Source organism: Canis lupus, chromosome 7 (assembly GCF_048164855.1).
Source record: "Canis lupus baileyi chromosome 7, mCanLup2.hap1, whole genome shotgun sequence".
NCBI lineage: Eukaryota > Metazoa > Chordata > Mammalia > Carnivora > Canidae > Canis > Canis lupus.
In genome coordinates, this window is record NC_132844.1 from 53,984,582 (window position 1) to 54,056,519 (window position 71,938).

Here is a 71,938-nt window from a genome sequence, read left to right on the forward strand (position 1 = left end):
GTGTCTGTGCCCACAGCCAAGATAAAAAATGCAAAGTCTGGGCCACCTTGCCTTTAATTTTCTAACTGCTGTTTTGTAAGGCTGTGTCATGCTTCTCAGTTCAAACACGCTTTGGCTCTTTATTATTCATGGACCTTTTTCTCAGTCAGTGGTGTTGAATAATAAAACAGCCCAGGATCAAATGGGCCAATTCTCCACGCCTGACACCAACTGCTACTGTTCGCTGGGCTCTGCCAAGCGTTGCCTCTGATAATGAGTGGGATTTGGTTAAACAGTAAATTAATGAATAATGAAATATCCAGGTTGATCAGTTAGAGAGCACGCTTGCTTTGCCCTGGGCTAAATGCTTGGGGCAGAAATTACTCTCAACCGGCACTTGCCTGGCTGCTGGTCTGGATAACTATTTTACAGCCTACTGCTTGACAGAATGCTGGGGAGGGGTGAAACCAGTGGGGGAGAGAAAAGGAAGAAGGACAGAGTTATTAACAGGAAAAAAAAGAGAGAGAGAGAGAGAGGAAGAATAACCTAGTTATCACCTTGTAGGTTTCTAAACTGCATGTGTAAGAACAAAGTCACAAATATGATCTGGAGAAGTCAGAGTTCCACAATTCCCAACACGTGTTTAACATCAAGGGGAAATGGTGAATGAAAACAGTCTTGTGTGTGTGCCTATGCACATATGTGATTAAATGTAGAACAATTCGACTACAAACTCACGTTTCTGTGTACGCATTAGAGTGTTGACGTGCACAGAAGCCATCCAGTGTCTAGTGGACAGGAGAACTCTACCCTCATCTTAAAGTTTCATGCTCTGTTTCTTAAATACACACCCTTCTACAAATTTTAGAACATTAAAAATATTTCCAAATGACCTCCATTTTTAAAAAGTTTCACTGCAACTGAGATTCCAGGAGATATATATATATATATATATATATATATATATATATATATATATTATATACAACATATACTATTCATATATAATATAGTCTATAATATGGTCACTCTTCAACTTTAACTTCACCCAATATTTTTAAATTATTATGTAGTGGATGGGGTGACTGAGTGACAGACACAGAGGGGGGCACTTGACAGGATGAGCACTGGGTGATATGCTATATGTTGGCAAATTGAACTCCAATTTAAAAAAAATTATTATGTAGTGGAGATCCCTGGGTGGCTCGGTGGTTTAGCGCTTGCCTTTGGCCCAGGGCATGATCCTGGAGTCCCAGGATCGAGTCCTATATCGGGCTCCCTCCGGGGAGCCTGCTTCTCCCTCTGCCTGTGTCTCTGCCTCTCTCTCTCTGTTTGTCTCTCATGAATAAATAAATAAAATCCTTTAAAAAATAAACTATGTAGTGGGGCAACCGGGTGGCTCAGTCAGTTGAGTGACTCTTGGTTTCATCCCAGGTCATGGTCTCAAAGGTTGTGGGATCCCAGCCCCATATTGGGCTCCTCGCTCAGTGGGGGAGTCTGTTGAAAGATTCTCTCCCTATGGCCCCTCATCCACACACATGCGCTCTCTCTCTCTCTCTCTCTCTCAAATAAATAAATCTTTAAAAAAAAGTTATGTAGCTTCCTGCATGGGTATATAACAGGCCTCCTCATTCATACAAGGACATCTATATGTCCTTTACAAGAAACCACCTTTGCATCATCAAAAACCAACAGTAGAGTGCCAAGAGGACAACACATACTAGAAAAACACATACTAAGAAAAACCTTGACATCATTTAGGAGATAAATTTCTCTAACTGATTATCTCTAGACTATCTTATTCTTTCAGAACTTTGACCCTTTCAAATAATCTCAAGATCAGTGGACTTCACAGTTTTACATGCCAAAAGTTAAAATACTTTTCAATCAATTAACATGTCAAGTTGTTTGGCTCTGGCTTGATGATAGTTCTTAGGTGGAAGGGAGAGAAGAGCAACTTTCATAAAAGTGGTGGAAGAGGGAGCCTGTATTCAGGAACCTAATTTAACAGTCTTCACAACTGGAAGAAACTTCAGAACAAGGTGGACATTTTTTTCTTTTTTGTGGTAGAGTTGATAAATGATAGGTTATTTTTAAAAATTGTCCACAGACTCATAAACAATGGAGCAATATGAATTACCAATAACTTCAGTCTACATAATTATTATGCTCAATTTCTCAAGGCCTACCAAGCAGCAAGGCCTAGTCATTGATATTCTCTTAGTTTAATCCTGCAAACAGTGTCTTAGACAAAGTTTTTACCTCCATACACTGTCAACCAAAACCAAACCCCTCTCTCCCAAGAAAAAATAAAATGCTCTAATTGTCTTTATTACTTTCAGACATTGGCCACCAAACACAGATGTTCACTATTGAGAATTAAAGGAAGGGTAAAAGGTCGCAGGGACCCAGATCAGCTAGATCCTTCTTTGGATTATTTGGCCCCATTGTCTTGACTGGCTCTTATTTTTTAAAAAAGAAAAGAATATTTAGTTTGAGCGTAAAAGTGAATGAATCACTCAGTGCGCCCGTTTAGTTGGTAGGGCTCACACCTGTGCCCTCTGCTTCCTAAAGACAATAAAAGGGAAAATGTGTGAAACAACGTATTAAAAAGAGTCAAGTGTGCTTCTGCCTCAACTCTTGAAAAGTTTCATATTTCTAGGAATCTCTGGCCAAAAGAATTTGATCTTGGTTTGTTCTTTTTTTTTTTTTTTTTTAAGAATTTGATCTTGAAAATAAGAGCCCTGAAACCTAAGACCTGAAAACAAAAATCTTTCCAACACATGGATCTCTCATGGCAAAGAAAATTCACACTGGTAAATGTTGCTTCACTGTGGCTGTTTTTTGTTTAGTCCGGGTCTTGGAGGACTTTCCATATTGTGAAGTGTGTGTGTGTGTGTGTGTGTTTGTGTGTGTGTAAATAGCCCTAATTACAATATGTGCCTCCTCCCCCCAGAAGTCTCTCACCTAGTTTCCTGGTAGAATTTGTATAAAGGAGGATAACATTTACACAAAATTCATCCTGGTCCACTGTTAATACCTTGATGTCAAAGTTAGTGCTGGCGCCTTCTCCTTTGTGTGGATGTGTGTGTGTGTGTGTGTGTGTGTGTGTGTGTGTGTGAGGATTGATGGAACACTGAGGTTTGCTTTAGTTTTATATTGTTTTCTTTGCCTGACTGTGATTTTCCTAGTCATTTTGTACAACCCTTCCCGGCCCCTTTCCAAAACCTAGAATGGTCCACATTTCAACAGTAAAAACTACTGTGTAGAAACTGTCTAAAATCCTATTTCCTTAGAAACTCAGATTATGGTCACCCTCACTTTTCCCACTTAGCCACTGGCTGGACCCTTCTGTGATTCTGTGATCAGGTGTTCCCAAGCTGCCTAGCTTCGATCCCGGGTCTCCAGGATCACACCCTGGGCCGAAGGCAGGCGGCAGGCGCTGAGCGGCTGAGCCACCCAGGGATCCCCCAAGCTGCCTAGCTTCTAACTGCGTATTCGAACGCCAGGTTCTAGCGGCCCGGGACCCAGTGATTTGCACGGCGAGCGCTACAACTCTTTGGGTGGTTGGCTCTGTCCTCCTGAGCCTCCTTCACGTCAGTCTCCGTGGTATACCATACCGGCCTGACCTGGGTCAAGTTTCCACCTCAGAAAAGCCTCGCAAGCCCAGTCCCCTTCCCACGTCTCTATACCCCCACTAGTCTTGTGCCAGCTTCTTTTCGCCGGTCGTTTTGATAAATGTCCTTACAGGAAGGGACATTTGACTCTTACAGAGCGCAGACTGTGACGTCCCCAAAATACTCTACGCATATAGGCCCTGCCCTAAACCCCCTTTCCAGCTAAATGTGTTGGCTAATGACATTCAACAGCTACACCCTAGAAACGTTGGCTAAGATCTCCACTAACGGGCACGTCCAGGACGTGGGTTAACTGGTGGGCGAGTTACAGATGACTGCCAGAGTTGCCTTCCTTGCGGTCTGGGCAAGTCACGCTTTGCTAAGTCCATTGGCTATTGTACTGCTTTTTAAAGATTTTAAAAAGCATTTTTATGCAGAGGCCTCTCCCGGCAGCAGGTGTGACCCCTACTTGGGTCTGGACGCCTCTCGAGTCAGTTCCAGAAGGCTGCAGCCCTTTGGAGAGAAGAGAGAAAGCTAAAAGAAGCAGGGTGGACAGACCCCATAGGTTTTGAACAAGTGGGGGGGGGGGGCGAGGGAAGGAAAAGAAAAAGAAAAAAATCACCGCCTGACCTTGCTCGGTTGTGACCTGCGTGGAACGTATTGAACTTGTGTGACAAAACTGCTCCCTCAATCTGAACACACACACACACCGGCCCACACTACAGCTCTTTTGCAAACGCCGCCTCAGTCCTGAGGGCGCACGCACAGTAGAAACCCCTGCCAGCGGGTGCCGCGCCCTGGGCAGGAGCGCGGGAGCTGGAGTTGCGCCCCGGGGCGGCGCGGCGCGAGTGTCTGCGCGTGCGCGATTCTTGACACCCGGCCCTGCAAGCGGAGAGCGTGCCTAGGCTCGGGCAGCCGCGCGGTGTGCACCGGCTCGGCGGAGGCCGGCGGAGGCAGGGGTGGCGCACGCGTGGTACGCGCATTCGCCCGACACCTTGCCCGGGTGTGAGGGTCACCGTCACCCCTCTGGTGCCCAGGCTCGACCTTGCTGTCCGGGGCTGCGTTCTGGAAACGTGCGGGAGAGGCGCTGGGAGTGTGCCAGCCTGTGACCTGGGGGGAGGGCAAGGAGGGATCCAAGCAAGAAAGGGGACCCGACGAGACGTTTGACTGACCTCATCCTAAAGAAGCGACGGGGTTATTTATGAGTCCTGATTTAAAAGTAGTGGCTGCTAGGGAAGTGAAAAAGGAGCTCACCCCAAGCTATGAAAGAAGCTATAGTCTCAAGACTGCTGTTTATGACGATATAAATCAACGTGGAGCTTGTGATGGGAAATATGGAGAGCGTGAGTTTGGGATAGAAACAAGGAAACAAAGTCAAGAAGGAAAAATGAGTTTTCGCCCTCTTTCCCCCCCACCCCCTCTGCCTCCGTGCGTTTCCCTCCTTCCCCAGGAGCCCACCATTGCGATTGCAACCGGGAAGCTAGGGGAGGGGTGAGCACACCCCATCCCGGGTCAAGTCGGCCCCGAATCTTCCCCAGGTTTAAACGAGGCTCGTTAGAGGGCGAGGGAATACATGTAAATAAACAACTTGGAAGATTTATGGGAAGGAGTTCAATTTTATAGGACTGTATTTATAGAGCCAGCGCCGGCTCACTTATAAATAGATTAATGGGAAGCTAAAATTAATGGACTTGCGAGCTGCGCGTTTAATTTCCGAGGCTCCTACATGACAGACAACCGCCCTCGAAGTCCAAGCGTGGAAGGCGGCTTGCGTCAGGGAACCGTGATCGCCCCCAGGAAGGGACACATCCCTTCGGGCCAGCGTCTCTCTAGTGGCTCTAAGCTCTGACTGCCCGGGGTTCCCAGGGGAAGGACCCCACGGGGCTGTTATTTGCAAACGAAGGAAAAGAATGTGGCCTCATAAAAAAATAATCGAGTCTTCCTCCTAGCATTATTTTTAATCAGGGTCCTTAAGCCGCTAATACCGGTGGGCCCGCGGCTTCTGGGGGCACTGTAAGCCGCTCAACCCGGCTGGCTGCCTCCTGGCAGCAGGGGAGGCAGCGACACTTCCTCCAGGGTTACCCGGGGCCCCTGTGCAGGGCCTGTGGTCAGGGTCCGCGGCCTAGCGGCCTAGCGGGTCCAGCTGTGGCTTTCCTTACTCCCCCCGCAGCCTGGTGAAACAGTAACAAAGGGACTGGGGAGCTACGACGAGGCCAATTTGTTAGGCATGGCCCTCTCAGGCTTCCTACCCCTTTCCTTCCCTTTCTAGTTTTTCCTTCTATGTCTTCCCTTAGTTCTTTTCTCACATGTGGGACCCTCAGGATCCTGGGTTTTACCTAGTAAAGGTGATTGTCTCAGATACTCTCCTTGTCAAATGGTGGTGGGAAGGGGAGGTGGTCTGGAATTTACCTATGGGATAATATAGATGGCAGGTCTGTGGCTCCAGAGTTGGAGCTGACACTTCTCTTCTGTAGGAAGATTTGCCATAGGATAGGGAAATTACTCACCATCCCCTTTGTATAATCCCAGTGGTCACCAAGCCCTCACTCTCCGAAAAGCAAATGAAAAGGAAACTCAAAGTAATACAGTTGAGCCACAAATACATATACCTATTTTCGTTATAGATAAATGGATTGCATGACCTCTTAATCACATTTCCCTTGCAAGTCTTTCCTTCCTTCTACTTCTCTTTCTTTTTTTGGGGTGGGGTGGGGTGGTGGTTCTGTGATTTAGCCATTTATAGTTCTAACCATGATACCCTCCCCCACCTTTCTTTAGTTAATAAGGAAGCCAAGAAGTGGAAAATCTCACATAAAGCAGATTCCATTGTCCTTTCTGTCTTTCCCTATAGGGAAGTCCAGAACTGGGAATGATTCACCTGAAAAACAGAAAATTGATATAGGAGGCATATTATTAATTAACTGAGCACCAACTACATGCTAAGTACTCTCAAAATCTGGAGTTACCAAGACTCTACTTTGCTGATTATCCTTAAATGTATGAACACGTTACTGTTTCTGCTTTTTATAATTAAACTAGGCAATATTTGGATGTTGGAAAGGACCCTAGGAGGCCCACATTTTACAGATAAAGACCTGAGGCCCAAAGAGAAACAGTGACTTGTCCAAACTGGGTAACATATTGGATGACTTTACTTTCCTCGCCTCAGGGAAGACGCCCAAGCCTTGGGATGAAATACAGATTGAGAAGATGTTTGATCACTGCAGCCCATTAGGGCTGGGCTGCAGCCCATTAACCCAAATGAGAAAAGCTCTGGCTTCTCTGGGCAGCCTCTGAGCCTAAGGTAAGAACCAACGTCCTAAGACAACTATGTCTTTTTCCTCCTCTGGGTCAAAGGAACTGTTCCTCATTTGTTTATGGAGGGCCTTGCACAGCTGGTGAGGTCAGGGTTGGGTTCAATCCTGAAATAAGCCATTTAACTCCTCCAGATCCCAAGGCTAGGGTGCAGGAACCATACCTGGCCCTGTGGGCATCTCCTGCACCATTTCCTCCGAGGAACAACATGCCAGAACACTATCCCGTTAGCAGTAAGAGGGGAGCATCATCTCTGACTTGGACCCAAAGCTCTTTAATTACTGGGACACAGAGTCTTTTTTAGTTACCTGGGAAGTAAATTTGACGCCTCATTTTTTAAAGGGCAAAATCAACGAAGAGATGCAGTTAACATGAGCTTTTATTGCAAATCTCGTTAGAAATAGGAGAGACGAGTGTCAACTTGGAATTGAGAAAATAAAAAAACACCTCCTAGTGAAAACAAAAGGGTCTGTTTTTCTAGAAGCAAAATTTATTGTATTTATGTTGTAACGAAAACATTGCCTGTGTTTCAGTGAGAGGGGACAAAAAGAAAAAAAATTCTTGGCTATCCTTTTTTTCTGTCTGTAGAATTAAACAATGTCCATATTCAAGAAACTGAAGATGAAAACACAACAAAAACACAACAGTCTTTTTATTTGTGTAAATCAGATCAACACTGGACAATAAACCAATTTCTACCCATTACCATAACAGCTTGTCTATAAAGAACAAAGAAAAATTCAGATAGGATTCTACCTAGGGTCAAGCTTTTTTTTTTTTTTTCTTGTTTTTTTTTTTTAACCACCCATTCACAGAGGTATAGATTCACAGATAAATAATCCCAAACTACTTGCCATATTTACACATTCCCATTAAATTAAGCATAAATAAATATATACAAACTTAACATGGATACCCTCCAGAACTCTTCTTCTGAAGAGTCAATAGATTGATATTTCTCGATTGTGTGGCAAAAACAATGTTAGTGAATTAGAGACCAACTCAACAGTGGAGTCAATTTTGGCATTTAAAGAATAGTGTTCATTACACTTTTTGAAAGAAAACAAAAATGAATTTTGTATTTTGATATTTCTTCTTACTCTTCTTTCTTTCTTTCTTCCTCTCTTTCCTTCTTTTCTTTCTCTTTTTAACCCAGATAATTTAACATATATTGGCACAGGAGGGGAAACACTGTTTGGGCTCTTGAGGCAACATCAGATGGCTTAAGGTTATTATTTCCTTTCCACATAATGTATTACGCATACAGGATATCAGATGTGATGACAAATTCTCTATAAACACTCTAAGTAGGAAGGAGTTGCCCTTTTAAGTAAGGCTTTGTACCAGAGGAACAGTGTGTAGATAAGTCCGGGGCTTCAGGTTTTCCATTCAACCAAAGTTTTCATAGGATATGAAATAATTGCTTGAGAGAAAGTGGTTTCCTTGGCCAAAGAAAATAAAACAGCTAGGTCTTTGAAAGCCTCTCTGGTTCTTTAGGGGGGGGGGGGGAGTGGAGAAAACTAAGGATGTGGAGCCAGAGAGAAGGAAGGAAAATGCAAGATAATTTTGGGGGTGGAGGTGGTGAGAGAAAGTTACTTTCCCAGCTGGGGGAGAAAATAAAGATGATTTTGATGGTGGAAGACTCTCTCAGGGAGTTCTCCCTCCTTTTTTTTTTTTTTTTTCTTCTCCCTTGAGACCCGTTAATACCTGTAGGAGGAGGCGGGGTTAGACAGAGAATGGACAGGAGACCTTTGGAACCTCCAAAGGAACTTGCAAAGTGGAAAGTGTGAAGGCAGCGCGGCCACATCCTGACTCCCTTTTTTTTTTTTTTTTTTTTTTCTTTTTCTATCTTTAGCTATTTGGGTTTCGGACTGAGCATTCGGGAGGGGGCAGGCGGCATGGATAAAATGCCTAAAGAGTGCAGGGGTGGAGGAAGAGCTGCGACTCACCTGTTTGGTTTGAAAACAAAGCTCAAAAGGCCTTGTTTTAAATGTTTCCCTTGACTTAAAAGGCAAACTCTTGCGTTAATCCTACTGTTTATTGATTTATGGGCCCAAGGAAACCAAATCTTTTAATAACTCAATTATCAGATAAACGTAGCGGGCCTGGCTTACGAAAGCAAAGGGGTGGGGGTCGTACATAAAAGGAGAAGTGGGGGAGGAGGAGGCGGCGGCGGCGGCGGCAGTGGGCTCTCCTCGCCAGGGTGGGGCGGGGAAGCGCGCAGAGGGCTCTACTCGGCGGGGCGCGGGAGCAGCCCTCAAATGAGGGCGAAGGGAGACGAGGAGAGACTGCGTAGCCACATAGGACAATTCCTATCCCATCACCCGCCTTTAGGAGCGTGAGGAGAGAGAGTTTTCGTCCTGCCAAAGGCTGGGGAAGCTCTCGATTCCCCGGACGTGTCTAGGCCACTCGCTCTGCTGGAGCAGGCGCCCGGAGCGGCCGCTGGTAGCAAAGGGCAAGGGCAGCGCTGAGACCCTCCCCGCCTGCAGCCCGCGTGGCGCCGCCCCATTACCTACTGGAGAATGGGGCTTTCTCGGTCGCCTTAGCCCTTAGGGTGAGACCGAGAGCGAAAAGGGCCCGCGCGGCCCGAGGCCTCTCCAGCGGCTGATTCTATGTCCTCAACACGACTGGGCGCGAGTGGCCCACACGCTCTCAGGACCTGCACAGTAAGAGCAAGGCGCGTCCATCGCGTCTCTCGCACGTCACACGCGTGGGGCGCGTTGCCCTGCAAGGAAAGGAGACGATGGTTTTCAGTGTGGTTTCTCCTGGCCTTTTGCAATCAGAATACATATAATGCAAGCGGCCAGGCCCTCCGACAAAGGCGCAGGCTTCTCAGCTGGGGAGAGATGGAGTGTCTACACTCTCCGTAAGGTTTAGTTCCCAGCCTTTGTATGTCACCTCGTCTAGGGCTGAGCCCTGCACACCCAGAAGCCCCCAAAGGAGCTAGCGGTAGATGGACTGGGGTGTGACATTAACCGTTGCTTGGACCTTCCTGGTGACCTGAAACCAGCTCCCTAACTCCCTCCCCCCATAAAAGTGTCCGCACAAAGCTCTCAGCAGGTGCCTAAATCCCAGTAGTCCAACCTCCCCTCAAGGCCAAAGCCCATGCATGGGGGCGGCAGAACTGAGAGTCCCAGTAGATCCTAAGTGTAAATCCTGCAGAACTGACATCTGGATCTTTATCTTTCAGGGATGTTGCAAAGGTCCTAAGGTCTAGTTTGTATAAAGAGGTGCATGTATCAACACTAAATTTAGAGACCACTGGGGGGTGGATTTCCCCACTGCTTTGGGGAGGATGAGGACAACGGGTTCCAGATCTTGTTTCATGATAATGCTCAGATGACCCCAGGAAAGGAGCAGGGCTGCCAGAATGAGAGACATTAAACGCAGGAAACTTTATCTACTGGGAATAGTCCCAGTGTATACAGACGGTAAAATTCAAAGCTGAAATACATCTCCTTTCACTTTGCATTCATTATTTTGCCATTATATGCCAAAACAAGTGTGCGTCTGGAGGGGGGAGTGTCTTATTCATAAAGCATCTTGTAAGAAAGCAATTGTTGCTGAAACACGGGAGCTCTCACCACCCTCCTCCCCACGACCACTTGAAAAGCTGCTTCCTTGCCCGCTAAAACAGCAATCACCAAAGAGCCCAGAGAAATGGAATCTATATCAAAGGCAGGGCAATATTGCTAAAACATTGGGCTCCAAGAACACTTATTCTTCTCCCCTAAAATTCATTTTTCAGCTCCCCCTCCCCTAGAATTCCGTGTTGAGGTATCTGTTAACAACTAGACTCAAAGCTGCTTCAATCTCTTATTGGCCACTTTCTAAATTATTCCCTTTGAGCTTCTTTAAAGAAGTGCACCTGCAGAATTCTGACACACAGGCTTTGATTAAAAAGGGATCGGATTTTTTTTTTTTTCTCTGTACCTTATAGATTGTGTAGGAAGCCCAAGTCCTCTTTGAAGAAGCTCATAAACCATGCGGGCAAAGCTTTGGAAAACAGAAGAGAATGAAATGGTACATACCCCTCCGAAGGAATTACATACTAATCAACGTATTCATATTGTGCTTTTTTGTTTTTTTTTTACTATTGTTCTTAAAATTGGTAGATGACACAAATATAACAAATGCAAGATTCTCTGTATGCAGGTGCTGGCAAGGCTGGGAATTAGTAACATTTCTGAAAGGAACTGATGATGAGTCGGAATCAACTTATTGATCCGGATTTTCCTCAGCCGCAGGAGCCTCTGCTCGGCAGGCCGGCTCGAGCCGCAGCCCCCCACCCTCCCCGCCCCCCGCCGGCACCTCCGTGGGCCTCCCTCCCCGCCCGCCCTCGCCCTCCCCCTCCCAAGGGTGCCAACGGGGGCGGAGGGGTGCTGGGTGCCGGATTGTTAAGATCCAGGGGCGGGGGCGGGGCGGGGGAGGGCGGGGGCACCGCGGGGACCGCAACACAACGCAAAGGGGCTAACCACACTCCTTTTCGTCCCGGAAAATCCCCGCGACAGCTTGAGGGAGGGCGGGCAATGAAGAAAAGGGTGGCTGGGAGAGGGGTGAGGTGAGGTGGAAGGGCGGGGACTGCGAGAGAGTTTCCTAAAAAAATATTAAAAATTAAAAAGTTCGTGCATCTCAGTCAACCAACTCTCAAAAGCACTGACACCAACAATGTTTCTCCGATTTTCTTCCAATAAGTTAGCGTTTTCTCCTGTTTAGTCTTATGTTTATTTTCCAAAGGGGGAAAATCATGGTTTTCTTTTATTTATCAGTATTACTAAGCTCGAAAGAACCGAAGTGGAAAATCCGGACGTTTGTCTCCAAATGTATCTTGAAATAGACACTGGGAACCGATATTGTTGCTCCGTTGTGCGCCTCAGTTTTTTTTTTTTTAAAGTTATTTAGCTCTTTTTTTTAAAATTTGATTGTATGTGTATTCTACCTAATATAATTCTTCCAAAGCCAATCCAACATTTTAAAGCTAAAATTAAATTTTTTTTTGTTTTCCTTTTGTATTTAAAACATTTTTCTTTTTTTTTTAAATTTTTCATTTCCTGTGTTTCTCCTCCTTGTCGCCAGTTTTACTACCTGGGCCTTCCCCAGACGTGTGCCTGTTAGTGGTGGTGTTGTTCAAGAACATCTTGTCCATGCCTTTGAGCGCCTCGGTGAGATAGTTCTGCAGGGCAGTGAGCGCGGCGCAAATGGCTGGGGCGCCGAAGCCGTGCGTGATGAGGCTGAAGTGCGTGAGGCAGCTCTGGATCCCCGGCTCCAGGATGGGGCTGGGCCTGCTGTTCCCGATGGGCGTCCGGTCCTGCGCCAGCAGATCCGTAAATTCTTTACAGAGTTGCCTGCGAAGACGTGGGAAAGGAAAAGAAAAAAAAAAAAAAAAAAGAAAAAAAAAAAAGAAAAAAAGAAATCACTCTCAGTGTCGTTGTCATTGGCATTAGAAAGGAGACGCTCACTCGAGCCCAGAGGCGTCTGCCCGGTCACCATAGAGCCGGAGACCAGACCGAGGCTAATGTGGACGATTCCGCTCTGTTTCCCTTCCTAGCGCTCTCCCTTCTGGAGCAGCTGGGACTAGAAGGAAAGCGGGGGAGGGGGGGTAGTTATGCACCCCTTCTATCCCAAAGGTTTGCCTCGCCTCCCCCCCAAATCCAGTCTTTCCTCCATCATTCCAGGACCACTTAAACTCTGCTTGGGAAATCTGCTAGGCTTTAGCGTTTGATTTTGAATAGTCAGTCATTTTTGGCTCTGACCTGGCAGTTCTAAAAAAAAAAAAAAAAAAAAAAACAACAACAACAACAACAACAAAAAAAACCCTTTCTCCCTTTTCTCTTCTGCTTCTCTAACCTCTTGATGATCAGGCTCAAAAAGCCCTGAAAGATTTAGGCCCCTGAGCCACAAGCCTGTCCCTGGCACACTAGCAGATTGCGGAGACTTGCATGGCCTAGGGCAAGCAACTGTTTATTCCAGGAGAGAATGCTGATTCCAAAGCAAAAATCTGTTTACCTGTAGTATTTGGGAAGGAAGGTATATTTTCCCCCTTTTCCTCTTTCTTTTAAGTAAAGGCTACTGAAAAATCTTTGTACAACAGGATTGTTGTCAATATAAAAGGATTCCTACATTGTTTAAATAAAACCTACAGGTAGATGGTTAAGACACTGGGGAGGGTAGATTTTTATTTGTTGAAGGTTTTTATTTCCTCAAGGCAACTACAATTTAGAGGAACCTCTCAGCCTTAGAAATCCTGTGTGCCTAACTATGAATTGAGCTTATTTAAGAAATTTTTAATATAGGAGGTGGACAAGAAGGTAAATATAGGAGGGTTTTAGCCCGGAAGGTCCAATGGCTTGGCTCTGCTACCAGTCAGAGGAATGGCATCCCAAAGGCCACAGCCTCTCACAGACTGGCAGACTGCTCCTGTCAGCCTGCTTCCACTGGTGGGAGGGGTGGGGCGGGTGGTGATGAGAAAGAAAAACCACAGAGCTCCAGTCCCAGCCCCTGCCCCCCTACCCCCACCCTGGGATGGCCTGACTCATGGGGCCTGGCCAACAGATAAACAAGGCAGGTACCTAGAGGCCCATATAAGTGACCCTGGGGCATCCTTTGCCAGGGGGATTACTCCCAGGAAGAGTAATGGCTGAACAAGACAGATAATACCTCCCCCACCCCCACCTGCAGCAGGTGAAACGGTTTTGGCTTTAAGGCTGGTGGGTAGAGAATCCTAACAGGTATCCTCTCTCTCTACCCTCTCCTCTACGGGTTTCTCCACTTGAAATGCACACATACATCTTACAACCAGGAGGAAATGGGTAATGGTTCTACCTAAATGGGGCAGTTCTTAGGCCGGGGGTTCCTCAGAAACACCGTCGGGGCTCAAATGCACATGTCCATGCCTTTTCCCCCACGATTCCAATTCAGGGAGCCTGGGGCTAGGTCCACAAATAAAAATCTTGGAAAAGCTCCCCAGATGATTCTGATACCCCTGGTTAAGAAGTGGTGTTGTAAGTGAAGCCACAGGGCTTCAAGAGGTGATGGGGTGGAGGAAGTTACAAGCATTCCTTAGGGAAATGATAGAATTTGTGGAATCCTATTACCTGATTTATACACTTTAGTTTTATTTTTTCCCCAAAGTGCATTCATTCTTTTATAAAGCACCAACGGGTCCCCCAATACCAGGTAGCAAGGCAAGGTATGGCACAGGAGGGCAGTAGATCTGTGATATTGCTAGTTGGTGCATCAGAAGGAAACCTTCCAAAAAGAGGATGGGTGCCAAGGTTTTGATCGTTGGAAGAGATGGTTAAAGTCTTTCCTTAAGTTTGCACTCATTACCAAAGTGCCAAAAAGGAAATTCTGAACTGGGGAGAACAAATGCTTAGAGTCAAACATTCTAAATCTTCAAAGCCCAAAGCAGGGTCTGTAAGCAATTAAAGTTCTGCGACATTAATATTTTTTGACCCTGCGGAAAGGGGCAATCAAATTCCAATCACGTCTCAAAAACATCTGGACAAATTTGAGCAAATGATTTTTCAGCCTTCCATATATTTCTTTAAATTACGCTGTCAACGGAACAAACCGCGTCCTCCAGCACTAAATAAATGAGCGCCGCTGTTTGGACCGAGCCTGCGAGAGAAACGTGCGGGTGCACGCAGCGCCGCCCACTGCAGGCCTGAGCCGGCCATAAAACACCAACAATATGACACCGAAGCCAAAGACAGGAGTAAATCAAATAAATAGAAAACCCACTGTAAAAGTTCAAATGAGCTCTAGACCTAAATTTAGCCAGAGATTTACTATTTTCCCCTCTGGAGTTGTAGTAAATTTTACGTCTGTGGAAGATGCCAAACAGCAACGTTGGAAAGAGAATAATTAGAGCTGCGGGTAGAGACGGGTACAAGTGGGTGACATATAGACACTCTGAGCGGGCATATGACAAGGAGATGTGAAACCAGGCAGAAATGTGCACCTAGGGATTTAGGGAAGAACTGGAACCACGACCAACCCAAGAAAGGTCTGCCTGGCATCCCCAGGGTTGGGGATAAGAACTGTAAAAAGCCTGGATTCATATTAATAAGGCCATTCTCCACACCACCTCCCTCAGAAACTTGGAAATAGAGGGAGACCAGGGCAAACCCACAGCCCATAATCAATTTGGGTGGGGCGGGGGGAAGGAGAGGAAGAAGGGCAGCAAGGTGGAGCCGGGAGGGCTTCTTAGCCAGCAATCCACAGGCTGCAAAAGCTAAAACTACTTCTACCACTGAGCTGCATCCCTGCTCCACAAATGAGATCTGCATTGCCGCTCCCCAACACCTCCTTCCCAAGGGAGGTGATGCGGCAGGGTGGGAGTCAGGGAGGAGGGCTGAGGGTCTGGGACACTCACTTGGTAGCCAGCAGCATATTCTTTCGGGAGTGCAGGTCACTGGGGTCCGTGTGCTGCCGGTTCAAATACTCAGAAACAGCTTTAGCAGGAAACTCCGTTTCACAAATATACCCAAAATCCCGAGCTAAGTGAACAGCTTCTCCTGAAAAGACAGCACCAGAGGTAATAATCAGCACCTAGTTCTTAGTCATCCCAGGACAAGAGATACTTCCTGGTTAACTGTTGTTATTTACAAAAGAGGCCAGCTGTTGGGGGCAAAAGCAAAGGTGAGGCTGGTGCCCAAATAAAAATGATTCTCAAGCCATCAAAGTTGATGGAACAAATTCCTCATGCTGCTCTTCTCAGCCTCTCCCTGATGATCCTTTTAGCCAAGTCCTCACTAGACATCCCCTGAATAGCTTTCAGGGATTTTTCTTAAAGGAAAGGTGGGCAGGCATGTTCAAGGGCCACCTTACAATTGCACCTAGACACTTGGCTGGATATTTGAGCCAGATTCCACCCCCCCCTTAAAAGCACCTGTTACACCTGCTCTAAATAAAACTTAAAATTTAAAAGTATTTCTATCTTGTATATTATCTTTTGTATCTTCCTATAACTGTACTAGGAAAAAACCTCTTATTAATAACTAATATATGCAAACATCATTTCATGTGTGTACATGTTCACATATATTAAAGAACATATGCAAAACATACATGGAATGAGTGTTTCTGTCCAGCAACGGAATATTTATTCTTTGTCAGTTCCCTGATAGGTTTCAGGTTTCTCCTCAGAGGTTCTTGTCATCATCTACCTACTTAAGGATTTTCTACTGCACAAGGTGACATAGCAGCTATAGAAAACCTAGACAGCTGAGAGGTTCTTCAGCTCATGTGGAAGCCCCTTTCAAATAAAGCATTATTACCCTTTAATGCATGGCCTTAGGTGTCCAAGGGAAGATACCAAACGTGAAAAAGAAATATTGAATTATCCAACAGCTACATTATTCTAAGGATCATGACTTACTTTTAATCATCATTATTATAGTAACAACAAAAGACTTCAGGCTTGGTGCTTACAACAATCCAGATCCAGAAAGCTGAAAACTGCCAAACGAATATTGGGATTTCAGTGGTTTTCCAGTTTTGTCCCTTCTCCACCCAAATTCACAATTGGTCAGATGACCTTAACTGCTTTTTACAAAATGAAGTCTGTGATATTAGCAATCCCCTGGAGGGCAGAGTCAACTGCTAATGAGTGTGATGAGGAAATTTAGTGACTGCTGTCCCTGAAAGGTGAGTTTGGGCCAGGCAACTTTGCCTTAAAGATGGCAAAGTGCAATGCCTATAAATGTGATGACTTTATGGTTTATTCTAAGCTCTCCTCCAAAAACCAATTCCCCACAAGGGTGTCATAATATCACATTCATAAAAATAGAAGAAAAAAAAAAAACCAAGACCAACACGTTAGACTCTAGAGAAAATTCTACAACTTCCTTCATTAGGACCATCTGGCTGTATTTCCTATCCCTTCCCCACCCCACAAATTAACTGCAGATCCTCTTGTTCTCGATTGTGTAGAAGATCCTGTTTATTACATACCATAAATATCACCCCCAACCCCAAAATGATGAGCAAATTAGAACATGCTTGTTATAATTATGGGTCTTTAATTCACAATTGATGAATCTACACTGAAGTCATATGTGACTCCCCTCCTTGTTTCCTCACCACCATCCTCAACCCTGTTTTCTCCTAGGCCTCACTGACTTCATTAAGCCATATTTCAATAATAGTAAGTCCCAGGTAATCAGGAGGAGATAGGGCCCCGGGAGTGGCAAGAGTTTTAAAATAACTGTAGGGGTCGGGAATGCAATAATCGTTTCATAAAATGACAATGTGTTTCCTACTACTGACCGTAGAAGCTGGGAAGGAGAGGGATAGAGAATGGATTGCTGCTTATAGGGTTACTCTCACAAGAGTTCATACGGAGGGTGTTTCACATACTGAGTCCTGCACCTGGTGGCAGAAGTGGGTGTTTCACAAACTGAGTCCTGCACCTGGTGGCAGAAGTGACCCCTGTTCTGCCTTAGAGTCTGGAACCGAGCACTCTTCAGAGCTTAGGGACCCTCTCACATGTCCCTTGGCCTCTCTACAATTGCCATCTCCCTCTAAGTAAAAAGACCTTTGAACTTCTCTCAGGCAGCCGCTTGACATCCACCTCATAAGGGCACAACAATTGCAGTGATTTCCAGTTAATCATGAAACGTGTAAAATGTCAGCCCTCAGCCAACAGTTAAACTCAGCCACTTCTTGAAATGGCCACACGTCTTGCTTACCTTCCACCAGGGAGGTGAGTAACGTGACATTTGCTGCTTTGCGCCTGCCCGCGGGTAAATTCAAACCGATTTTTTCTAGCCTTTCTCGCAAAGATCTCCCCCCATTTTTCGATTTGGCTCTGAAATTGCAAGAATTAACATTCTGATTAACCTCAGAGTGTTCCTGAAACAAAGTTTAGACTTAGCAATCTAAAGCCCAGTGGAGCTTGAAGAGGTTTTAACTTGAGGTTAACACATTTTCCCCCTTTCCTTTTGGTTATTTGCTGATAGTATGCTGAGGTTTGCTTAATTTCTGCAATACAGAGCATAAAAAAATTGAGTCGTTTTTCTTTTTTTTTTTTATCTCGTGAGGAAAAAAAAAATGATACCAGATGGGAATAATTAGGGTGTAGGTTGTGCGTCCAGAAAAGGTATAAATTGCACATGCAAACACACAAGCTCTTTTCCTTGTAAGGGAGCCAGTTAGGTGAACAGAAACTGGGCAAGCTACAATCTTGCTGAAAAGAGGAAAAGAACTAAGTGGTTCAGAGAGAAGGCACTAACTAGCTGAAACAGGTGGGCTTCTTGAGGAAGGAAGGGGTCAAGGGCTATAAAATGAAGTCGGGTTAAGAGGGGAAGGAAGATTGAAACATGAAACCAATATGATGATGGTAATCACAATAACAGTTAAACTAACACGTTAGGGAGTTTAGTTATGCGATAAGCACTGTATATTGATTATCTCACTTAATCTCACAGCAAGTTTTACACACACACACACACACACACACACACACACGCTCAATGCCCAGGGGTGATTGAAAGAAACTTCCGCACTGCGGGGCTCCAAGGACTCACTCCTGGAGAGCAGACCAAGAGGATTCAGAGAGAAACCCACGAATCATACCCTTACTTCCTCCCCAAACTCTCCCTGTACGTGCTAAATTGTGAGCAAAAATACAAAAAAAAAAAAAAAAAAAAAACACGAAACAAAACAAAAAACAAGCAAAAACCCAGTTACCCTGACCTCTCTTGTAGTACTGTTCGCACTGCCACTGTTAGGAAAGAAAGGGACTTTCAGCTTCCCAAAGAGGCTAACTTGAGAAGTTCATCTCCAACCGGGTCACCTTCCTATTGGAGACACGTCCGAAGTGTCGTTTGTCCAGGCATTGGCAGAGATTCTGCGGGGAAGGCTATTAAATCTTAAGATAAAAGCCATGTGTTCCCCCGTTTTCCACAAGGAGCCTCTGGAAGGTCTTCTTTCAATATTGGGGGGTTGTTTGAACGCCCCCGAGATGTCGCTCACTATAGCACTGTTCTTACTGGTGGTGTTCTCACCGAGGGCAGGAGGTCGCAAGTCTAGCACGGAATTGGGACGCCTGGGTGGCTCAGTGGTTGAGCGTCTGTCTGCCTTTGGCCCAGGGTGTGATCCTGGAGTCCTGGGATCGAGTCCCGCATCGGGCTCCGTGCAGGGAGCCTGCTTCTCCTCTCTCTACCTGTGTCTCTGCCTCTCTCTCTCTCTCTCTGTGTCTCATGAATAAATACAATCTTTAAAAATAATTTTTTTGCAAACCGTAGGGAACAATGCTTTGGTGCGTACTGAGCACTTTAGTTGCTCGCTAACCATACTCTGAACCGAAACAGAAATATCACGGCACATTAGGGGGACACAGTAGGTTAGTCCGCGAGACGTCTGTTTTAGAGAAGTGTGTGCAAGTTCTGAGCTTCACGCCGGCTACCGAATGCCCTCCACGCGTCCCCGGGGTTCGGTTAGGAGGGAGCCAGGTGCCAGGCCCAGGGCCGGGAGCGTGGGAGGTTCCCAGCGCCGACAGCTGCGCGAGAGCGAGGCGGCGCGTGCTGGCGGCGCGCGGGTCCCAGGGAGGCGGAGGCGGCGGCGGCGGCGGCGGCGTCTGCGCGCGCGCACGCGCGGCCCCCAGCACGCGGCGGCCGCGGCTCCCCGCACGCGCAGCGCGGAGGCCCGCGCGCTCCGGACGCCCGGTTGCTAGGCAACTGCGCCCCCGCTCTCTGCCGGTCTCCGGGAGGGAGCCCTCTTCCTTCACCCCCGTGAGGACTGGTTGGGGGGTGGGGTTTACCTTCTGAGGACGCCGCCGAGGAGAGACGCGTTGAGGCATTCGGGGGGCGAGAGCCGTCTCTGAACTTCCCCCACAGTTACTTTGTACTTTGAAGTTGAACTGAGCAGAGACAGACGGCCCGGGACGGAGCAAAACACCTCGCCGGTGTTGACGGACATGCCTCCCAGGAAGCCATCTTTATTCATCATCAGAGAAGTCACAGATTTGGGAGGAACCGGAACTAGAGAGAGAGAGAGAGAGAGAGAAACATATGCCATAAAGGTGACCGGGTTTCGATCCTGGTGACCGGCTGATAGAACGTGCCGGTGCGCGCGCAGGGGCGAGGCCACAGGACGGGCGCCAAGTGGAAAGCTGGAGGAGGAAGTGTTTGCTCCAGTGGGGCTGCCGTGCGTTCAGAGCACCGTGTGCGCACACATGGAAAAGTCACCACTCCTCTGGAAACTTACCCCGTGTCGCTCGCCACAGCCCCGCTCACTCTACAAATCAAGAAAACACGCGGCCCAGAGCCTGGATGGTGCTGTGAAACCCGGCCACTCCTAGTCCATCAGTGTGCTAGCTTGTGACCTGAGACATCTCCGTGAGCCTCTCGGAATCTTTTAAGATTCCTCGTCCGTCTCCCGAGGATAATCACGTTTGGTGCTGAATCCTGAAAGCGTTTACACTATCAATGATATAAAAGGGTAGTATCAGTGTTCTTTATGGGAACCCCTCCCTCCTTTCCTATTGGATCGAAATCTGTGGTCATCACTGGAGAGCCCTGGAGAGCCCTGGACAGTGGGCGCTATCGGACACCGGGCTCAAGAACAGCCAAGTGATACCAGGAACCTTGGGCTCAGACGAGCTGCTCATTTCTCAAGAGTGGATCTCATTCTTTCCTACATCATAACACATTCTTTTAGAAATGAACCCAAATGCTCCTCTCCAGTGAAAGCAATTCCACAGAGACATGAATTTTGTTTACAAATTAACTAAAGCACCGGCTGGTGATTATTTGGAGCAGTTATGATTTACAACAGGTGCCCTGATCAATCAACCAATCACTCTAATTCATGTGAGCGGAGGTCTTGCCTTGCCCCAGTTGTTTCATTTCGGCAAGTAATTGATAACAAACCGCACTCAAGGTATGTTTTATGCAGAAGTTAATAAGAGCTGACAGCTGGTTGCCACTGCTACCCAGGCGCATTCAGCCTCTCCAGCCTGTATTTCTGTTTAATTGTATTTCAGTATCATCTGCACCTCAGGAGGAGGCGGGGCTCAGTAGAACCAGAAGGCTGGGAAGGAAGAACAATGAATGGTCAACCTCCCAATTCGCTGGCAGGCTTACTCCCTTGGAGTTCTACATTGTTGAAGCCCATTTTCTTCAGGTTCTAGAAGCCACAGGGCAGGTGACTTCCTGACTTGCCTTACCCCTTAGCTTCTTGCAATGATATGTAAAGTCCTCGAGTCTGCGCACTGAGGGGGGCATTCGACGGAATGAGCACTGGGCGTTATATGTCGGCAAATCAGACTCCAATAAAAAAATATACCCCCCCCTCCAAAAAAAAGGATCTGCAGATATATTTAGTTGATCACCATTACTGGGGATTTATTGAAATGTGCATCTGGCGTGAAAAAGGAAGTTTCCATTTCTCTTTAATAAACACAATGTCTCATCCTATAATTCTGGTAGGGGACAGATAAGCTCTTTCCACCATTTAGAGCCTAAGACACTGCATATCAAACAAGTTGCACAACCTCTCTTGTACAGAACAGACTAACCAACACTGAGTATTTTTTGTAACAGCTTATTCTCTCTCCTACAGATTCTGGCATTCAGACATCCATGATTGCTTAGAGACTGCCGAAAGCCGAAGTAGGTCCCAAATTTCTTATTTATTAGGTATTGCATGTGGCCCTTTACAAACACCTTGTAGAAAAGGATTTTCCTAGGAGAATGGATGGGTGTCCTCGAGAATTCCCTTTTGCTACTCCTTAGTAGGCATTTTAGTATTTCTGGATCTGTCTACAGAGTCAAAGGCCTTGTCTCACGGCAGGTAAAAGATGTTAGGTAACAGTGGATCTTCTGCACTGCTGTGGTGGTGGTGGGGAGCTACAGAGGGTGCTTTCTTCTTTCTGATTCCCTTCATCATATTCTTATCAGTGAAGCTGCTTCCCATTTGAGAGTGAACCAATGAGAATTCAAAGTGTGAATATGAATTAAATTTGAGTAAAATATGGAATTAAAGTTATTTAAAAGACAGTGATTTGGGTGGGAGCACTCTATCATTTAATTCTCTTACACAACATCCACATCTATTTTGATCTTATTCTTCACAGCACTCTCGATTTCTGTTTCAGATTCATATTCAAGAACTATAAGCAAATAATTTATGATCGTGGGAATTAGCATCAGATAGTCTTGGAGAAACTTTTTCCCAAAATATACATGATGGCCTTTTGTAATTTTAACATGGTAAGAACTACAGAAATAAATTGCACAAAAATCTCATCTTTGACACACAGCAATGTTTTTATATTTAAATACTGTTTAGAAATAATATGTTAACAGTAAAAAAAACCTCACTAAGCTGAAAATAATAAGTTCAGTTCCTATTTCCCATACCGGACACCAAATATCTTCTTAGGACTAGAATTTATCTTCTTCTCAGAGTCCCAGCTGCCAAATCTCTTGAAAACCCAGGCCTTTAGAGACACTTTATAACCTGCCCTCCAATTTCACTATTGTTAATTGCCTGATTTACCTGACAAGAGCCATTTCCTATGGGGAATGTATATTGTTCCCTCTTGTGGGCTGTACCTTTCCACAAACGCATTATCACCTAAATATCACCAATCCAGTCAGCTTCTGTCAGCACACTGCTGTCTTCTTTTGTTGTTGTTGTCCACCACCCCCCAAAGATGCAAACTATTTGAGCAGACATGCTTCAGGTTTTATTTCCATTTTCTTAATTTAAGTATAAATCATATTCCTACCATCTACTCCCTCATCTTCAGGTTCTAACCCTCTTCTACTCTGGCCTTAATCCTGGTATCTTAGATTAGACCCTGCATATTTCTTGTCCTAACTTTCCTTTAAATCCCTGGCACTGTTATCTACCTTCCCCTCTCTCACACCTGCTTAGCTCAGCTGATTAACCCCATATTTTATTCTCTTTGTCTTTTCCCTTCTGCTTTTCTCCAGCTTATCAATAAACCCAGAGAGCAACAGGGCCCGGTTGATTTGTTAGTAATTATGAGCACACTGTTCCTGCTCATGGAACCCAGAGATGACTAAGATAGGTTTAAAGCGACAGCAGGAAATGGTAAGGAAATGGAGCATAGCAAAACTCAGCGTGAAGCTTTCAGTTCTTTACATGTTTACAATTTTCTGTGCATACATTAAAACCGTTTTTTTTTTTTTTTTTTCCTATTTGGTTCTCAGTTGCATATCATGACCAACTTCTGGATATAACATCCACAAAACTTACTCCTCTTCTTTTTTCCTTGCATCATATTGGGGAGTAGAAATGGGGTTTAAGACTGATCAATATTTCATTACAGTGACTGGAGTTTTACTTAAGAGTGAGGAAGGAGGACTGATTAGAGAAAATATTATTCATTAGTGGACTATAGACAGCCAAAGCGTTAATAGACTAGCACTTAATCTGTATTCTTTAAACTTAAGTGTTAAATCATAGCCTTGAGATCTTTGTGTTTGACTGCAAACAGACCCTTTGTGGCTCTGATCTGCTGGTGGGGAAGAAGGGAAGAAATGAACCCATCTAATAGATTGAAGGGTAAGTCCCCCTGAGTGACACTAGGAAGCCACCAAGGGGTTGAACACTGCTTGAAATAACTACCTCTCACCAGCATACCACCCTTTCTTTTATGCTTGCATTGTTTCTCATCTACCTGAGGGCTAAATATTATTTCACATGGATATATAGCACATCTATAAGTGTGAGAACTGAAATTCTGGAAAGAAAAACAAAAAGATTCTCACAAAGAAACCTGGAATATTAAGAACTACAAACTTTCATGGTTAGCGTCTTTCAGGGGCAAAGTCTAATAGTCTGGAAACTGAATTGGGTCCCATCACTTACTTGGTGTGTGGGACCTTGAGAAAGTAATTTATCTTCTGTCCAAGTTTTTTTTTTTTTTTTTCACTAGGAGTTGGGGTGGGAGTTGGAGAAGAGCGTCTAACCTTTCCAACTTTGAAATTCTGTGAACTCTGATTACTCCCTGGGTGGCTGGAATGTATCTCAGAGTCTCGAGTTGAATAAATACCTATTGGGATCCAAGTCAGCTCTGGAAATGTGAACCTCTTCCTTTGAGGGGAAACTCATATCCTTTCAGAGGCTCTGACATACTCTTAGTGCTTTTTACCTTCTAGGTCAGAAGGAAGAATCCCAACATTGTAACTGAAATTGGCAATTTCTTCATAACCCCCCCCCCCCAAAAAAGAAAATCCACACTAATCAAAGTGTTTATATGGGGAAGGGGCCAGAACTAACGGGCAAAAAAGTGGGAGAGAACTGAAGTTGAACTGAAACTAACCAAACAGGATATCCCTAAGCCCAATGAAAATGCCCCACAGTCACATTTGAACCTTGGACTCCAGCCACGCTAGCCTTTCCAAGAAATCCCAGCATATTTTCTGCTCTCTAAGGTGTCAACCCGATTGCATATTGGCCTTTGATTGCACCAAAAACTTTTTCTTAAAGCCTAGGTGAACCTTTTTTAGTTAGGCTATAGGATGATGGCTGTGATCATTTATATTAGTTGGGCACCAACCTGCCCCCTCCCCAGCCCAGATTCCTAATCTTAATGGAACTGATAGTTAAGAATGATTTTTTAATGTCTCGTTGGATTTTTAGACTGTTAATGTACCGAATCCTTCTCATTATTACTTTATTGATTGCTCATTGACCAGCCCCCTTCAAATCGTATTAACCACCCTCTGCCGGTTTAGATTAGGAGAGTTTAAAAAGCACCTTTCATTACTCCCTCCACTCCTGCCTTGGAGTTGAGACTCGGCAGCTTAATGGGAGCTCTAATGGGGCAGCTAAGAGGAGAGGGGCCACGGTCCCTGCCGATTGCATTAATAGCTCAAAGGGGGCCAATACAGAAAATTAGCCGTAAACGAGCTCTGGAGATCTTCAAATGAAAGAGCCATTTATCACGCTGGCTACCTTCACTCCACTCGTTTGCTCTCTCTACTGGGAACAACTCATTTCCTCTTAACTAAATTACTTCAGAAATGTCAGCTAAGCCCAGATAGCAAACATAACAAGAGAGCTAGCCTATAATCTATGGGGTGATATCAACACGGGTGAAAAATTGGACTGGGTAAGTTTTAGGGGGGAGTCCTTCCATAATTAGAGAGAGTGAGAGACATGGAGACATATCCTTAATGCCTAAGTCTTCTGGCTTCAGTATACGTAATGGCAGAGACATGGAACCTGGTCAGTGGCGGCACTTTTATTAAGGAGGTAGACTTTTTAAAAAAAAATCTTTCTACAAAAAAAAAATTTTAAATCTTTCCAAAAGCCCATTAGAAAATAAATTAAGCAACCAGGTCCCTTGCCAGTTGTTGAAATTTAGAAAATTTAGTTCAGAAACTTTCTCACCTCTCTTTTTATGAAATTAATCCCTGGGAGATATCCTTCATGAGAGGAGGGGAGGGGACAAAGAGGAGAGACCAGAGGGCCAGGAAGGAGCAAGTGAATCCATATCCTTAGTTTAAGTGGTTCATAGTTATCTAGAACAGTAAATCAATCACTTATTACTGTTTTGCCCATGACTCTCTAAAGATAAACATATATTAGGATCTGTTCTTCATGTAATAAAGCAAATACCTGAGATACTAAATAATGGAGTTAAACTAACAGTTCATATTCATACCATACCGCCTACATCAATAAAGTGACTGGGGTGCCACTTAGATGTTAAAAACTACACAATTTAAAAAAAGGCTTTCAGGGCCAGGAAAAGTACTTTGAAAAGTACTCTTCAAAACAGAACGAGCAACTGTAGTAAATATTCTCCTTTCCTTACTACCAGAGATACCCTTCTACACAGATAATCACATTTTGCTGACAAACATATACAAGCCCTAAAACCAAAGCATCCCACATCTAAGATATTTTCAGTTCCGTTTTGTTAAGCAAGCTAAGTTCCAAATATTTTTATTGGCCTGCCGATTAATAACATTTCTGATTGGTCATCTGTTGGGCATGCCCCACTGACAGCCCAAATGTTGTTTCTAGGATTCAGAGCCCTGAGATAAATTCTAGCCTTCCATGAAAAGGGAGGGGGAGCTGAAACAAAAAAGCCAATGGAGAAGCGCCTCCCCACCCTCCCCTACTCGCCCCCATCAACCAGCAATTAACCAAAAGAGAAGACCCAAGAGAAAATGGTGAAAGTGAGCTGTCAGCACAGTTGCAAATCTAAGCACCACGCCTGGGTGTCTGAGCAAACCCAAAACTTGGCATTAAAAACTGAAATGATACTGTCTAACGAAGAGAGAGAAGGATGTTTGGAGCAATACATAAAATAAATAGTTCTGCCCCAAATCTTACTATTCTTCTTCAGGATCTTACATTCCAAAACCAAATGGCATTATTCCAAGTACAGCTGCTCCCTCCTATCCTCCACCTCTCAAAGCCACGTTTTCTGTCTCTGTAAAAAAAGATAATTCAGAATACCTCACCCTGTTTGTAATTCTTACTTCATGACCCTCCTACTGTACAGGCTTGACTTTGGGTTACTTTCCAAAGCACTTTTTCTTTAATTGTTTTGATGAATGTCACGTGCCTCAAATTAATCACAAATGACTGAAGCTAGGGATTGTTGACATGAAATATAAGGACAGGCCTTCTCCAGAATCGATAAGAAAGGGTTACAGTAGTTAAAATTGTATCTCCAAATACCAGTTCTTGCGATAATTAAAGATTGCACTGTTTACACATTCAAGCTCCTAAATTGGTGGCATGTGAGTGACATTCGGGCCTTTCGGCAGCCACACTAATCGCCAGGCATTCTCTCAGTGACTGTCAGAAGAGAGGGGGAAAAATTAAGCAGCTGCAATACGCCCAAAATGAGTTATTGTAATTACATTTAATTAGTTTAATTAGTTAATTATTTTGCTTACAGCTGTACAAGAGACTGCAAACATTTGTTAATATCACATGCCCTTTAACAGTATGGGGTGATTCCACAGTCACACTAAATCATGAATGCATATGTAGAAAGATTTAGAAATGTGCATAGGCTGTCTCAACTTCTCAGGATGTGCATATTTGGCAACACATTTGGCACAATTTAAAAAAAATAAGAGACAACTCATAAAACACAGAGAGCTGGGAACAGAATCACCACACACACAAAACAATCAAATGCAAAAACAAGAACTGTCTCAACAACTTAGGGTTTAGCTCAGCAAACTCCACTTACCAATGAAATAATTATAGCACATTTTTTAAAGCAGTGTTTCCTAGCCAGTTCCATACATGATGTTAGTTCAGTTATTTAAGATGTATGTAGAATTGCCACCAAATGTACCATGAGAAAAATGGCAATAGTCTCTGTCCCTCTGTCTCTTATCTGGGTTTCTGCCTTTGGTTGCCGTTTCCCCCCTCCCCCAATTTCCTTCTTCCAGACAGGCCTTTTTTCACCTAGACATCCTCTGTCCTATGATTGTGAACAAACATTTCTGTCTTATAAAATAACTAATTCCCCCAAAGTGAAAACTCATGAAGACATGACTGCACAGGAAAAATTTGCTTACTTTTGGGAGGAATAATCCATACCTTTTTTTATGACAGACTGGTCCAATAGATTCATGCCGCTGTTATTGGCATCTTCAACTGACTGTGAATATAAAAACATCACTATTCAAATTGACTGGATATTAAAGAATTGCACACATAAATCATGTCATTCCAAACTGGAGTTTCTGTTATTTCCATTTATATTAATTCACAAAGGGAGGTTTTATTATTATCATTATTACCTCCAAATCAACATAGAAATGAAATTCACCCAAATTATAAATTCTTCCAATGGAAGCAGAGGAAAAAGGAAACTATGAGAGACATCTGGGATGCAGTATTGCTTTAGTTATTATATTAAACATAGATGTTACACAGACATATAAAGTTTTATATTATTTGCTCTTATGAATTGTGAAAATTTGGCAATAGCTGAAATATTTTCAACAATATTGGTAAGAATAATTTCTGTTTTCAATTCTATCCCCGCGCATCTTAACCCTAGAGTTATTTTACAAATACATAATAGTTTACATTATGGGATTTTAATTAAAGTCTGAGCAATTTGGAATGGAATGCAAACAGCAACACATAAGAACACGTTTGCAAGCTGGCAGGACCGCACACCCATGCAGTCCATACACGTCCTAGTGTGCTATGAATTTCTTGCTGCATGATAATCCCTCAGAGGAACCTGCACGATTTGCTCCCCCTCCCAATGCTGCTGCTGCTGCTGCTACTTCCCGGCAAGGAGCACACCTGTTAGGATGGCAAGTAACTACAGACACAGATACAGAGACTCTGGATCCTCCCAGTCAGCACCTAGGTAATGGCAAAGAGCATTCATCTTCTGTGCCACAGCCTTATCCTAAAGAAGGAAAGTTTCAACCCTGGGGGTTGGCAGGACTTCTGAGGGGAAATAGCTGTTGGAATGAGTTTCTTACTGTCAGGATGCACAAGAACAGAGTTCTGGTTGTACATCCCAGGGCATCCAAAAGCATTGTATTCCTTCCTCCACCCACGCACCCACCCCAGTGAAAAATAAATGCTAAGTCTTTCTGGAATGTACTGCTGTTTTCCCTGATTCTCAAACCTAAGTTTGGACCAATCTGTCACCCATTCTACAAAGAAGTAAAAAGCAAAGGGCTTGAGAGTGAGATTGTGTTTTCACAGCACCTTCCACCCACTCAGGCTGCATCCCCAGACAGGGTGTGTGTTCATCACAAGGAAGAGACTGTCTACCCCAAACAAGCAGTACATTAGAAATGAGATGATCTAATCACGAAGGGAGCATGTTAATTTGTTTCTTTTCGTTTTTAATAGTCACTCTTCAGTTGTCGGAAAGGTGAGGAAAATTGCTATTCTCCTTAAGAACGGTTTTCCATGTTGCAACATGTCATGTGCATATTAATAGTGAAAAGCGTCTTTAAAAAATACTTCACATAACTTGTTCGAAACTCCTCAGGAGCCCCCACGACGCACACGCGCGCGTGCACACACACGCTCAAGATTCACGCCTTGCCATGCTCACGTGTCTGCAGCGCGAGGTGTCCACCCAAGACAAAAATACTCCCCCGTGTCTGTGGGCGGGCAGGCCCGGGATCTCAGGGGCCAGGATCCCGGCGCCCCCACACCTCACCCTCACGTCCATACGTAAATATGTATATACGCCTCATCAGCGACGTGGGGTAGTTGTGGTAGTTAATGAGAAGGCTCTTGTCTGATTTTCTATCTAATTACGGCCGCCTGCTGGGTTTTTGTACAGGATATTCACGCAGCATGCTGGCGCTTAATCGTCACAGGGAGGATCGTAAAGATTTAATTAGGACTGCATGCGGAAGCGCAGAAAAACAACTCAGACTCGTAATTACTAGACTTCTTTAGTTAAAAGTGATACCAGGGGTTGCTTTAAGACACTAGGGCGTGTTTGAGTGTGTGTGTGTGTGTGTGTGTGTGTGGTGGGTTTGACAATATCCTTGTATGTTTATACTCAGGGGTGGTAGAGGTGATGAGAGGTTAGAGAGCAAAGATTGGAAGAAGAGAGGAGTTCACGACAACAAAACTCCAAACTAGGTGTCATCTCACTCCATCTTTCTTCCTGATGCTGTGTTCCTGAGTTTTTAACACTGCACCCCCCAACACACATACACACAATGGGTGAAATGTAGCATACCCAGAACCCAAACAGCGATTTGCTAGTTTAATAGCCCCTGTGAGTAAATTGAAATAGAAATTGACAGGGTTTTATAGTTTCATTTAAAAAATATTAGAAGCATTTGGTTAATTAGCTCCCCTCCTTCTCTTCTCTCAAGGTCGGGGCGGTGGCCCTCCGCGTGTATGTCTGGGTCACCCAACATACCCCCCATACCAACCACTCCGCCAGGTGAGTACCCCTCGCTTTGAGGCCCATCGGCCCAGCAGCGCCCTGGTCCGGGGCTGGGTGGAGGAAGGAGGGAGCCTGAACACACACTAGGTTCCTAAGATCGAACAACTGACTGAGGTCCAGGTGGAGACACGCTCTGGTCCCCTTTTAAAGACTGGTCGGGCGCAGCCAACCCAATCCGTAGCTGCAAAGGAACGGTGAGATCCCCTCTGGCTCGTGTCACTTCAGCTGCCCCCACCCCAACCCCTCGGCGCTCCAGATCCCTAATTCGGAAGTGGATCCTCCGGGATGCAGCAGATGAGGCACAGCCTCTGCATTCGTGGGTCTGGTCCTAGGTACACCTCTTCCCCTGCCTTTCTTTGTCACCTGCCCCTTGTCAAGCACACCCAGGCCTCGGGAGGCCTGTCAACGCCGCGGGGGCAGAGATCTTCCCCGCTGCCCGGGACTGGCGCAGGATAGCAGCCCCCCTCCTCGACCCCCTGCACTGAGGGTCGTCCAGAGAAAGCCCCGCGAGCAGCCCCACCTCGCCAGACGGGCTGCTGCGAAGCTGCTGGGGGAGGAACCAGGCAGAGGTGCGTGGGCGGGGAGCCTGCGTGGGCCGGGGCCTGCACCTTCTCTCCTCTGGGCTCTTTGCACCTCGCGGTCCGTGTTCCGACGCAAGAACTCAGCCTGTGGCACGACGCTTTGAAGAGGGTGTCCTCCCCAATACACACTGAACTGGTCCTGTTCTCTCCTCTACCTTTGGCTAAACGCCCAAAACCCCTTACAATTATACCTTAAAAACAACAACAACAACAAAAAAAAACAAAAACAAAACAAAAAAAAAAAACAAAACAAAACTAAAACTAAACTAAACTGAAACCAAAGAAATCTATTCCCTCTTTTGAGAGAACTCCTGGGTTCAGTTGACTGAGTCACCCGGCCTGCAGGGTGATGGTGATGCGGCCAGTGTGTTAGCATTGCCAACAGCAGTGGTGATGGGTTGATCCACTTTCATTATCTAGCACTTTGAGCCCTACTCAGAAAGGTTAATTTAAGAACTTAGCTCCCCCCCAACACACATATTACCCCAATACATTTTTTTGAAGCTATTAAATATTTCCTTCTTGTATGGTATTCCGAAACGAGCAATTTCTCCAGATAGAATACTCAAGCTTGATTAAATCAACAACACTACCATTCTTATTACTACGGGTAAATCCAGCCACAAATCAGGTGATTCCATCATTCTTGGAAATAATAAATAACAGAATCTCCTCTAAAGCAATAAACCATCATAGACTACACACAGGCAGCATTTGGTGCTGTCACCACATTTTAACCGTTCAAAATACATTTTTTTTTTCCAAGTAAGGTAAAGAAGGACTCAAGTACTCTTCTTTTCTTCCCCATTTCATTTTTCTTTGCTTTGGAGGTATGGCTGAAATGATGCGTAATATATACAACTATGCCAATGAGACAGAAGTGTCAAACACCTTTCAACCATATTTATCTTTTCTGCAGACTATTTAAATTAGGGAGCAAAAGGAAACCTGCTCAGAATCACCCAGACAGTTTTTAGAAATCATTTCTTTGATGTTTCTTTGTTTAGTTTAACCAAGTATTCTCAACCAAATCAGTCTCCATTGTGTAGGTTGCAGATGGGTTAGGGAGTGGGTGGGTGGGGGGAGTGTTTTGAGCCTTTTGTTTTAAGAAACAAACACGTGATGCCTCTTTAACTGGGATAGTGGCTTTGGGGAGAGGAGAGTATTAAAGGAGGGGGAGGATTGAAGAGGGATGTGGAGAATATTGCTCCCCAGTCATTTAATGGATCAAAAGGTGAAAACATTCTCCAAAATGGTCTGTCTCCTCTCGGACTCCCAAGCGGATTATGGCTTTCTGGGTCTCTCCCCACATTTATTCCATTTCTTGGGAAGATGACTCTGGAAATCACTTATCTTGAAAAAGGGCTCAGCAGCTTATGAGTCATTCAAAGTGGGTCCTGGTTTGGACAATCACAGCACATGTTTTTCTTCCCATGTGCACCGTCACGCTTAAATTCCAGCAGGAACTTCTGGAGTGCAAGAGGACCCTATCCCTCCATGCTGAAGCTCCAGGCTCTAGGCAGCCCAGTCTTTCACCTGCCTTGTCTGGGGGCCAGGCCCACTATGGGACGTCCATGGAGAGTGAGTTGCGAAGGGTACCCAGCTTGCTAGCACAAAGTACAAGAGAATAGGAAGTAGCTAGGGCAAGACAAAAAACATCTAGCCTTAATTCTGATGATGCTAAACTATCAACATACACACATAGGTTTTTCTCCTTTATGATTTCTAGTGGTTCCAGCTTTCATAATTGGGCCTCCAGAAATCGAATTGCCACTACAGAGCCATACATGTATTAACAGTTATATTGTGGTGTCCAGCTATTCCTGTTCTAAAGATGAAAACTACCTCCCCCAAAGGATACAGAGCTGCCCCTCCCCCATCCCTCCTATCTCCTGGGGCATTCACTATTTATTTATTTATTGTCCTTTTCGTTTGTTTGTTTGTGGTTACCTGGACGTCTTCCATTCCGGGATGGCCGAGGCCGTGCAGCGAGAGGCTGTCACCCATGCCCGCGTCCAGGCCGTGGTGCGCCGAATGCAGCAGCACGTCTGGCCGGCGGACCGAGTGGTAGTCCCTCCGGGGGTCGAGGCCCGAGAGCTGGGGCAAGGCTGCCCGAGGCTGGGGCAGGAGAGAGCCGGCTTCCGAACCCACTTCTTGCCGCTGCCGTTGCCCCCAGGGATGCTGCTGGGGCTGGTGCAGTGGGTTCAGAGAGTAGGGGTCGTTGACGTGGGAGTAGGGATCCTGGCTCTGATGGTAGGGGAGCGGCTGGTAGGGAGGCGGGAAGTAGGGCGGCTGGAAGTCTGACGACGGGGTGTGGGACAGCGGCGGGGCGCTGGAGTAAGGTCCTTGGGATACCGAGCCCAGCTGCGAGAGCCTGGAGCTGTGGCTCGGGACGCCATCGTGCCGGTCCTGGGAGCGGAGAGAAGGAGAGAGAGAAACAGAGTGACAGAGAGAGACAGAGGGAGGGAGGGAGGGAGGGAGAGAGAGAGAGAGAGAGAGAGAGGAAGAAAAAAAAAAATACAAGCGACTAATGGAGAAGCTCGGCTTCGTATATTCTTCCCAGGACAGGGAAGCAAGAGTCTGAAACTTATAACTCCCAAGTTGACTCAGAGGGCACATGATTTCAGCAATTCCAAACTCCAGGCTTTGGGGGAAAAAATGGGGGAGAATCACCACCCACTTACCCGACATCTGAGCCCTATGTTCGGAGTGCAAAGTGGGCCTGAGGGGTGAGGGTACAGTAACTATAGGTAAGGGCAGCAATTCTAAATTCCTTAGTTAAAAATATAGGAGGCTTACACAGAGTATTTCCTCTTCTGGGGGTTTTCAACTATTCTTCCTGACTCTTCCAGAGGTCCAAAGCATAACAAATAAAACTTCATACTATTTGCTGTGCGGCTACTCCTGTTCAAAACCAACTTCTGCCTCCCCTGGCAACCCAGCCAGCTGACCAAGAGCTCCCCGCGCAAACCTGAGAATTCCGGGAGCCCTGAGGAATTTGCCTGCTCGGAGTTCCCAGTCACCCCTCCCTCCCCAAGAGGAATTAAATAATTTAAATAGTGTTTGATTGAAATGGATCTCCTTTGAAATCTTATCCTGAACCCATGTTAAATTAAGTTGAATTGTGGTTCCGAGGAGTTATTTCTAGGTTGCTTTTCTGTATCTAGTGCTGTTTTATGCCAGGGTGTGAAAATGAAGGACGTGGGGTTGAGAGGGGAAAACAAGAAAAAGCCCAGACAACTTAGTGTTGGTTCAATCCAGAGTGGCAAACTGGAAGTGGAAGGGGAAGGGGAGGTGTGTGTGAAAGGACTGTTTAAGTTTCTCCCTCTCCTCTGTGGAAATGCCTTGGTAAAGTCCCGATGGTTTTTTGTTTTTTTGTTTTGTTTTGTTTTGTTTTGTGAAAAATAGTCACCTAAATTTCCAAACTGCAATGGCAAATAAAAAGTTTTTCTCTGCGGCCTCCCCCCTCCCCAGCTGACTCATGGAGCTCAGACGGAGAACACACAATGCAGAGAGAAGCAGCTGCAGCCTCGTCCAATTATGGTGCTAAATTACCAAGCCAAAGGCGCTCAAAGGAAGACAGAGACAGAGAGAGTGAGACACACGCACGGAGACGGAGAGACAGAGAGACAGTGAGAGGAGGGAGCATGCAATTCTGGTACAACGTGAATCCAAACTCACCATGGATGAATAGGTGTGGACTAACATCTGGAAAAAAAAGCCTGGTTACTGCTCAAAATCAAACAATGATTTTTTTTTAAAAAATCAAGGAGTCCAGCAGAGAAACGAGCTGGACACAGGAGCCGAGCTTGAGGGGTTTCCAGGACAAGCCATCAAAAAAAAAAAAAAATCCCCCACCACCACCCCCAAACAAGATTGGCGATGCCTGTCACACACAGACAGATCTGTTCATCGGTCTCTTGCTGTCTTTTTGGCCTCTTTTCTTCTGCCGCTCTTCGGGGCTCCAGATGCAGTCCTCTTCCACCCGAAGCTGGGCTCAGACTGCTCGGGCGCCCCTTCCTCCCTCCGCTTGCCTACACCGCCTCATAATAATTGATATTCATGACTATTAATATTACACGAGTACTTTAAAGGGAGAATGGAGGACAAATGGAGCGTGAAGCAGCAGCGAGCGCAGAGCTCCCCTACTATTGTAAATGACGTTCATTCAGTGGAGAATTACTAGATGTAATCAGACGAGGGGGCTGGCAAAGGCAGACTGGGGGAAAAGTTTAGCAGGAAAGAGGCAGAACTTCAATTAACTGAGCCGGGACACGCATAACGCAGCCCCTGCTCCTTTGGACAAGGCAGTGAGGGAGAGCATCGCTGGGGGCTTGTACAGAACGTAGGTGTCCTGGTTCCTGGAGAGGGACTTTCCTAATGGGAAGAACTGATCGCCCTAGGTGCTTCATGTGCAGATTAAAAAACAAAAAGGCGTTGCCTCATCATTTGGAGGGGAGAGAAAAGTAAACCTGTGGGCCTGGTTGTTTACAGTGACGTTTGCAGACTTGCAGTGAATATTGGAGATCATGCTTATTTATTAAAGGACAGGGGTGAGATGGGGGCTTTTCGTCTCTTGTGTAGCCTCTCCCTCCTTACTGCTCATACGGTCTGTGATTTTTTTTAACCCCAATTTAAAATATATGCAATCAATCTTGAAGTACACTAAACTTATCCTTTCCAGGCAAAGCCAGGGGCAACAGAAAACCTTTTTGGATGTTTCAGGAACCCGTTCAACTGGCCTGACTGCCATTTCTGTTAAAGTTCAACCTTCCTCCGGACTGAAAAAGGTTCCTTCCACGGGGCTGCGGGTTCTCCTACATTTTTGAGCAGAGAATTTAGGCAAATAGGGATACCTGCAATATTCTCTCTCCTCTCCCTCCTTTCCTCCCTCCCTCCCTCCCTCCCTCTCTCTCTCTCTCTCTCTCTCTCTCACACACACACACACCCCTCTCCCCTGTCTTCTCTCCCTCTCTTCCCCCCTCCCTCTCATTTTATTCTCCTCTCTCTACCCCTCTTCCACTCCACCCCTCCTTCTCTCTCCCTCCGTCCCTTCTGCCCTCCCTCCCTCCTCTCCCATGTAGCCAGTCTACTTTTCATCAGCAAAGAACAAGTTCGATGCTGCTTACTTTTGGGCTTTTGGGAAGCCACGGGAACCCCTCTGTGTACATCCCGAGCTATTGACACGCCGCGGCCCCCTGTGCGCCCGCGCCTAGCCCACGCCGGGCGCTCACATTCTCCAGGACCGCTCGCTCTAGCGCCTACGACTTTACCATTATCCCGCCTGTTAAAGAAAGAAAAGGAGGCCGAACCGAAACAAACCCCACCGGGCGGAGGCGCGGCTCTTCGTTACAGTCAATACACAGGCACAAAGGGGAAAGGAAAACCCTGATCGTCGTTCCGCAGAAAGACGAAATCCCCTCCATCTCTGTCTCCGTCTGTGTCCTGTCTCCCTCCCTCCCTCTCTCTCACACACCCCCCAGAATTAGGAGCCCGGGCCGGCGGGAGCTGGGGCACTGGCTGCCCGCGGGGCCTCGGCACCCGGGTCCGCGGGGTAGCCCTGGGCCCTCGGCGGCGGTCGGGACTCAGCGGCCGCCTCCCCGCGCCGCCAGGGATCCGCGAGGCGGCTCCCCGCCGGGCTCTCCGGAGCGTCCCCGAGCCGAGGGCTCTCTTTTTCTCCCCACCCCCCGCCCGCCGCCCCCGGTTCGGGGAGCCTCCGTGCGTCCCGCCGCCACCGTTGGGCGCGGCCCTTCGAGCGCCGCTGCGGCTCCGCGCCCGGGACTCCGCTTCCCGCGCTCCCTCCTCTCCCCAACTTTGCGGCTCGCGGTCTGGGTGCGTCACCCGCCCGGCCCGCGCCGCGCTCGCCCTGCCTCCTGGCTCTGCCCGCGTCCCCTCCCTCGACGCCTCCCGGAGCCTCCGCTCCCCGTGCCCCTGGCGCCGAGCTCGGGGTCCCAGAGGCCCCCGGCTCCGAGCGAAGTTCCGCGGGCCTCGGCCGCCGCGCCCTCCCCGCCCCGCCGCAGCGGGCGCCCCGGACCGAGGAGGGCAGGGCGGGCGCGGCCCCGGCCCCGGCCCCGGCCCCCGCCCCGGCCCCGGCCCCGGCCCCGGCCCCGGCCCCGCCGGGCGGACCAGCCGCGTCTCCGGCCGGAGCGACAGTTACGCTGCCCCCGGCGCTGGAGCGCCCTGCGCGCCGAGCAAGGGCAGAGCGCCGCGTCCAAAATGCCCACACTTGCGGTGGTTGGACGCACTGACCCTCAAAATAAGCAAAACACGAGAAAAAAAAAAAAAGAAAAAGAAAAAAGATTAAAAAGATCTGCTAGGACTCCTTTGCTGGTGCTCTGTCTACACCCCTCTAACCGTCTATCTACCTCCCTCCTTCTCATTTTCTGTCCCCTCCTTGGATCCGTTTGTTGTCGATTTCAGAAATATTATTGAAAATAAAAATTAAGAGCCCGAGTCTGTTACGAATGAGGCTTGAAAATCTAATTCTCTCCCACACTCAAAACGAGGAGAGCCTCTGCCTTTACTAGTCTCTATTTTGTCTGCCCACATTCAGTAGCACCACATTCCCCATCAGAGCCTAAGGAGGGGGGGGGGCGAGGAAGAGAGGAAGAAAAATAAAAGAAAAAAGAAAGAGAGAGAGAGAGAGAGAGAGAAATCTCCTAACTTAAAGTAGCCAGATTTCAGCCTTAAAGTTCTTTTTCCGAATAGCGAAGTCTCTCCCCAACCAGCTTTTCTAAAAGTTAGAGAAAGCTGAGAAAACCGGCCGGGAATCTACGACTAAATAGCTGAAAAATATATATCAGTTGGGGTGTCAAGAAGCTCAAATTCTCTATCTGCAAAGCTCTAAGATGCATCTGGGGGTGTCGGCTCACCTCATAGATATCTTCGTACTTGACATTCTCCACGAGCTTCCAGAGCATGATGGCAGCCTGGTCTCTAGGAGGTGAGTGCATTCATGTGAGGAGCAGATGTCTGGCTTCTCAGGACTCCGCTGTCTGTAATGATCCATCTATAATTGGAAATGGGGGATACACACCAAATCCGACGCTCCTCTCCCATCGCAACTTATATCTGTTGTCTCAAACAATAGGCTGGAGAAGTAAGCCTCAGCAGAGAGAAAAACATTATTACATACACAGGAGTTAGATGCTACCCACAGACATATATATTATAAAAAAAATCATAAACACGTATTTACACCCGGACACCCACATTGAGTTATATAAGCACCCCTGGGTCACACAGAGTCTACAGACTCTAAACATACATTTAAAGGAGAGATAGTCTTCAGTGTGATTAATATAAATATACACATTTAAAAACCTCTGTATGGAAAATGATGAATCATTGTAGCCACTGACTAAAGTCTTTACGATTCATAATGAGAAGCCATGGGACCAACAGTCCCCCATTTTCTATGTAGATTTTAAAAGGGGGACCATTGCTGAGATTTTCATACACAAAAGCTCCTATTCATGTGTGTTCAGCAGGAGGGTATTTTGAAGATGGATTTGAGGATTTTTTTAGGGCAATCTCTCTGTATTGATGTCTACAAACTTTTTTTTTTTTTTTTTTTTTTTTTGCAAACTGTACCTCTGTCAGTGTAGAATAACAACAACAAAAAAAGCCAGCTCACCACACTATTTCTAGTATTTTTTGGTCATTTTGCACTACACATTTGGAAACTTACTGTTTGAACACCTCAGTCTGTCTTGTCGTTTTAATGGTTGTTTGTGTGCATTTTCAACGAATTCAATGTGCCTTGGCTAGAGTCTCCATATCATGAGGTGGGGTTTTTTTTCACATGTTGGGAGCAACACACGCACGCATTCGTACGACGTTAATTTCGAGCCTTCATTGCAGAGGCATAGGACATTATATTTGCATCTGTGGTCTATAACTTTTAAGTGGTTTTAATCATGGACAGTCAAGAAATGTTCACCTGAACGTATGGAAGATTTAAAGAATATTCTTCAAAGAGATAGTGAAAAATATTTTAGTGTGTATGGATTTTGTTTTTGTTTGGAATGCATTTTTTTCCTTAGTGAACTGTGTATTTTTTTTTTTTTTTTTTTACCAAAAAGGACCACATAAACAATGATAACAAAGTTAACCAAACCTTGAAAATGGGTGCCCTTTAAGGCACAGAGTTTACGAATTTCATCACGAAATGGAATACTCACCTCATTCCTCTTTTTTTTTCCCACCCCCTTCTATTTTTCTACTCCCTTTCAGAGTACGGAAGGATTCCCACAGCCAGAAGGGAAATCCAGTGGAGGATCTCTGCCCCTGGGGCAGAAAATAAATGACAGGAGGGAATGAAGAGGGACCGGGGCAATTTGGGGTGGAAGTTATTAAACCTGATAAGAGCGAATCTGCAAAGGGCGATTGTCTGTAAATCTCACGACTGCTGAGCGCGGCCGTGTGCGCGGGGGACCGACGCTCTTCCAGGAGAGGGCTCCGGACAACCGCCGTGGACTCGATGAAACACAGGGAGAAGCTTCGTATCATGCAGAACGAACAATTCTGCAGGTTTTTAATTTGATTTCTTAGCTATAAGTCCAATAAAAGGAGCACAAAAAAGGTGCTTCAGAAAGAACTTGAGGAATAAACCCACCCTTTTTTCATTTCCAGTTATAATTTTCCTGTTTTGCCTTTCCTTTTCTGGCTCCCTCTCACCCTTCTTCCTTCCTTCCTTCCTTCCTTCCTTCCTTCCTTCCTTCCTTCCTTCCTTCCTTCCTTCCTTCCTTCTTCTTTTCCTCTACGTTAAATATTAACACCTTAAACCATACAAAATCTATACAGATTTCCCACTGGGAGCATGAGCAGAGATTTTCTTCTTTGCCCCCAGAGCTGGTTTGGACGTGGGAAGGCATCCTTTCCAATTTCATTGTGTGGTAGAACTTGGAAAGGGTTTTACCATTCCTTCTCACCCTTTCCAGAACTAAAGTCAGTCTCAGATCAATATTTTGCGAGACAAATATTATACACATGGAAATTGAGATGCTCTAGACAAAATTTATTAATGAGAATAATTCTTTTCCTTTCAAGTCAATAGCTCCATTATCTCTTTAAATCTAAAGATCATCCCAACCCAAATAAAAAGCACTTGAAAAAAAATCTTAATTCCTCCCCCCCCCGAAATATCTTAAATCTCTTTCTGGTATATCATTGATTAGCCTAAAATAAATAGACTCTAAGTATAAAACAAACCAAAAAACCCCATGAAAGATACTTTCATATGTAAAACTATTTAAAATTTATTAACATAGCTGTTTTATAGCCTTGTATGTGTATAATTTCAAAATTTGCATATGCAATTTTATTTTATGCTAATATTAGGTATTTTTGAGATTAGAAACATCTTGAAATATTTGGTTAAAATTTATATAAATTCTTTAGGAAAACTGAAAAAAAATCTGGTTTTATTAAGAATAAAGCATAACTTTAAAAATATACACACATGTATAAAGAGTATGCAAAGAAATACGTAACGATAATTAAAACCTGCGTCAATTTTTCAACATGGGCATTATTCAAAAAAATCCTAGAAATTGCAAGGGAAATCTTTCCTTGGGAGCCTGCGCTCAGTCATCGAGCGGGCAACAGCGCCCTCTGTCGGGATTTTTATAAAGCAAATCCTGCACGGCCGCTCAATTTCTTTTTTAGCGATTTCTTTCCGTTCTTGAAAACCTGTTATCCCTAAAAGCGTTTTAAAAATTCAATTCTTGTTATACCTACTAGTTTTTGAAACGATTGTTTCAGGATCTAAAAAGTCCAAAAGTCTCAAAAAATGTGCAACTCAAAGCTCAATCTCTACTGAGAAAATTTTCCTTAGTTGAACCTGCTTCGCTTGCTCTTAACTTTCTGCTACATTTCGCTTTAACCTCCAATCACGTGAAGTAGGAAAAGATCCCCAGGAGGACTTTTAATAGATGCGAAACAAAACAAACACAAAGGCGAAACAAACTCTGGTGTGGAAAGGAAGATAAACGAGTAAAATATGCATTTTCATCGTTTCACTTTTCCTTTCGTCTTGCTTTATGCCTGTATTTCTTTTTCAGGGCAGTCGCCTAGGTAAAAAGCTTGCTGGAGACAGCCGAGACAGTTATATTCGTATTTTCCCCTTTCACTTATATTTATTTCCGTTCTTAAGAGCAGAGAGGAGAGTTAATAATGCCCTCTTAGCCTCAAATGGAGTATTTTCCGATAAATATAGGCGGCACCAATAGAAAGCTAATGCACCTAGGATAGAGCCCTCTGCTGGCGGTTTTCGGAGTAGGTTTATAACTTCTTTTATTAAAAAAAAAGTTACTGACAAATACCATTATATTAAATCAAGATCAACTACTAGCACTTTCATGTCTCATGTATCCTTTTTTTTTCTAAAAATATAATTATGAATTAGCTAATTTTCTCAGACTTCCTTCCTTCTCCTATTTCTCATCTTGGCACGTCCGATTTCAAGTTCATAAACTATCTTCCTTTGCAGCTGCCTGATAGACTACTTTTTCTTTTACACATTATATGCGCTGTCTGTTTTTTTTTTTTTTAAATCATCCACAAACAAGAATAATCAAATGGAAAAGGCCAAGATTTTAAATTAGGATTATTGTGTCAAATCAAGACCCTGACTCTTCTCATTCTGGGTGCCAGGGCCTCACTTAAGGTCCTGGTTGGAAAGTGGGGATGGGCATACTAACCATAGGGCTGGCCTTCTAACCATATGTTGAACACTTTATTCACAGCATTATAATGCTGTCTTCCTTCCTTCCTTCCTTCCTTCCTTCCTTCCTTCCTTCCTTCCCCCTTTCCTTCTGAAATTAAGATGACGGTATTTTTGAATTAAGTTTTTCCAGAGTTGTTTTTGTCCTGGATTTACAAACAGGCAAAGGAAGAGAGAAAATGAAGCGTTGACTTACTCTGACATGTGCAGATGCCACTTCCACCTCTCACCTGTCAGAATCACTATTATCCACCAAATTTATTAATAAGATATGACAGTTGCACTTTTTATTGGTGACAGCCTGACTCTATTTTTCTAACATGTTTCTATCTTGAAGCTTTCTCATGATCATACTTTTTAAAAGAATCTTGATCATATATTTTTTAAAAAAGATTTTATTTATTTATTCATGAGAGACAGAGAGAGAGAAAGGCAGAGGGAGAAGCAGGCTCCATGCAAGGAGCCCAGTGCGTGACTGGATCCCAGGACCCTGGGATCACGCCCTGAGCAGAAGGCAGCCAGCTCAATCGCCGAGCCCCCCAGGCATTCCTTGATCATATATTTTTAACATCGATTTGGAAAAATTATTGTCAAATGTGTGAAAACACAATTCAAGCACCTGCCCTGGGATTTATAAGGCTTTGATATCACGTAGGTTTTGATGGTCTGGGTACAAGGAAACAAAGTAGGAGGAGCTGATTCTTCCATAAGAGTGTTTACAAAAATTAAAAAAAAATTTATTATTTATGATAGACATAGAGAGAGAGAGAAGCAGAGACACAGGAGGAGGGAGAAGCAGGCTCCATGCCAGGAGCCTGACGCGGAACTTGATCCCGGGTCTCCAGGATCTCGCCCTGGGCCAAAGGCAGGCGCTAAACCACTGAGACACCCAGGGATCCCCAAGTGTTTACAAAAATTAAATGGGGATGAAAATATCTGTAGATTTACATATACAGAGTGGGGCAAACATTGAAAAGGGAATAACATTTATTATTTTAACTGTAGTATTAAAATAGTTGTGTACTTGTGAATTTGTAAAGTGATTAGTTGAAATCACTTGTAAGAATGAAATTCACTGTGACTGTGAAAACTTCTACTTTCTATTGGGCTTTTGAGGAGCAATAGTAATTTTATCACATATTTTATTTTATTTTTTATTTTTTTATCACAAATTTTAGATGTTCTGAAGTCCTTATGCTTATTCTGTTTAATTGTAGGGAGATATAAAATTGCCAAGGGGACAATTTTTAAATTTCTATCTCCTGGAGATAAAGAGGTTAAGAAATGGAAGATGGGGGGGGCGGTTGGGGTAAATGATGCAAACAGCCACAGTACAGTTGTTCCCAATACCAATGGATATTTCATATACAAAATGTGAGAGGTGCGCATTTTCCCTGGCGTGACTAATGCGGGAGGACAGGTATTTCCATCATTGTGGACATTTTCCATATTATTGCTTTAAGAAGGAGCAATCTCAAAGGGTGAGAACACTAAACAATTTGGTTTCAAAATGCAACCAATAGACCAATACATATCTGTGAGTAAAAATTTGCAAATAAAGACATGGAAAGATGTAGAGCAGAAATATAACCTTTAAAGCATGAATAAACACATACAATGTAAAACATCAGGACTGAAATGTCTCTTAAGTACAAGGGACATTTGGGAGAAATTAACATTACCATGGAACTACTTCCTAAAAATCACATTTATGCATTTTAATAAAATAGAAAATGATATTCATTTTATGACTTTTTATTCCCTTAACATAGGATGTTTCTTCCACTTATCAGCTATGTCACCATGGGTATGTCCTTTGACCTTTTCAGATCTCAGTTTTCTTATCTATAAAATGAGGCAAATTTACTGGATGATATCCAATTTTCTTTCTTAGAAATGGACTTTGTGAGATTTATGAAAGCATTAAATAGTAATTAAAGAAAAGTTTAAAATGAAATGTTCCTTTTTGAACACTTTACAGCAGAATCTCAACTCTCAGGGATCCTCTGGGGGGAGAGTTTAAGAGAATTGACCCTGATCTTTTGATAAATACTAATCACACACACACACACACACACACACACACACACAGTTTTTAGGAATATCATCTGAGAAGAAAGCAAACAAAGGATAAGAATACAGCTCTAGGAGGAGGGTATAATTTTAATACTACCTAATTGGCACTTTGAAAGAGGTCAAGCATCTAAATCTAGAATAATTATATCCTTATGTACTAAAAGAGTTTGTGGTTTTGATCTTGAAATTATGGTCAGTAACCTTTGATAAAATATGTAAAAGGGAAGCAATGGCTAATAGCAGAGGCTGGAAAACACTTCAGTTTTCAGAAAGAGGAAAATGGTGGGTACTAGAAACCACAGGTGGGCACCTGTGCTATGGTTTAGCCAGGAAAATGATAGTTTCAGCTGTCAGAGTGGTTAGTCATGTATTCTGGAAGGGAAAGAGGAAATCCCTAGGAATCAACATAGATTCAAGAAGAATAGACTGTTCCATGCATTCCCCCTTCCTTTTTTAAGGTTTACTAGACCAAGTATCAGGGACATAATGTACCTAGAGCTGTCAAACACATTTCAAGAATTTCTCATTGGCTCTTCCAACTGAGTTGTGTGATACCATGATATTTGAGAGGAGTCTGTCTTTTGATTAAGGACATGAGCTTTGGAGTGGGACAGATGTATGTGAATTCCAGATCTGCCATTTACTCTCTTGGTTAGTAGGAAAATTACTTAACGTCCCTCAGCCTCAATTTCCTTATCTGGAATATTTTGAACATACTTCCATATATGAGACTCATTAATTATCTGAAACATGTACATAGCAATGACCATTGGATGGGGTTGTCATGATGATTAAATGAAATAATACATATAAAATATGTATCATGGCCTCCAGCTAAAGAAAACCACTTGGTATGTTCTGTCTACTGCTACCATCATAGCTTTACAGCTACTTGAGTAATTCTCTCCCAAAGTGATTGATTAATGGAAACCAATGTGAGGCAGTAGTTTCAATAGTTTGCATGGGACTTTGTCCTTAGTCTTATTCTAATATCTTTAAAAAAATAGGTGAATCAGAAGAAGAAATAGAAGATGTGTTCGTTATTTTCAGGTGTTAAACATTGGGAAGAAGAGTCAATACAGTGTTACAGGATAAGGAATCAAAAACATTTCGACAGGCTAATATGCTGGAACAAATCCCCAAATCCATAATTTTGACAAACACAAAAGCAACAAAAATGGTAGATGTGAAGGGGAGAATCAGAGACTGACAGAGGAAGATAATAAAATATCTATAGTTGGGGCGCCTGGGTGGCTCATTTGGTTAAGTATCCAACCCTTAGTTTTGGTTCAGGTCATGATCTCAGGGTTGTGAGAGTGAGCCCTGCATCAGGCTCTGCACTGGGCGCTGGGCTTGGAGCTTGCTTGAGATCTTCTCTCTCCTTCCATCCCTGCTTCTCTTCCCCTCAGGAAAAAAAAAAAAAAAAAGAAAAGAAAAGTTTTTCACTGCGTGGGATCTTTATGGTGTCTGAAACACAACAATCACATCAACATTCCATCTGACAACTTATTGAGACTCGTAAACACAGATAGTGAGTGACCTCTCAGGTTGCATTAGTAAAGTTCATGTGTTCAGTGCTGGAGAAGTTGCAATGCCATAGTCCTATGTGCTGATCAAACTGAATTTTTGGCACCGTGTTCCACTTTAGTGGCCTGCTTTGAGATTGTCATTGATAAACCAAAAGGTCTCTAAAAGAAAGCAATCCAATTTTTAAAAATCCTGGAAGCCATGTCAAAGGAAAAAGAGTTGAGAAAACTGGGATAGCCATCCTAGAACAGAGAAAATGTGGGGATGTCAACTCTGTCTTCTAATATTAGGGGTTGGTCTTGGAGAAGAAGGAAGAGATGGAGAAAGAAGTTGGCATTTGTTTTGTTCATTGCTATATAGTCAGTATATAGCAAAGTGGCTGGTGCAAATGTGCTCAAAGCATTTTAGGTGAAATAATTCTCTTCCTCTAACGATAAAGAGCAAAGATCAGTAGAAGGATGTTACACCAGGAGGTTGATTTAACTTGGTGTGAGAAAAAAACATTTCTCTAAAAATTGGATGTACTGGACAAAGCAGCTTTGATTGTGCTGAATCTGCCAATCCCTACAGGATTCGAACAGAGCCTGGATGACCTCAGTGAGGAATGTGGTAGTGCTGGGCGGGAGGTCCTTTCCAATGACACCATATTGTGATTCTACTCCACGTGCTCAGCTTGATGCTGAGCATTCTGAGTTTAGCAGATTAATAATTTTAAAGGACTGGCATTGAGAGATATATGTAGAAGATCCCATTGTTTCTGTAGAAGTGTTATCTGATTGGGGAATTGTACACATTTACTGAGCCCATGTTTCCATGTACTGCATATATTATCTGATTTCTATTAGTAGAAATAACATTACAGCAATTATACTCAATAGCCTTATTGGTCTGTCAGTCTCTGATTGTTTTGCTTCTGTCATTATCACTTTTTCTGCATATTTAACATTTTCTGTTGGTGGTTTTATAGAATGAAAGAAAGGAAATTTATTTACTTAGAGTATGGATGAAGGGCCTTTTAGGCATTTGTTCACAACCTTTTTTTTTTTTAATTTTTATTTATTTATGATAGTCACATAGAAAGAGAGAGAGAGAGAGAGGCAGAGACATAGGCAGAGGGAGAAGCAGGCTCCATGCACTGGGAGCCCGATGTGGGATTCGATCCTAGGTCTCCAGGATCGCGCCCTGGGCCAAAGGCAGGCGCCAAACCGCTGCGCCACCCAGGGATCCCTGTTCACAACCATTTTTGAGAAACATTTGATCCCTAAAAGAAATAAATCCTTTGTAGAAGATTTATCTAATGATCACACTCCAAACCAGACTCCCTTTGAGCAATTTTCAAAAATCTTTAAGCTATTATAGCTTTGTTGCTCTAAACAATGCACAGTAACTTTTTTATTTCTGGGTTCTTTTGTATAAGCAAATCTTTTTGCTCTCCATATTACAGTAACAATGTGTCATCTTAACTCACAGAAAGGTATATTAAAAAATAAATAATTTTAAAACAACAATAAGAGCAGAAAATATTTAGGTGATTTAATAAGCACACAACAAATAGAAAAGCAATCCTTTCCAAAACTTTCCTTAACTGCAGAGAGATGAAGATTCTTTATAAAACTTTCACTGTTACTTTTTTTTATGATTTTATTTATTCATTCATGAAACACACACACACACACAGAAGCAGAGACACAGGTAGAGGGAGAAGCAGGCTCCAGGCAGGGAGCCTGACATGGGACTCAATTCCAAGTCTCCAGGATCATGCCCTAGGCTGAAGGCAGCACTAAACCGCTGAGCCACCGGGGTGCCCCGCTCATGGAGGATCTTTACCTGGCAGAGACCCTTCTGATTTTCACAACTCTGTAATGCAAATCTGACTGTTGCTTATTCTTAACCTGGTATCTTTGGGCAATGGCTCTTTTTAAATTTTTTTTAAAAATCAGTGAGCTTGATATCATTTTTGCAAATACCTTTTATTTCAGATCTAGTTATAAAGACAGCACCAGAAAATGAGAAACACAATTTTAGAGAATGTGATGATGATGCAAAGTGGCCTTTTATCCAAGTGACTCCAAAGAACAAACTGGTTTCAGCTACAGAAACCAGAGAGGTCTAAGGCCTTCCAAGCCATATTAGATCTATTTGAAGCATAGAAGCATACCAGCTCTAGCCTTTTGGCATCAGGGTGTTTCAAAAATTTTCTCTGAACATTATTTGGTGAGTTCAACTATTGTTTCCAGCCAATACTTATTTTTTTCTTCAAAAGAAGAAGAGAGCCATTGCTTTTGGAAGGATTATTACATTAACAAATTCTAGTAACAACAGCTTTCATTTGAAAATAAATGCAGCTCTTCCTTTATGAAATGTTCACGTTATAGACACTTCAATTAAATTAGCAATTTGTGGATTTAACTAGGCACAAAGACTCAAAAGGATAACCATTGTTAACTTTGCCCTTTACATTTATTTTCTGTGGACTGATTAGATTCTCTGTATTTGACAACTGAGAGTAATAATGCTTCAATTTCTATTATGATCTCTTCTATTATGATCTTTATTATGAAATCTCTTCATGTGATCAAACACGGTGTCCTTCTTTCTAGTGACCTCATATTATTCAATAATAGCTGCCACCCATTGAAACTTCACAAATGTCCCATGCCTTAAGCTAAGCACATGAAGCACTTGAGCTAACTTAATTTACTCTTCACAAGGCCTATGAAAAAGGCATTCTCACTCCAGTTTTCAGATAAGGAAACCAAAGACCAAAGAGATTAAGCAACCTTTCCAAACTGTCATAAAATGGGTAAATGACAGAAATAGGATTTGAGCCCGACTTTGACTTCAGAACTGTCCCCTTAACCTCACAGCTATTTTATGGGTGTTCATCAGGGCCCAGAGTCAGTTTTTCTCTGACTTCCAGGGGCCAGTTAGATGGTGGCAAAACTAAGTCACATGTATTAGACACAGAAAAGAGAAAAGGAGAAGAATAAGAGGAGGAGGAAAAAGGAATTAAAATGGAAGAAAGGAAAGAAAGATAATGGAGAAAGAAAGTGAGAAATGAATAGAAAGGAAATAAAAGAGATACATACAGCATGTGGTAGGCTGTTGGCTTTCTGTCTAGGCAGTGATCCTAATGTGGTTGTGACCTTCATCCCCAGGGGACATTTGGAAACATCTGGAGACATTTTCTTTTCTTTTTTTTAAGATTTTATTTATTTATTCATGAGACACACACACAGAGAGAGAGAGAGAGAGAGGCAGAGACGCAGGCAGAGCGAGAAGCAGGCTCCATGCACAAAGCCCGATGTGGGACTCGACCCCAGGACTCCGGGATCACACCCTGAGCCAAAGGCAGATGCTCAACCACTGAGCCACCTAGGCATCCCTCTTTTTATTTTTTTAAAGATTTTTTTATATTATTGATTTTAGAGAGAGAGACAGCAAGAGTGGGAAGGGCAGAGGGAGAATGAATGCCAAGCAAACTCCATGATGAGCACAGAGCCAGATTTGGGTTCAATCTCACGACTGCAAGATCATGACCTGAGCCAAAACCAAGAGTCCGACCCTTAACTGAGTAAGCCACCCAGGTGCTCCTATCTGGAGACATTTTCTAACTGTCATAATTTGGGGTGTGGGGTGCTGCTTCTCTAGAGGGTAGAGACCAGGAACACTGCTAAACATTAAACATTACATAGGACAGGGACCTGGGGAGCTCAGTTGATTGTCAGACTCTTGGTTTTGGCTCAGGACAAAATCTTGGCGTTGTGAGATAGAGCCCTGAGTTGGGCTCTGCACTGAGTACTCAGCACCCAGTGTGTCATCCTTCCTTTCCCCCCTCCTGCCCCTCTCTGAACGCACTGGCTCTCTCTCTCAAATAAATAAATTTAAAAAATATTATTAAAAAACTCGCACAATATATAGGACCATTTCCAGAATAAAGATATAGCAAAATGTCAATAGTCCTGAGGTTGAGAAACACTGGTCTAAGGTTTGATGGTCCAACTACCAAAACAGGACATTTTAGAATAACTGTAATTTCTAAGATCTTACATCAGAATCCTCAAACAAGTCTGAGGTATACAAAAACGTGGGAGAAGCCTTAGTATTGTTAATCTCTTTCTTTCCCTGAAGACCTGAGAGAAAAAAAAAAAATTCTGTAATGTAGCTTTGGAGTGATATCTTTTATATCTTTAATATAAATTAAATCCATACAATGTTTTTTAATATAGATTCCAATTCAACTAAATGCAGTCCACTATAAGGAAGAACTAGTTTGAATAATGTTCTAACTGTTTTGTGTGGGGACTTTGAAGACTAGCGTTAGAACTGGGAGGAACATAAGGAACCATTATGTCAAGTTCAGAAAGGAATCACTTGCTTAGGGCTCAGAAAGGTGAATCACTTGCCTAAGGTCATAAGTGGTTGGGCCAGGACAAACCTTCAGTTCCTCTACCGTCCAATTCTTTGTTCTTCTCTTCCACCAAATTTGCCCCTGCAATTCACTCCTAATACTCACCATGGAAACAGCTTAAGCACCTGTCCTATGATTCCTCAGGTCTGTTTGTTAAAAGCACACAAGAACACAAGCACATCCATAACACACACATTAACATTTACAGATTCTCTTGAAAGTTTTGTGATGATTGATAACGTAATTGCTCTTTCCTCTGAGAAATGTAATAATAATAAAGTTCTGGACTGTTTTTTTTAAATTTATTTTTAAAAATATTTTATTTAATTATTTGAGAGAGAGAAAGAGTGCATGAGAGAGAGCATGAGCGAGGGGAGAGGCAGATGGAGAGGGAGAAGCAGACTTCCCCGCTGAGCAGGGAGCCTGATGTGGGGCTCGATCATGATCTGGGGTCATAACCTGAGCTGAAGGCAATCACTTAACTGACTGAGCTACCCAGGCGCCCAGTCCTGGACTGTTTTTGATTGAACCAGATTATAGTTCTGCAATGATGGTTGTTTGTGAACCTTTGGGGGAAAAGATTTATTTATTTCAGAGAGATTGAGAGAGAGAGTGTGTGAACAAGTGAGGGATGGGGAAGGGCAGAGGGAAAGGGGACACAGACTCCCTGCTGTGTGGGAAGCCCAAAGCTGGGGTCGATCTCATCACCCTGAGATCATGACCTGAGTCAAAATTGGATGTTTAATCAACTGAGGTACCCAGGTGCTCTGATAGCTTGTGAATAACTGATGAAAACACTACTAATTCGCTGCTGCTCATCATTTAATGAAGTTTTCAAATCTTGGTAACTTATTGATGTGTGTCACTTAACCATGGGAGAATGGAGCTCAAAAATTAAAATCAAATATATGAGTGAACTATGCATCAATATTTGTTAGTTGCCTGTTACTTGTCTTCAGTGCACTGAGGTAATGATGACGATGACTACCCTTTATCGGGGCTTCTCTGTGCCAGGCCAGGTTCTAAGTGTATGTGTTATCCCACAACCTGCACTAGCCACTGCACAATCTGGAGGTGAGAAGTCATTGCAGTAGGATTCCTCTATCCTTTGGAAATATGTATCTTATTTCTTTTTTAAAAAATATTTTATTTATTTATTTGACACACACACAGAGAGAGAAAGAGAGAGAGAGAGAGAAAGAGAGAGCACAAGCAGGGGGAGGGGTAGCCAAAGGGAGAGGGAGAAGCAGATGCTCTGCTGAGCAGGGAGCTTGACGTGGGGCTGAATCCCAGGACCCTAGGATCATGACCTGAGCCAAAGGTAGAGGCTTCACTGACTGAGCCACCCAGGTGCCCCTGGGAATATTTATTTTATTAGGGAAACAATATATATGAGGTTAAAACCCACTTATATATGGAAATGTTTGACCCAGTCTAAAAGGAAAATGGATAGGAGGGAAAGCCAGAACTAGTCAGAACTGATTTTAATCAGAGAGAATTGCTAGGAAAAGGTGGATGTAGTGCTAAAACCTAAGGGAAGCATGAGAGAAGGAAAAACACAGGGAGGCACAGGAGAGATGGATGTCAGGCATTATGAAAATATCAAAAAGAATCCTAACCAAGTCCTCCAAACTGCAAGTGAGAAAACATGCTAATGATATTGGAATGCGCATTTGATGGACTGATATTTTTTTATGGTTATATTTGAAGGTGCAGTTCTAAAGCTGATGAAATGATTTAAGGTGAATTGGATTCAGCTTGACTTCCCTGCACTTGGGACCTGAAGCCTTTGTGTACAAGGCCAGAGGGAAGCTGACCAGAGCTTGGAGGGGTTTTGAGCAGAGAGACTGCAGATCTTCAGGAATGTGGAAATAAATGGAGTTTTCTTAACACGATTGTGCTATGGAGAGAGTCCCTACTTCCAAAGTGCATCTAATAATTTGTTTCTTTATTTAGCCAACAAGCTCACTCAGTGGGAGTAAAAAAGAAAAAAAAAAACCCACTATTCAATTTTCTAGGTGACCAGAAATGTGCATAGGATGATGGCATAATTGGCTCACTGATGTAGTCAAATATTTTTGTTCTGCAGAGTAACTCACTCAAATATTATGTACAGGGAATTGATTAAAAAAGAGCAGCAATAACACCACCTTTGTTTTAATAACACTACCTAATTAGTTTAAAACCATATTCTAGAGAAATTGTAACAAAATACTAAAGCCTAGTGTGAAATTTCATTATGTGGTTCATTAAAAATATGTTAAAAAACACATTCTACTAATTTACCATAATAATTGGGGGGGGGCTACCTAAAATTGACCTAATATGAGAGAGGTCTGGTTATCAATCTTGTTCTGTAGGGAAAACAGGAAGAATGGCAAGGTTAAGGGACAATCCTGGGCCCATTCAGTGAGTGAGAAGCATCACTCGTGTTACTAGGGAGGAGACTATTCTGTTTTGAAAGCAAATCTGGCTCTATTTTTACTTACTGATTTATGTTTGCTTTTACCTCTTTGATTTTTTTTTCCCAGTGGTTCTCATTTGCCCCATTCCCTGGATCATTACTCATGTAATCTTTAAAAGGAAGTTATTAGAAGCTGTTGACATTCCCTGTCCACGGTTTTTAAAGTCAGGAATACATTATATGAAAAATCATATTTAGAAAGTTCTGTATAAAGGGGATTTATAATTAAAATCAGACATTACAGATTAATCCCTGATACAAAATGAAAGGAATAAAATGAATGAAATATGGTGAAGGAAGATAAATAACAAATGCTGATAAAGACAACATGTTTCTTTTCATTTCCATATAGCTTGGGTTTCATGAGGATTGAAACTTCATATGGGTCTGAAAATTTGAATTTTGCCATACTTTGCTATTAGACAATGGGAAAAATATAGCTTTCATTCTCTATGCAAATAATAGCAATGTTATACTTGGGCATTTGTGGGAAAAATAGAAAATTCATTTTAACGAATACTGTAAGATCTTCTTAAAATATTTTGATCTGAGTGAGAAGCCTAAATCAATTTCAGGAATTGGTTCAAAAACAACACAATGAACAATATTGTGTCTTTCTAATTCTGAAGCATTGGATGGGAACTAAATTTTCCCTTCAACGTCCCAGATTCTGGGTCTACATATTTATATACAGAGAAATAGTGAGAACATAATTAGTTGGATACAAAAGGTGGAGCACATTTTGGAAGCTCAGAAACTGGTATGTGAATATGAGCAAGAAAACATACTTGGCATTCTTTTTTGTAGCACTCACCCTTCTCTTGCAAATGATCTAGATCTTAAGGCAAATAAGGTAGTTGAACTCAATATTTGTGATATAATTTTACATGGTTCATCATGCAATTACAACAGAGAGACAAGGAAAGCATGAAAAAGAAGCTATTTTGCTTGAATGATTTTGGCATATTACAAGAAATAAAATAATGGCATTAGATTCAGTTTATGCATTTTTGTCAGGAATAGCACAGAAATTATATGTTCTTATTGCATCATATCAGAAAGCAAATGATGTCAATCTGTGCAATGGCTGGTGATATTAATGTTGATCATTTGGCTGAAATGGAGTCTGCTCAGTGTCTCCTCTCTAGTCTCTCTTTTTCCCTTATGAGGAGGGGATGCCGGACAAAATTTAGAGCCATACTATAAAATAATTGCTAATATCATAAAAGAAAGACAGGACCTGTTCCATATTAAAAGAGATTAAAGAGATATGACAAGTGAATGCAATGTGAGATCAGATACTTTTGGTATAAAAGATGTTGTTGGTGTAATTGGCAAAATCTAAATAAGGTGTAGATTTTAAATAGTATTCTATCAATACTAAGTTCCTGATTTTGAGAATTGTGCTGTGGCTATATAAAAGAATGTCTTTGAATTTAGGAAATAGACACTGAGGCATTTAAGGATAAAGCATTATGTCTGCAATTTATTCTCCAAAGGATATATATACACACACACACATATACACATACATATATGTATATATGTGTGTATATGTATGTATATATATATAGAGAGAGAGCACATGAGGTACAATGTTAATATTTGAAAAATATGAGTTAAGTGTATATTAACACATGCTTCAGGCAGGAAAAAAAAGGCCCAGTTTTGGCAGCTGGTGCTCACTTTGATTTCTTGCTTAGTTGTAGGAAAAATAAGTAGACATCTTGTTCTTTACCTCAATGAGCGCTCTATTTTTCACTGTGTTCTGTTCCCATTTGTAAAGACTCAGGCTTTCAAATGCAGTTATGGTATAGCCTTGGTGAACTCAGTTCCACTAGGGATAAACCTTGCCTCACGGCTCTCTTTCCCAGGCTCAGCTGATCATGGAGTCCTATGACTAGGGAAGTATCAGTGCAGTGTATGGGATACTTCAGGAAGGGTGCTCCAAGATAGCAGACTTTTAGCCAAGGAGGAGGGCACATTTAACTTTTTCTCTCTTCCTCATTCCGCTTGCCTGCAATGTGGGTGTGATAGCAGTCATCTTGGACCATGAATTGAATCTTAAAGATGGAGGCCAGGGCTCAGATGGTGGAAGTGAAGGATGAAAGGAGCCTGGACATTGATGATTGGAGAAATTCAGAGGCGGGTGGACTGCTCACCTCTGAATTTCTTTTATATGAGAGAAATAAAATTTTATCTCACTTAAGCCATTGATATTTTGGATTTTCTGTTAAACACTTTCCAAACTGATTGACCATATTACTCTGAGATTCTGAAGAAGACAGTTTCTCCAGGCACTTATTATATTCAGGTATCAAACCTACATTAATGATCTTTTCCCCAGTTTTTCAAGTTTGGAATGCCTTATAGAATGACAATATGCTGAAGACTAAATTATTGTTCTTTAGCTTAGTGGAGGAAGATTGAGTCAAAACTTTTGCTTCACCTTTTGGATCTTCCCATACAGGTACAGAAGGAAGACCCAGAGGTGTAGGGTTGATGATTTTCTTCTGATACATAGGGGTTACATATGTTTCTTCTCTTATTCCAAGGCTTTAGAAGTTCACTAGGTCTGGAAAGGGAAGGCAGTGAGGGAGGCTGACAATGTCAGGACCTGCCTACTCTTAAGGGAAACTTAGAGTAGAATCAGTCTCCAGCACAGATCCTCCTTCTAAGGCAGCACTGTCGATGGCTCTCCTTCATGCTTGAGAATTCCACTGGCTTTCTTTCTTTTTTAAAGATTTTATTTATTTATTCATGACAGACACAGATTGAGAGAGAGGCAGAGACACAGGCAGAGGGAGAAGCAGGCTCCATGCAGGGAACCTGACATGGGACTTGATCCCGAGTCCCCAGGATCACGCCCTGGCTGAAGGCGGCGCTAAACCGCTGCGCCACCGGGGCTGCCCTCAGATTTTATTTTTAATCTCCCTAATTTTAATATTGTTTGGGAACCAGTCCAAGTTTCACCTTCTCCTTGAATCAGCCCCCAGTGAGTCAGGTGCCCACTGATTTCTCCAATTGCAGTGGGATCAGCAACACACAGTTTAGTAATTAATCGTCCTTATATCTTTCATGGCATGGCCATCTCCTTGGACAAGATTAAAGCTTCCCTGAGGGTGGAAAACAAAGGCTCTATCCCTCAGTATATCCCATAGATATGTGGGATTTTTTTTCTTTTGTGTACATGGCTTTCTGTATCCACGGTGCTTTATTAGATTTCAAAACACCTGAATGAAGCAAGTAAAAGGTATCTCACAAAATAATCACTTAATAGGAAGGAAAGCCGTGAGGCTAACAAGTGAAATAATTAATAGAAAATAAATTGGACAATAAGAATTAAAACATATTTCCTAGATCGTTCTCTTCCGTCAGCAACACATGTTAGAATGCAAGCTCCATGAGGGTTGGCACATTATTTTATCTGCTGATAGATCCTCAGTACTTAGAAGAGTGTCCAGAACATAGTAGGTCCAGTAAACATTTACTGATTAACTGGATGGGTGCTTTTGAGACTAGACAAGAATATGGCTCATTATTAAAAAGGACCATGGATATATCTTCAAGAAGGTGCTAGAAGAAGTTTAGTCTGTTTGACTGCAAGAAGCAAATAAAAAAATGGAAGTTATAATGTATAGTAAAGAAATATATGCGTAAATATATATGAAGCACCTATTTATTTTATGTTCTTAGCTGATTAAATGAGGCTTCAATAAATAGGTTAGTAAAATTGCTGTTTTGTGTTTGTGAAACAAAGCATATTTTGGAAGCACTGAAAATCATTTTATAAAAAAGGAAGCTAATAATTTATTTTAAGAAGTGAAGAATTCTCTATAAACGTGACTTTATCGCTATATGAATTTGTATAATCATATGACAATTTTGTCTGAAGTGCAGCAAACTGATGATGCAGGAATGGCGACCAGATTCTTTTACCTATCAACCCTATATTAATAATTATCCCATTGATAGGTGGTGAGACTCTTAGATGGAATATTTGCAAGGGTAAGAACTTGCAAGGTGGGATCCCTGGGTGGCGCAGCGGTTTGGCGCCTGCCTTTGGCCCAGGGCGCGATCCTGGAGACCCGGGATCGAATCCCACATCAGGCTCCCGGTGCATGGAGCCTGCTTCTCCCTCTGCCTATGTCTCTGTGCCCCTCTCTCTCTCTCTCTGTGACTATCATAAATAAATAAAAATTAAAAAAAAAAAAAAAAAAAAAAAAAAAAAAGAACTTGCAAGGTAAGAGTATTTTTCCAAATAGAGATATCACGTGCAGCTGGAATGCCTTCATTTGTACCATAGAAACTAACCTGAAGTTAAATGGAAAGCCCACAAATTGTCCAACGTGGAGTCTTTATAAAAGCCTATTTCACCAGAGGGTTTATAAATGAACCATATAATTTTGTGGCTCACAAGTAAGGTATAGTAATGACACCGTCCCATATGGTATTTACTTTTACAGGTTGGAGCAGCAGGCATATGAGGAAAGATCTGAAGATTAACATTTTGATCCTTGGGAGGAACCACATCAAATGGTAGAGGAAACCAAAGAGTGTAAATATTCTCTACAGGAGGAGATATTATGGAACGGTTACTGGAGTAACCAAGGCTGAAGACTTGGTGCCAGGAAATCTCTCCTAATACCACAGAAACTTTAAGGAGGACACCCACATTACCCAGGGGGACTCTTATGAGCCAGGACTGGCAACTAATACATTTCTACTGTGGGCTCCAATCTTACATTGCTTCTAAATAACAACTCATGAAAATAAATGGATTCTCACTTTTTCTATGCATTTAGGACAGGTAGATTCTTTGAATATAGGTAATTAGTTCAATTAGAGTGAACTGGCCCAGATCTCGGTGAATCATGAGATTGCCCCGTTCCTTAAGATGTGAATGCCAGAGGTAGAAAAATGTCACCTTCACAGCCACTGTGGGTGTATATATAGTTTCAGGTAGCGGAAGGGGAAACCATCTTAGGGCCGTGACTACCCATTTTGGTCATAGATAGGTGATGGAGAAAGAAGAGCCAGGGATGTCATGGCACATGTGACATAAAGGTATTTTTCTCTCCCTTTCCAATGCCCCATGGGAGTTCCATCTTCTCTCAGCTTGTTACATTTTTATGGTCCTCTACAGCACTCTCAATTAGCCCTTCCATCTCCTACCTTCCATCTTTCCTTTATCCTGGATTCTCTGGCAGTGCTTGAATACTTGAGGGGGACAGGTATCCTTTTCTGTGCTTCTTTCTGTCCTCCAATTCATTTTCTCAGCAGACTGGACAGAGAGGAGTCCTTTGAAACCCACTGACACTACAAAGTCCTGAGATGACATCATTCTATGTGATTAATTCACCCCAAACCACCTAGTGATTTCCATGCAGATTTTGCCAGTGTTGGAAAGGTATCATGATACTGAATCTCAATTAGAACAAATGAGCCTTAGTATACACTCATACACATCCACAAATACTGCTCTGAAATTCATAGGTCTCTTCTAGCCTGCATAGCTCCCATTTTTACCATGAAAAGAAAAGGTAAAAAAGGAAACAGAGAGACAGAAAGGGAAGGAGAAAGACATTATAGTGGATGGGAGTAGAGGGATGGTGGGAGAAGAAAGAACAGACCAGTCCTGGGGATGCAGGTATCAGAGGTGTCCTTTGGCACCCTCTCTGTTCTAACCTTAGTTCCCTGTTCTAAGACAGTAGTTTTCAAACTTGAGGGTGCTTTAATGGGGGTGTGCACAGTTAGTATAGATTCCCAGGCTCACTCCTAAACATCATGGTTCTATAAATCAGGAGTAGGGCCTAGGGATTTTCTTTTTAACAAAGACTTCAGAAAATTTAGATTCAGGTGGTCCTATGACAGTTTGTAAGTAGTAGTAGTAGTAGTAGTAGTAGTAGTAGTAGTAGTAGTAGTGTGTGTGTGTGAGAGAGAGAGAGAGAGAGAGAGAGAGAATTTATTTGAAATAAATGTGACCATATTGGAAATTTTTTAAAAAAAGATTCTACTTATTTATTCATGAGTGATACAGAGAGAGTGTGGCAGAGACACAGGCATAGGGAGAAGCAGGCTCCCCATATGCAGGACTCTATCCCAGGACCCCAGGATCACAACCTGAGCCAAAGGCAGATGCTCAACCACTGAGCCACCCAGGTGCCCCTTTTTACTATCATTTTATAAATGAGGAAAATATGACTCAGGGAAGAGAGGTGGCATAATGTGGGGTTGAGAGCAAGGATTCTAGAACCTTGAGCCCTGGGCTTGAATCCTGACTCCACCACCTACTGATTCAGGGACTCAAGTCCATAAAAGTTACTTAAGGCTCTTGGTGCCTTAGTTTCCTCATTGGTGAATGGGGATTATAATAGTACTTCCCTCAGAAGGCTCTTGTACATGATACATATTATGCAAATGTTTGCTTTAACAGTTATTACATGTTTTGTTAGAGCTGAGATTCAAACCCAAGTTTGTTTGAATCTGAAACCCATGCTAGTTCCTTGTCCAGTGATTGGAATAACATTGCCGTGCCAGTGTCCAAGCCCAAACACAATCCCTGAGTCAAGATGCATCATTCAAAAGTGAGCATCAACAGTAGCTGGCAAGGGAACAGACAACATGTCCCCAAAGTGAGACTGATTAGAGTTTTAAGCCATTATATTTCATATAAACCTTCTTTCTGTAAACTTTGAATGAAATCCATGGTTCAGATAAAATTATGTGATTAAATCTAAAAACCATATTTGAAGAAAATTCATATATACACATAAACACACTGTCACCCTCAGTCGACTTGTCATGTTGCAGTAAAAACTTTAAAGGTCAGTGAACTAAGGCACGGTAGTGTGCAGTTATTTATCAAATGTTAAGTGTTCTCTTGGACTCAGCAGTCCAGTAGGGCTCATAAGTCAATACAGAAATGTATTAAAGAATTGTTGTGATAAGGTCTTTACCCACCCATGTATTACTTGTTTATTATTTGACACCAATTTTCCCGTGCTCTACCCGTAGGCCTTTTCTTTCTGTGGAGCAGCTTCAGTTTATCAGTTATCTGGACATGATGTAGGATCATCTCCTTCCATATTCCTCACTCGTCAAATGCTTATCATTTTAAGTGTTATCCCAGTTTTATTCTTCAGGTTTGTAGTTTAGCCTAGTTCCGTAAATACATCTATCTAGTTGCAAGATATACTCAAGACTGTCTCTAGATAATATTCTTACCTACCATCTATAATCTGGATCAAGTGCTACAACAGCTAGCAAGTGATAAATAACAAGTTGTTAAATGAATAAATAAAGAGAGAGCCCCCCTTTTCTTCCGCGGGCTCTGGCAATCTAGTTGATGAGTGATAACTCACCCCATCTTCCAGCAGAGGGCAGTAGAATACACGCTCTAGCTTATCAAGGCTAGTTAGAAAGAAGTTTGGTGTTCAGATAAATTTGAGAGTAATGTGAGAGTTTTTGCCGAAAACAAATTTAGAGGAAAAGTGGGGGTTATGAATCAGGATAAAAAATTATTTCTCATTGTAACTCTCTTCTTCTTTAGGGAGTTGGTAATTGGTGTGTAATTCAAAAGCATTCATCGCCACACAATCCTGTGCTTTTCAAGTGTCTTTGTTAATTATCTTCTACATTTAGCTAATATTTTATCTGTATTGTATTTTCTTGTGAAATAGGTTCTAGGAAACATAAATCTTCCCGTAGGGTTATTAGTTTATTTAGTAAAGTAAAACCGTGCCTTATAGTCACTAAAATATTTAGAGGATAAGTTCATTTATTTATTTGTTTTTTGTTAGTTTGTTTATTAGTCATTCAAGAAACATTTTAAAATACCTTTAAGAGGCATTTTTAGGGCAGAGATAATTTTCCAGAGCCCCAATTCCATAGATAATTTTTTTCCCCCGAACGCTGTTTGTTCATGCCAAACCTGTCAATGTGATAGGATATGCAGAAAGTTTTCTTGGTCCTTGCCCTTTGATCTTACTACTTGTTAGATCATATTTTCATTTATGTCACTCATGTGTACAAATATCTATCATCCACAAATACCCACACCTCCCTTGTCCTTCCTTCCACCGTGGTTATTGCTGTGCCAATTTTTAATTAGGAAGATAAAAAGTAAATAGAGAAATGTATTAAAGAATTGAATTTTTTACAGGACTAAGAGACTGGATCCTATTCCATCTATGGTTCCTTCCAACTTCAAATTCTCAAAATAGCTCCTCTTACCTTAGTGTTTGTTTGAGGGGATTGATGTAACAATCTTCATCACCAACTTTTCTGCTGTCTCAGGCACTGTAGGAATAAGGTAGACGAGGTCTCTGTTCTCTTGTAGACTTTACAGTCCAGTAGAGATCATAAACGAATACAGAGAATAGTAAATAAAGAATTACATGGTAACAGATGGTAACTTAAACTTATTGTGATCATTTCATAATGCATGTAGATGTCAAATCACTATGTTGCACATATGAAACTAATATAATATTATATATCAACTATACTTTAAAAGTAGAATAAAATGCAAATACTCCCCCAAAATTTGCAAATACCCTCTGGTGAAAAGAAAGAATTATAATATTGCCCCTTCGTTTAGCTTTTGATTATTTATTTTACTAATATTTACTGATGACCTATTCTGTGTCAGGTACCCCACCTCTATGGAGACAGGAAATAAATCATTCAACAAATAAAATAACTTCAGATAGTGGCAAGTGCTATGAAAAAAGTAAATATAGTCACATGATATGGATTGAATGGGAGAAGAATGTGCTCTGATTGGATTTAATTTGGTTTAGATGATAGTTTTAGAAGTGGTGAGGGATATCACAGAATGCTTACCAAAGGATGTGATATGTAAACTAAAGGGCAAAGGATTCATAGGTGAGAGAGGAAAAGGGAAGGTGTTGGGTAGAGAGCATTCCAGTAAGTGCAAGATCTAGGTGGTACTACTTGCCTTCTCAGGTTGCTGAGAATGAGCAGACTCTTCCCAGAATCTCTTATGAGTGTGGTGGGTGGTGGGGCTAGAGGCAAACAGTGTCTTTATGCCTTGTTAAGGTGTTTGGACTTGTTACAAGAGTCATGGGAAGCTAATATTCATTTAAATGGAATTGCTTCAAGTTTTTTTTTTTAAGATTTTATTTATTTATTCATGAGAAACACACACACACACAGAGGCAGAGACACAGGCAGAGGGAGAAGCAGGCTCCATGCAAGGAACCCAACGTGGGACTCGATCCTGGGTCTCCAAGGATAACATCTTGAGCTGAAGGCAGTGCTAAACTGCTGAGCCACCTGGGCTGCCCGAATTGCTTCAAGTTTTAAGAAATATTTTCCAAATATGCTTTGGTACAGGGTACCATTTTCTCTTGCGAACTCTTACTTTGGGATTGACAGAAATTTTTTTTTGTAAGAACCCTCATGGGATTTCCAAAAAACACTTTGAATTTCATTAACCTATTCATCAATATTTAAGTGAATACTTCATATATGGCACTGTTTTAGGTGATGGGGATACATCAATGAATAAAATATTAAATTTCCCCATATGCGGAGCTTCATTTGAAGGGATAAATTGGAAGATCATCCTTAGGGGATAGTTTTGTCAAGAACTGTAAATGGTCTGAGATTTTACTTTACTTGGAAGCTAATAATTTAGCCTATGACAGTTGCACAGAGGCTAGCAGAAGACATGAGACTCATAGGTCAGAGACAAAAGAGTTTATTACTCATGATAATAGCACTATCCAGAATGTAACCGTTTATGCCAATTCCTAGGTCACACAAGACAATGTGAAGAGGGCCAATTGATACCTGTACATACAGTCAGTTGTGTTGTAAGAGAGGAAACCCACGTTTATAAAACATAAATCTTTTATAGAGGGCAGTTAAAAAAAAAAAAAAAGCATGACTCTCCTGTCTTCTAGCAGGAGGTATCATCTCTGTTTTCCAAGGCTGTCCTGCTCTTTGCTTCAGAGGGAGACAGTATCTATTTTTCAGGCCCTGTTCACAATATAAACAACCTTAAGGAGCTAGTTCAGATGAAAGCAGTCAGTACAAAAAATGTGTGGAAACACAAGAGACCCATGCAGAATTATCTCCCAGGAGGTTTATCTTTGTTTTAGTCAACTCAAAGCATGGGCCACAAAATTATCATATGGCCAAAGTAAGACCGAAACTTCATCTGCTTCTTTGATTAGAAATAGTATACTTGGATGTATCCTTAGTGGGTCTACAAAGTGAGCTGGCCTCAGTGCATTAGATTAGAACATGTCTACAGACATGTTTTCAAACAGACTAAGAGCTTTGAGGGTTCTATATATTCCCTTTTATGACTACTTGGAGTTTTTTTTTTTTTTTACACCTTTTAGCACATTTCAAGGCTGCCTTTTCTGCTTATGTTGAATTTGTGTGCTTAAGTAAAATGATAAGAACTATGTGTGATAAAATGTACTCAGAAATAAATTTTTCCGGGTGCCTGGGTGGCTCAGTCATTTAGATGCCTGCCTTCAGCTGGGGTCATGATCTCAGGGTCCCACATTGGGCTCCCTGCTCATTGGATAGCCTGCTTCTCCTTGTCCCTCTGCCTGCTGCTCGCCCTGCTTGTGATCTCTCTCTCTCTGGGTGTGTCAAATAAATTTTTAAAAGTTAAAAAAAGAAATAAATTTTTCCTTAAAAATCAATTTATAAAATGGTCAAGGTGGTAGCTCTTCTTTTTTTTTTTTTTTTTTTTTTTTTAAAGTAGAGGGTGGAGCACAAGCATGCACATGTACGTCGGGGGAGGTTGGGAGGAGAGAAGAGAGAGAATCTCAAGCCGACTCTATGCTGAGTGTGGAGCCAGGCCCAAGCTGGGCTTGATCTCATGACCCTGAGATCATTACCTGAGTCGAAATCAGAAATGTGTTGTTTAACCAACTGAGCCACCTAGGTAACCCTGGACTTTGTCTACATGGAAAATTAAGTTCAGTTAAAACATTTGGCTATGAATGGTGATGGATGGTAACTAGGCTTATTGTGGTGATCATTTCACGATATATACAAATATGGAATCATTATTCCACAGACCTGAAACTAATGTTGTATGTCAATTATATCTCAAATAAAAACAAAACAAAAACAAAAAAACTCACTCAAGTATTGTTTCCAGAAATACTTGGAATATGTCTAAAATATCAAATTCACTTTCTAAGGAATCCACACTGAAGATAAAAGATGATGTTGCTAATGTTTATAAATTAATTGATTGTCAGAGCCACTATCAACAAGCATCCTTCCAAGAATTAGAAAACTTGGACATTGAAACGTATGGCTCCATGATGATCTTTGGTTGGGTGTCTACACTGGGGGCATCGGCAAGTGTTTTGAAGATGAGCATCACCTTGCTCACATCTGTATCTCTGTGTCTGATGGCTAGGATGGGTGCTGAGGGCTGGGCAAATATTAAAGTTTCCCCTTGGGATCTTGCCAATACTCCTTGATCACTTGGTCCCATGGGCACATACCTGCCTTTCTAATAAGATTTTTTTATTTTTAATATTAGTTTCAGGCATATATAAATTTTTTAAAAAATATTTTATTTATTTATTCATGAGAGACACACACACACACAGAGAAAGAGAGAGAGAGAGAGAGAGGTAGAGACACAGGCAGAGGGAGAAGCAGGCTCCATGAAGGGAGCCCAATGCAGGACTCGATCCTAGGACTCCAGGATCAAGCCCTGGGTCAAAGGCAGGCTCCAAACTGCTAAGCCACCCAGGGATCCTGGCATATACAAATTATATTTTGATTTTTAGAATATTGCAGTTTGTTTGGATCCGATATGAATTACACATGCATCACAACCAATTCAAAATCCATTTCTACTCCACAGATTTTTATTTTTTTTTATTTTTATTTTTTTTATTTTTTTTCTCCACAGATTTTTAAATTTGGTATCAATGTTGTTTTTATTTTATTTTATTTACTTATTTTTTAAAAGATTTTATTTATTCATTCATGAGAGATGCAGAGAAAGAGAGAGGCAGAGACACAGGCAAAGGGAGAAGCAGACTCCTCACAGGGAGCCTGATGTGGGACTTGATCCTGGATCCTGGGATCCGGCCCTGAGCCGAAGGCAGATGCTCAACCGCTGAGCCGCCCAGGCATCCCCTACATTGTTTTTAGTATGATGATATTCTCTGAAAAAATATATTTGTACTGTTATTGAAAAATGATTTTTTAAAATATTATGTTTATTTGACAGAGAGAGAGAGAGAGAGAGAGCATAAGCAGGGGGAGCAGGAGATGGAAAAGCAGGCTCCCCATAGAGGAGGGAACCAGAAACAGGGTTTAATCCCAGGACCTGGGATCATGACCTGAGCTGAAGGCAAAATGCCTAATCAACTGAGCCACCCAGGCATCCCTGAAAAAGGATTTAAAACACTTATTTTCAAGCTCCCCATATCACCTATCGGCTTTCCAACTAGAAGCAAGCTGGAAGAAAAAAGAAAGAGTGGGATAAGTGGTCTAAAGGGTAGATGTTAAGAGGCTACAATGACTGAAAACCTCAATTGGTTTCCCCAGTTTCTGGAAAGGACCTCAGTAGGTGCTTATTGTACTCATGATGGAATACAGGATCTTCTGTGGGGCCATGCAGCCCAGAACATTTCTACAACTCTTACTCCTAGCTCACCTGCCACTGGCTTGCTGTATGGCTACCTCACTGACCTCTGACCCTTCCTATAAACTCCAAGTTCTCTCCCCACTCATAATACTTTTCCTCTACCAGGAATGCTGTACCTTTCCCCCTTGGACTGGTTAAATACTATTCATCCTTCAGGTTGTTCTCCAATCCATTAGAGAGGTTTGTCCCACCTTTGTCTAAATTAAATCTCTGCCATTTTGTTTACTTATTAATTATTTTTATAAAATCATAGATAAATGAATGTTTACTGTGAGTCAGGAATATATTAAGTATGACACAAGACTTATCTTTTAATTCTCCTTATATTATTTATCCCACCTTACACAAGATTTGGAGAGGTTATGGAGCTCTCCAGGTTACGCAGCTAGGAGTGGTTGAGCCCATATTCCAACTGAAGTAGTCTGACTCCTACACTTTGCCAAACTGCCCGCAAAATAGCTTTCTATGTGCAAGGCTCTCTAGTATGCAATTTGCATGCATTTACTTACTTAATCCTCACCACAATCCTGGATGGTAGTACTATTAGTATAAACCCCAAAAGGGTGTGAGTACAGGAAGGTGGGATAATTAGGATCATCAATATATTAATAAGCAAAATATCAAGTAGTATTTCCCTAGAAGAACAATTTTGAAGTCACTGCAACCCAATATTCATTAGAAGGTCAGCTGAGAGGAATAGTCTTTTTTAAGTACTGACTGATGTATATCAGTTACTCTAAATATAACCCAGGCTTAAGTCAGGCCAGTAGAAGGCTGAGTAACTGGACTATTGTTCTGACCAAAAAGGGTCTTGTTTTCACTGAACTATGTTTTGCTATAAGGCCATTTGTCTAAGAAACAGTCTTTCTTTTGTGGGACCTATTAAAGTGGTTCTTAATGGACAAAGTTTGGCAAGGGGCATGGCCTCCAGGGACATTTAGCAATGTCTGGAGACATTTTTGGTCATCACAGCTAAGGGATCAGTGCTACTGTCGTCAAATTGAGAGAATCCAGGAATTGCTAAATACCTGCTAATGCATGTGACATACCTCCATAGCAAAGAATTATCCAGGCAATACATTAAAGGTGCTAAGGTTGAGAAACTCCAATCTGCTGAAAGAATATTGTTCATAGAACTTTTTCCAAGGATTCCTTTGAAAACTCTTTTTGCCCTCTGTCAGTTATATTTCTGCTGAGCAACTGTTTTGCCTTAACCTTAAACACAAACACAGTGAATTGAATAAATGATCAACTTTTCCATTTTTCAATGGCTATTAGAAAGCTCAGACTTAAAGGGTGTTGGGTGGCTCAGTCATTTAAATGTCTCTTGATTTGGGCTCAGGTCATGACCTCAGGGGTGTGAGATTGAGCTCTGCGCTGGGCATGAAGCCAGCTTAAAATTCTCTCTCTTCCTGTACTCCCCCCTGCCCCACTTTATCTCTCAAAACAAAACACAACAAAACAAAAAAGAAAGCTCAGAGTTAAATTTGTTATCCACCTGTATGTAGCAAATACTCATAATTTTCTTTTTATTAGCCTCATTTCTGGCTCTATTTTTATTACTTTACCATTTATTTGCTTTTTTATTTCTCAGCTATTTCTAACTTATAGTATTTTATTATTTGTACGAGTCCTGAAAGCTGTATTAAATCTTATTTTTGAAGAGTCTAGAAGCATAAATGAATAGATGCATAAAATAAAATAAAGTATTTCTAGTCTGTGATCAAGACTTAAATACATAATGGGAATTGCTACTTATAGTCACTGGAGATGAGCAGGAGTTCTCAGATCCAGGACTTGAAAATAATATGAATCTTTTTTATTTTTAAAAGATTTTATTTATTTATTCATGACAGAGAGAGAGAGAGAGAGAGGCAGAGACACAGGCAGAGGGAGAAGCAGGCTCCATGCAGGGAGCCCGAAACGGGACTCGATCCCAGGTCTCCAGGATCATGCCCTGGGCGGAAGTCAGGCGCTAAACTGCTGAGCCACCCAGGGATCCCCATGAATCTTGAAGAAATAAGACCAAAAAAACTAAAGGACTGAAAAAGATTTGAAGTTCTAGTGCATAATGTATGGAACATCTTCTATTAAATGATTAGCATAGCGACTGGCATATATCAAGTCTTAATAAATATTTGTTGAATGAGTAAATGAGTTTAGTTGGTCTCCATTCTGATAAAGGCTGTGAAAGGATTTTATTTTAAAAATTTCTGGGTTCAAAAAAGTCTTTGTTGATTAAATATGATTTGTTGCTGATAATTAGAATTTTAACTTGACCGATTTGCAAAGAAACCCAGAATTTCCAAAGTTATCATTATGTGTTCCAGGAATTATATGTCCTATGTCTATTAAATACACACTATCACATAGAGTAAATTTAGCCAGACAACAGGGGGAAAACATATATGGTATGCATTGAACACAGGGTGCTTTTTCCTCCACATTCTAAGGAAGTTACAGGCAATCTTCTCCAAATCCCTTTCCATAAAACAGTCTTACAACAGTCTTCTGTCTCAAAGTCATTATAATAGCTTTATAACCTCTAGGATAAAACACTATAATTTCCAGTGGAATTCTATCATTCATTAAGAAAACAAAAACTTATCCACTCTAAAATGGAAGTTAACTAATTAGAGAAAGCATTTATGAAGCCAGAAAGGAAATGCAGCCTTCCCATACCCCCCCTCAACTACCCTCAGAAAAAAAAAATCTCTACTGTGTTAGTAAATAGGCTTCAAATAGATAATTAGGATAATTAGGAACAATAAGCATTTATATAGATTTCAGTAGTGTTTGAGGATATAATTTGTACAAAGAATGCTTTGCTGTAGATGAGACAATAAGTTGTCAGTTTTATTTTCCATTGCTCTTTTATTTAAAATTGTAGTTTTAACAATGTGCTTCCAGGATTTATACACTGGAGAGTTGAGTGTGATAATGACTTTCTGTGTTAATGCATAAGATGTTTTGTGCCTAGCACTTTCCACTCGGGCACTGTGAATCCAAAACACTCCTAGAGCTTCCAGTAATTTATTATTTGTCACCATTTCTTTCAGGGTATAGTATATATTTTCTCTATAGAACTTGGATTAACACTGAATTTCATATTCATTCTTTTGCCTATCATTTGTTCCTGCCAGGTAGGTACTGGGCTAGTTGCTGGAATTACAAAGACAGGCAAGATATATGATTCCCTCTTCAAAACCTAATGATATTTAGTTTAAAATCCACTGGAAAAAAAAATCCACTGGAGCATCTGGCTGGCTCAGTCAGAAGAGCATGAGACTTCATTTTGGGGCTGTGAGTTCAAGCCCCATATGGGGTGCAGAGATTACTTAAATAAATAGAATTTTAAAAAAACCAACACATTTCCACTATTTGCAGTAATACATTAATAGCTAACATCATTTGGGCACTTACTATGTTTCAGGCACTGTTATTATTATTTTACATGGAAAAAAATTTTTTTTTAAAGATTCTGTTTATTTGACAGAGAGAGAGTGTGTAAGTAGAGGGAGCAGCAGGCAGGGGAGAAGCAGGCCCCCCCAGGAGCAGGCAGCCCAACATGGGGCTCAATCCCATGACCCCTGGGATCATGACCTGAGCCAAAGGCACTCAACTGACTGAGCCACCAGGTGCCCCTTATATGGAAAATTTAATTCTTATAACAACCCAATGATGTAAATACTATAATTATCATCATTTTACAGTTAAGGAAACTGGGGATTATCTAGTAGGAAAGATAATTAAAAGATTATGGAAAAAATCTTTAATAAGTGACATGCCTAGGATAAAAGGTAGCAGAGGAGCACAAAGACAGAAAAGCAACTTCTTTTAGAGAATCAGAGAAGGTCTCTTTAGCAGGAAGAATTCTAAAGATGAACTTCTAAGATTTCTATCCTAATCCCCTGTACTCTGAATATAATATAGTATCACATTCATAAATACATTACAACTTAGGTGATAAAGGAATTTTACAGATGTAATTAATGCTACTAATCAGTTGATTTTAAATAAATCAAAAGAGAAATCACCCAGGTGGACACAATCTAATCATGTGAGCCTTTTAAAAGGAGAAGTTTTTTCTAACTTCCTGGAATTTTGCCAACCAAATGAATGGGCTTGGAAGTGGATTCTTCCCTAGAGCTTTATTTTTTATTTTATTTTATTTTATTTTATTTTATTTTATTTTATTTTATTTTATTTTATTTTATTTTATTTATTTTTTAATAATAAATTTATTTTTTATTGGTGTTCAATTTGCCAACATATAGAATAACACCCAGTGCTCATCCCATCAAGTGCCCCCATCAATGCCCGCCACCCAGTCACCCCCACCCCCCGCCCTCCTCCCCTTCCACCACCCCTAGTTCGTTTCCCAGAGTTAGGAGTCTTCATGTTCTGTCTCCCTTTCTGATATTTCCCACACATTTCTTCTCCCTTCCCTTCTATTCCCTTTCACTATTATTTATATTCCCCAAATGAATGAGACCATATAATGTTTGTCCTTCTCCGATAGACTTATTTCACTCAACATAATACCCCCCAATTCCATCCAAGTCGAAGCAAATGGTGGGTATTTGTCATTTCTAATGGCTGAGTAACATTCCATTGTATACATAAACCATATCTTCTTTATCCATTCATCTTTCGATGGACACCGAGGCTCCTTCCACAGTTTGGCTATTGTGGACATTGCTGCTAGAAACATTGGGGTGCAGGTGTCCCGGTGTTTCACTGCATCTGTATCTTTGGGGTAAATCCCTAGCAGTGCAATTGCTGGGTCTTAGGGTAGGTCTATTTTTAACTCTTTGAGGAACCTCCGCACAGTTTTCCAGAGTGGCTGTACCAGTTCACATTCCCACCAAGAGTGCAAGAGGGTTCCCTTTTCTCCGCATCCTCTCCAACATTTGTGGTTTCCTGCCTTGTTAATTTTCCCCATTCTCACTGGTGTGAGGTGGTATCTCATCGTGGTTTTGATTTGTATTTCCCTGATGGCAAGTGATGCGGAGCATTTCCTCATGTGCATGTTGGCCATGTCTATGTCTTCCTCTGTGAGATTTCTGTTCATGTCTTTTGCCCATTTCATGATTGGATTGTTTGTTTCTTTGCTGTTGAGTTTAATAAGTTCTTTATAGATCTTGAACACTAGCCCTTTATCTGATAGGTCATTTGCAAATATCTTCTTCCATTCTGTAGGTTGTCTTTTAGTTTTGTTGACTGTATCCTTTGCTGTGCAAAAGCTTCTTATCTTGATGAAGTCCCAATAGTTCATTTTTGCTTTTGTTTCTTTTGCCTTCGTGGATATATCTTGCAAGAAGTTACTGTAGCCGAGTTCAAAAAGGGTGTTGCCTGTGTTCTCCTCTAGGATTTTGATGGACTCTTGTCTCACATTTAGATCTTTCATCCATTTTGAGTTTATCTCTGTGTATGGTGAAAGAGAGTGGTCTAGTTTCATTCTTCTGCATGTGGATGTCCAATTTTCCCAGCACCATTTATTGAAGAAACTGTCTTTCACCCAGTGGATAGTCTTTCCTCCTTTGTCGAATATTAGTTGACCATAAAGTTGAGGGCCCATTTCTGGGTTCTCTATTCTGTTCCACTGATCTATGTGTCCGTTTTTGTGCCAGTTCCACACTGTCTTGGTGACCACAGCTTTGTAGTACAACCTGAAATCTGGCATTGTGATGCCCCCAGCTATGGTTTTCTTTTTTAAAATTCCCCTGGCTATTCGGGGTCTTTTCTGATTCCACACAAATCTTAAAATAATTTGTTCTAACTCTCTGAAGAAAGTCCATGGTATTTTGATAGGGATTGCATTAAACGTGTAAATTGCCCTGAGTAACATTGACATTTTCACAATATTAATTCTGCCAATCCATGAGCATGGAATATTTTTCCATCTCTTTGTGTCTTCCTCAATTTCTTTCAGAAGAGTTCTATAGTTTTGAGGGTATAGATCTTTTTTTTTTTTTTTTTTTTTTTTTTTTGAGGGTATAGATCTTTTACCTCTTTGGTCAGGTTTATTCCTAGGTATCTTATGCTTTTGGGTGCAATTGTAAATGGGGTTGACTCCTCAATTTCTCTTTCTTCAGTCCCATTGTTAGTGTATAGAAATGCCACTGACTTCTGGGCATTGATGTTGTATCCTGCCACACTGCCAAATTGCTGTATGAGTTCTAGCAATCTTGGGGTGGAGTCTTTTGGGTTTTCTATGTAGAGTATCATGTCATTGGCGAAGAGGGAGAGTTTGACTTCTTCTTTGCCAATTTAAATGCCTTTAATGTCTTTTTGTTGTCTGATTGCTGAGGCTTGGACTTCCAGTACTATGTTGAATAGCAGTGGTGAGAGTGGACATCCCTGTCTTATTCCTGATCTTAGAGGAAAGGCTCCCAGTGCTTCTCCATTGAGAATTATATTTGCTGTGAGCTTTTTGTAGATGGCTTTTAAGATGTTGAGGAATGTTCCCTCTATCCCTACACTCTGAAGAGTTTTGATCAGGAATGGATGCTGTATTTTGTCAAATGCTTTCTCTGCATCTATTGAGAGGATCATATGGTTCTTGGTTTTTCTCTTGCTGATATCATGAATCACATTGATTGTTTTACGAGTGTTGAACCAGCCTTGTGTCCCGGGAATAAATCCTACTTGGTCATGGTGAATAGTTTTCTTAATGACTGTTGGGTCCTATTGGCTAGTATCTTTTTTTTTTTTTAATTTTTTTTTTATTTATTTATGATAGTTACAGAGAGAGAGAGAGAGGCAGAGACACAGGCAGAGGGAGAAGCAGGCTCCATGCACCGGGAGCCCGATGTGGGATTCGATCCCGGGTCTCCAGGATCGCGCCCTGGGCCAAAGGCAGGCGCCAAACCGCTGCGCCACCCAGGGATCCCTATTGGCTAGTATCTTGTTGAGAATTTTTGCATCCATGTTCATCAGGGATATTGGTCTATAATTCTCCTTTTTGGTGGGGTCTTTGTCTGGTTTTGGAATTAAGGTGATGCTAGCCTCATAGAATGAATTTGGAAGTACTCCATCTCTTTCTATCTTTCCAAACAGCTTTAGTAGAATAGGTATGGTTTCTTCTTTAAACGTTTGATAGAATTCCCAGGGAAGCCATCTATTTTTTATTTTATATTAAAGATTTTATTTATTCATTCCTGAGAGACACGGAGAGGCAGAGACACAGGCAGAGGGAGAAGCAGGCTCCTCGCAGGGAGCCTGACTTGGGACTCGATCCTTGAACTCCAGGATCATGCCCTGAGCTGAAGGTAGATGCTCAACTGCTGAGCCACCCAGGCGTCCCTTCTATAGAGCTTTAGATAAGATCCCAGCCTCACTTTTATCTTGAGTTCAGTCTAACGAGAGACCAGGCAGAAAGCCAGTTGAGCCTGGTTGGACTTGTGACCTATATCAATGGCACTAATAAATGGAAGCTAATTTAAGCTACTAAGTTTGTGGTAACATGTTATGTGCAACAGAAAACTTATGTAGTTGCACTGACTTAGTGATTTTTAAGCTGTTACCTGTAACATAAGTAGAAGCTGGCTTGGTTACGGAGGTTAGATAGAACCAATGTTCGCAGCTTAGATGACTAGTCAATCTTAGCTTGTGGATAGTTTCAGGAATTCAAAGAGGCTTGATATGACTGGACTATCGAGTGTGTATG

The 71,938-nt window shown here is 42.4% G+C and overlaps 1 protein-coding gene and 1 long non-coding RNA gene across 13 annotated transcripts; one reads left to right on the plus strand and one right to left on the minus strand.

Annotated features, from left to right (window-relative positions):
* Nucleotides 1–7,545: 7,545 nt before the first annotated feature.
* Nucleotides 7,546–37,526, minus strand: TFAP2B (transcription factor AP-2 beta). Of its 8 annotated transcripts, none has more exons than XM_072832688.1 (9): nucleotides 37,268–37,526; nucleotides 34,077–34,103; nucleotides 32,346–32,804; nucleotides 27,468–27,528; nucleotides 19,678–19,897; nucleotides 17,606–17,724; nucleotides 15,289–15,430; nucleotides 11,997–12,256; nucleotides 7,546–10,907 (listed from the first exon to the last, which is right to left on the minus strand). In XM_072832688.1, exons 1-9 carry the CDS (start codon nucleotides 37,346–37,348, stop codon nucleotides 10,846–10,848), a joined length of 1,431 nt encoding a protein of 476 aa, XP_072688789.1. In that variant the 5' UTR covers nucleotides 37,349–37,526; the 3' UTR covers nucleotides 7,546–10,845. The 8 variants fall into 8 exon arrangements, with proteins under 8 accessions (XP_072688789.1, XP_072688792.1, XP_072688794.1 ...); XM_072832691.1 differs by lacking the exon at nucleotides 37,268–37,526 and adding an exon at nucleotides 35,525–35,832; XM_072832693.1 differs by lacking the exon at nucleotides 37,268–37,526 and adding an exon at nucleotides 34,293–35,254.
* LOC140636888 (uncharacterized) lies at nucleotides 21,476–56,825 on the plus strand. 5 transcript variants are annotated; one of them, XR_012034145.1, is made up of 6 exons: nucleotides 21,476–21,529; nucleotides 22,015–22,129; nucleotides 22,859–22,979; nucleotides 29,741–29,811; nucleotides 48,154–48,298; nucleotides 50,846–51,025. It is a non-coding gene; the product is annotated as an uncharacterized lncRNA (long non-coding RNA). The 5 variants fall into 5 exon arrangements; XR_012034142.1 differs by lacking the exons at nucleotides 48,154–48,298; nucleotides 50,846–51,025 and adding an exon at nucleotides 56,066–56,825; XR_012034143.1 differs by lacking the exon at nucleotides 48,154–48,298.
* The last annotated feature ends 15,113 nt before the right edge of the window (nucleotides 56,826–71,938 follow it).

Bases quoted from the DNA above. Each gene is read 5' to 3' on its own strand.
- TFAP2B (XM_072832686.1), bottom strand. From the start codon at position 33,086: ATGTCGGGTAAGTGGGTGGTGATTCTCCCCCATTTTTTCCCCCAAAGC. The intron at 19,898-27,467 runs GTATGGATTATT...CTCTCTCTCTAG, and splicing joins CCAGTCTGTCATAAAAAAAG to TTCCGGTTCCTCCCAAATCT. The intron at 10,908-11,996 runs GTAGTAAAACTG...TGTTTTCCAAAG, and splicing joins CACGTCTGGGGAAGGCCCAG to CTTTGCCCGCATGGTTTATG.